This window comes from Oncorhynchus clarkii, chromosome 11, assembly GCF_045791955.1.
Source record: "Oncorhynchus clarkii lewisi isolate Uvic-CL-2024 chromosome 11, UVic_Ocla_1.0, whole genome shotgun sequence".
NCBI classification, from domain to species: domain Eukaryota; kingdom Metazoa; phylum Chordata; class Actinopteri; order Salmoniformes; family Salmonidae; genus Oncorhynchus; species Oncorhynchus clarkii.
Window position 1 is genome coordinate 18,797,743 of NC_092157.1, and position 59,012 is coordinate 18,856,754.

The 59,012-nt window shown below is 41.6% G+C and overlaps 2 protein-coding genes and 2 pseudogenes across 2 annotated transcripts; all 4 read right to left on the reverse strand.

Moving 5' to 3' along the window:
- Nucleotides 1–19,574: 19,574 nt before the first annotated feature.
- On the reverse strand, nt 19,575–24,547 carry LOC139420550 (toll-like receptor 13). Its single transcript, XM_071170745.1, has 5 exons — nt 23,728–24,547; nt 21,402–23,224; nt 20,589–20,927; nt 20,164–20,281; nt 19,575–19,815 (listed from the first exon to the last, which is right to left on the reverse strand). The coding sequence occupies exons 2-5, from the start codon at nt 23,119–23,121 to the stop codon at nt 19,575–19,577; spliced, it is 2,418 nt and encodes an 805-aa protein (XP_071026846.1). The 5' UTR covers nt 23,122–23,224; nt 23,728–24,547.
- A 3,862-nt stretch (nt 24,548–28,409) lies between these two features.
- Nucleotides 28,410–30,044, reverse strand: LOC139420551 (toll-like receptor 13; annotated as a pseudogene).
- Nucleotides 30,045–31,217: 1,173 nt separating this feature from the next.
- LOC139420552 (leucine-rich repeat and immunoglobulin-like domain-containing nogo receptor-interacting protein 2) lies at nt 31,218–38,262 on the reverse strand (annotated as a pseudogene).
- Nucleotides 38,263–52,103: 13,841 nt separating this feature from the next.
- Nucleotides 52,104–54,548, reverse strand: LOC139420320 (APC membrane recruitment protein 2). Its single transcript, XM_071170287.1, has one exon. The coding sequence runs from the start codon at nt 54,388–54,390 to the stop codon at nt 52,390–52,392; it is 2,001 nt and encodes a 666-aa protein (XP_071026388.1). The 5' UTR covers nt 54,391–54,548; the 3' UTR covers nt 52,104–52,389.
- Nucleotides 54,549–59,012: the final 4,464 nt, after the last annotated feature.

Here is a 59,012-nt window from a genome sequence, read left to right on the forward strand (position 1 = left end):
TAGAAGAGGGGAATATAGAAGAGGGGAATATAGAAGAGGGGAATATAGAAGAGGGGAATATAGAACAGAGGAATATAGAAGAGGGGAATATAGAAGAGGGGAATATAGAAGAGGGGAATATAGAACAGAGGAATATAGAAGATGGGAATATAGAACAGAGGAATATAGAGGAGGGGAATATAGAAAAGAGGAATATAGAAGAGGGGAATATAGAACAGAGGAATATAGAAGAGGGGAATATAGAAGAGGGAAATATAGAACAGAGGAATATAGAAGAGGGGAATATAGAGGAGGGGAATATAGAGGATAGTATAGAAGAGAGGAATATAGAGGAGGGGAATATAGAAAAGAGGAATATAGAAGAGGGGAATATAAAACAGAGGAATATAGAAGAGGGGAATTTAGAAGAGGGGAATATAGAACAGAGGAATATAGAACAGAGGAATATAGAACAGAGGAATATAGAAGATGGGAATATAGAACAGAGGAATATAGAAGAGGGGAATATAGAACAGAGGAATATAGAGGAGGGGAATATAGAACAGGAATATAGAAGAGGGGAATATAGAAGAGAGAAATATAGAACAGGGGAATATAGAACAGAGGAATATAGAAGAGGGGAATATAGAACAGAGGAATATAGAGGAGGGGAATATAGAAAAGAGGAATATAGAAGAGGGGAATATAGAACAGAGGAATATAGAAGAGGGGAATATAGAAGAGGGGAATATAGAACAGGGGAATATAGAAGAGGGGAATATAGAGGAGGGGAATATAGAAGAGGGGAATATAGAAGAGGGGAATATAGAACAGATGAATATAGAAGAGGGGAATATGGAAGAGGGGAATATAGAGGAGGGGAATATAGAAGAGGGGAATATAGAACAGATGAATATAGAACAGGGGAATATAGAAGAGGGGAATATAGAACAGAGGAATATAGAAGAGGGGAATATAGAAGAGGGGAATATAGAACAGAGGAATATAGAACAGAGGAATATAGAAGAGGGGAATATAGAAGAGGGGAATATTGAAGAGGGGAATATAGAACAGAGGAATATAGAAGAGGAGAATGCAGAAGAGGGAATTATAGAAGAGGGGAATATAGAAGAGGGGAATATAGAACAGGGGAATATAGAAGAGGAGAATATAGAAGAGGGGAATATAGAACAGAGGAATAGAGAAGAAGGGAATATAGAAGAGGGGAATATAGAAGAGGGGAATATAGAACAGAGGAATATAGAAGAGGAGAATGCAGAAGAGGGAATTCTAGAAGAGGGGAATATAGAAGAGGGGAATATAGAACAGGGGAATATAGAAGAGGAGAATATAGAAGAGGGGAATATAGAACAGAGGAATAGAGAAGAAGGGAATATAGAAGAGGGAAATATAGAAGAGGGGAATATAGAAGAGGGGAATATAGAAGAGGGGAATATAGAACAGAGGAATATAGAAGAGGGGAATATAGAAGAGGGGAATATAGAACAGAGGAATATAGAAGAGGGGAATATAGAGGAGGGGAATATAGAAGAGGGGAATGTAGAAGAGGGGAATATAGAACAGATGAATATAGAAGAGGGGAATATGGAAGAGGGGAATATAGAGGAGGGGAATATAGAAGAGGGGAATATAGAACAGATGAATATAGAACAGGGGAATATAGAAGAGGGGAATATAGAACAGAGGAATATAGAAGAGGGGAATATAGAAGAGGGGAATATAGAACAGAGGAATATAGAAGAGGGGAATATAGAAGAGGGGAATATAGAACAGAGGAATATAGAAGAGGGGAATATAGAAGAGGGGAATATAGAAGAGGGGAATATAGAACAGAGGAATATAGAAGAGGAGAATGCAGAAGAGGGAATTATAGAAGAGGGGAATATAGAAGAGGGGAATATAGAACAGGGGAATATAGAAGAGGAGAATATAGAAGAGGGGAATATAGAACAGAGGAATAGAGAAGAAGGGAATATAGAAGAGGGGAATATAGAAGAGGGGAATATAGAACAGAGGAATATAGAAGAGGAGAATGCAGAAGAGGGAATTCTAGAAGAGGGGAATATAGAAGAGGGGAATATAGAACAGGGGAATATAGAAGAGGAGAATATAGAAGAGGGGAATATAGAACAGAGGAATAGAGAAGAAGGGAATATAGAAGAGGGAAATATAGAAGAGGGGAATATAGAAGAGGGGAATATAGAAGAGGGGAATATAGAACAGAGGAATATAGAAGAGGGGAATATAGAAGAGGGGAATATAGAAGAGGGGAATATAGAGGAGGGGAATATAGAAGAGGGGAATATAGAACAGAGGAATATAGAAGAGGGGAATATAGAAGAGGGGAATATAGAACAGAGGAATATAGAAGAGGGGAATATAGAAGAGGGGAATATAGAACAGGGGAATATAGAAGAGGGGAATATAGAACAGAGGAATATAGAAGAAGGGAATATAGAGGAGGGGAATATAGAAGAGGGGAATATAGAACAGAGGAATATAGAAGAGGGGAATATAGAAGAGGGGAATATAGAACAGAGGAATATAGAAGAGGGGAATATAGAACAGAGGAATATAGAAGAGGGGAATATAGAAGAGGGGAATATAGAACAGAGGAATATAGAAGAGGGGAATATAGAAGAGGGGAATATAGAAGAGGGGAATATAGAAGAGGGGCATATAGAAGAGGAGAATGCAGAAGAGGGAATTATAGAAGAGGGGAATATAGAAGAGGGGAATATAGAAGAGGGGAATATAGAAGAGGGAATATAGAACAGAGGAATATAGAAGAGGAGAATGCAGAAGAGGGAATTATAGAAGAGGGGAATATAGAAGAGGGGAATATAGAACAGAGGAATATAGAAGAGGGGAATATAGAAGAGGGGAATATAGAACAGAGGAATATAGAAGAGGGGAATATAGAAGAGGGGAATATAGAACAGAGGAATATAGAAGAGGGGAATATAGAAGAGGGGAATATAGAACAGAGGAATAGAGAAGAAGGGAATATAGAAGAGGGAATTATAGAAGAGGGGAATATAGAAGAGGGGAATATAGAAGAGGGAATATAGAACAGAGGAATATAGAAGAGGGGAATATAGAAGAGGGGAATATAGAACAGAGGAATATAGAAGAGGGGAATATAGAAGAGGAGAATATAGAACAGAGGAATAGAGAAGAAGGGAATATAGAAGAGGGAAATATAGAAGAGGGGAATATAGAACAGAGGAATATAGAAGAGGAGAATGCAGAAGAGGGAATTATAGAAGAGGGGAATATAGAAGAGGGGAATATAGAACAGAGGAATATAGAAGAGGGGAATATAGAAGAGGGGAATATAGAAGAGGGGAATATAGAACAGAGGAATATAGAAGAGGAGAATGCAGAAGAGGGAATTATAGAAGAGGGGAATATAGAAGAGGGGAATATAGAACAGAAGAATATAGAAGAGGAGAATATAGAAGAGGGGAATATAGAACAGAGGAATAGAGAAGAAGGGAATATAGAAGAGGGGAATATAGAAGAGGGGAATATAGAACAGAGGAATATAGAAGAGGAGAATGCAGAAGAGGGAATTATAGAAGAGGGGAATATAGAAGAGGGGAATATAGAACAGGGGAATATAGAAGAGGAGAATATAGAAGAGGGGAATATAGAACAGAGGAATAGAGAAGAAGGGAATATAGAAGAGAGGAATATAGAAGAGGGGAATATAGAAGAGGGGAATATAGAAGAGGGGAATATAGAACAGAGGAATATAGAAGAGGGGAATATAGAGGAGGGGAATATAGAAGAGGGGAATATAGAACAGAGGAATATAGAAGAGGGGAATATAGAAGAGGGGAATATAGAACAGAGGAATATAGAAGAGGGGAATATAGAAGAGGGGAATATAGAAGAGGGGAATATAGAGGAGGGGAATATAGAAGAGGGGAATATAGAACAGAGGAATATAGAAGAGGGGAATATAGAAGAGGGGAATATAGAACAGAGGAATATAGAAGAGGGGAATATAGAAGAGGGGAATATAGAACAGGGGAATATAGAAGAGGGGAATATAGAACAGAGGAATATAGAAGAAGGGAATATAGAGGAGGGGAATATAGAAGAGGGGAATATAGAAGAGGGGAATATAGAACAGAGGAATATAGAAGAGGGGAATATAGAAGAGGGGAATATAGAACAGAGGAATATAGAAGAGGGGAATATAGAAGAGGGGAATATAGAAGAGGGGAATATAGAAGAGGGGCATATAGAAGAGGAGAATGCAGAAGAGGGAATTATAGAAGAGGGGAATATAGAACAGAGGAATATAGAAGAGGGGAATATAGAGGAGGGGAATATAGAAGAGGGGAATATATAACAGAGGAATATAGAAGAGGGGAATATAGAAGAGGGGAATATAGAACAGAGGAATATAGAAGAGGGGAATGAAGAAGAGGGGAATATAGAAGAGGGGAATATAGAGGAGGGGAATATAGAAGAGGGGAATATAGAACAGAGGAATATAGAAGAGGGGAATATAGAAGAGGGGAATATAGAAGAGGGGAATATAGAACAGAGGAATATAGAAGAGGGGAATATAGAAGAGGGGAATATAGAAGAGGGGAATATAGAAGAGGGGCATATAGAAGAGGAGAATGCAGAAGAGGGAATTATAGAAGAGGGGAATATAGAAGAGGGGAATATAGAAGAGGGGAATATAGAAGAGGGGAATATAGAAGAGGGAATATAGAACAGAGGAATATAGAAGAGGAGAATGCAGAAGAGGGAATTATAGAAGAGGGGAATATAGAAGAGGGGAATATAGAACAGAGGAATATAGAAGAGGGGAATATAGAAGAGGGGAATATAGAACAGAGGAATATAGAAGAGGGGAATATAGAAGAGGGGAATATAGAACAGAGGAATATAGAAGAGGGGAATATAGAAGAGGGGAATATAGAACAGAGGAATAGAGAAGAAGGGAATATAGAAGAGGGAAATATAGAAGAGGGGAATATAGAAGAGGGGAATATAGAAGAGGGGAATATAGAACAGAGGAATATAGAAGAGGGGAATATAGAAGAGGGGAATATAGAACAGAGGAATATAGAAGAGGGGAATATAGAAGAGGGGAATATAGAAGAGGGGAATATAGAACAGAGGAATATAGAAGAGGAGAATGCAGAAGAGGGAATTATAGAAAAGGGGAATATAGAAGAGGGGAATATAGAACAGAAGAATATAGAAGAGGAGAATATAGAAGAGGGGAATATAGAACAGAGGAATAGAGAAGAAGGGAATATAGAAGAGGGGAATATAGAAGAGGGGAATATAGAACAGAGGAATATAGAAGAGGAGAATGCAGAAGAGGGAATTATAGAAGAGGGGAATATAGAAGAGGGGAATATAGAACAGGGGAATATAGAAGAGGAGAATATAGAAGAGGGGAATATAGAACAGAGGAATAGAGAAGAAGGGAATATAGAAGAGAGGAATATAGAAGAGGGGAATATAGAAGAGGGGAATATAGAAGAGGGGAATATAGAACAGAGGAATATAGAAGAGGGGAATATAGAGGAGGGGAATATAGAAGAGGGGAATATAGAACAGAGGAATATAGAAGAGGGGAATATAGAAGAGGGGAATATAGAACAGAGGAATATAGAAGAGGGGAATATAGAAGAGGGGAATATAGAAGAGGGGAATATAGAGGAGGGGAATATAGAAGAGGGGAATATAGAACAGAGGAATATAGAAGAGGGGAATATAGAAGAGGGGAATATAGAACAGAGGAATATAGAAGAGGGGAATATAGAAGAGGGGAATATAGAACAGGGGAATATAGAAGAGGGGAATATAGAACAGAGGAATATAGAAGAAGGGAATATAGAGGAGGGGAATATAGAAGAGGGGAATATAGAACAGAGGAATATAGAAGAGGGGAATATAGAAGAGGGGAATATAGAAGAGGGGAATATAGAACAGAGGAATATAGAAGAGGGGAATATAGAAGAGGGGAATATAGAACAGAGGAATATAGAAGAGGGGAATATAGAAGAGGGGAATATAGAACAGAGGAATAGAGAAGAAGGGAATATAGAAGAGGGAAATATAGAAGAGGGGAATATAGAAGAGGGGAATATAGAAGAGGGAATATAGAACAGAGGAATATAGAAGAGGGGAATATAGAAGAGGGGAATATAGAACAGAGGAATATAGAAGAGGGGAATATAGAAGAGGAGAATATAGAACAGAGGAATAGAGAAGAAGGGAATATAGAAGAGGGAAATATAGAAGAGGGGAATATAGAACAGAGGAATATAGAAGAGGAGAATGCAGAAGAGGGAATTATAGAAGAGGGGAATATAGAAGAGGGGAATATAGAACAGAGGAATATAGAAGAGGGGAATATAGAAGAGGGGAATATAGAAGAGGGGAATATAGAACAGAGGAATATAGAAGAGGAGAATGCAGAAGAGGGAATTATAGAAGAGGGGAATATAGAAGAGGGGAATATAGAACAGAAGAATATAGAAGAGGAGAATATAGAAGAGGGGAATATAGAACAGAGGAATAGAGAAGAAGGGAATATAGAGGAGGGGAATATAGAAGAGGGGAATATAGAACAGAGGAATATAGAAGAGGAGAATGCAGAAGAGGGAATTATAGAAGAGGGGAATATAGAAGAGGGGAATATAGAACAGGGGAATATAGAAGAGGAGAATATAGAAGAGGGGAATATAGAACAGAGGAATAGAGAAGAAGGGAATATAGAAGAGAGGAATATAGAAGAGGGGAATATAGAAGAGGGGAATATAGAACAGAGGAATATAGAAGAGGGGAATATAGAGGAGGGGAATATAGAAGAGGGGAATATAGAACAGAGGAATATAGAAGAGGGGAATATAGAAGAGGGGAATATAGAACAGAGGAATATAGAAGAGGGGAATATAGAAGAGGGGAATATAGAAGAGGGGAATATAGAGGAGGGGAATATAGAAGAGGGGAATATAGAACAGAGGAATATAGAAGAGGGGAATATAGAAGAGGGGAATATAGAACAGAGGAATATAGAAGAGGGGAATATAGAAGAGGGGAATATAGAACAGGGGAATATAGAAGAGGGGAATATAGAACAGAGGAATATAGAAGAAGGGAATATAGAGGAGGGGAATATAGAAGAGGGGAATATAGAACAGAGGAATATAGAAGAGGGGAATATAGAAGAGGGGAATATAGAACAGAGGAATATAGAAGAGGGGAATATAGAAGAGGGGAATATAGAACAGAGGAATATAGAAGAGGGGAATATAGAAGAGGGGAATATAGAAGAGGGGAATATAGAAGAGGGGCATATAGAAGAGGAGAATGCAGAAGAGGGAATTATAGAAGAGGGGAATATAGAACAGAGGAATATAGAAGAGGGGAATATAGAGGAGGGGAATATAGAAGAGGGGAATATATAACAGGGGAATATAGAAGAGGGGAATATAGAAGAGGGGAATATAGAACAGAGGAATATAGAAGAGGGGAATAAAGAAGAGGGGAATATAGAAGAGGGGAATATAGAAGAGGGGAATATAGAGGAGGGGAATATAGAAGAGGGGAATATAGAACAGAGGAATATAGAAGAGGGGAATATAGAAGAGGGGAATATAGAAGAGGGGAATATAGAACAGAGGAATATAGAAGAGGGGAATATAGAAGAGGGGAATATAGAAGAGGGGAATATAGAAGAGGGGCATATAGAAGAGGAGAATGCAGAAGAGGGAATTATAGAAGAGGGGAATATAGAAGAGGGGAATATAGAAGAGGGGAATATAGAAGAGGGGAATATAGAAGAGGGAATATAGAACAGAGGAATATAGAAGAGGAGAATGCAGAAGAGGGAATTATAGAAGAGGGGAATATAGAAGAGGGGAATATAGAACAGAGGAATATAGAAGAGGGGAATATAGAACAGAGGAATATAGAAGAGGGGAATATAGAAGAGGGGAATATAGAACAGAGGAATATAGAAGAGGGGAATATAGAAGAGGGGAATATAGAACAGAGGAATAGAGAAGAAGGGAATATAGAAGAGGGGAATATAGAAGAGGGGAATATAGAAGAGGGGAATATAGAAGAGGGGAATATAGAACAGAGGAATATAGAAGAGGGGAATATAGAAGAGGGGAATATAGAACAGAGGAATATAGAAGAGGGGAATATAGAAGAGGGGAATATAGAAGAGGGGAATATAGAACAGAGGAATATAGAAGAGGAGAATGCAGAAGAGGGAATTATAGAAGAGGGGAATATAGAAGAGGGGAATATAGAACAGAAGAATATAGAAGAGGAGAATATAGAAGAGGGGAATATAGAACAGAGGAATAGAGAAGAAGGGAATATAGAAGAGGGGAATATAGAAGAGGGGAATATAGAACAGAGGAATATAGAAGAGGAGAATGCAGAAGAGGGAATTATAGAAGAGGGGAATATAGAAGAGGGGAATATAGAACAGGGGAATATAGAAGAGGAGAATATAGAAGAGGGGAATATAGAACAGAGGAATAGAGAAGAAGGGAATATAGAAGAGAGGAATATAGAAGAGGGGAATATAGAAGAGGGGAATATAGAAGAGGGGAATATAGAACAGAGGAATATAGAAGAGGGGAATATAGAGGAGGGGAATATAGAAGAGGGGAATATAGAACAGAGGAATATAGAAGAGGGGAATATAGAAGAGGGGAATATAGAACAGAGGAATATAGAAGAGGGGAATATAGAAGAGGGGAATATAGAAGAGGGGAATATAGAGGAGGGGAATATAGAAGAGGGGAATATAGAACAGAGGAATATAGAAGAGGGGAATATAGAAGAGGGGAATATAGAACAGAGGAATATAGAAGAGGGGAATATAGAAGAGGGGAATATAGAACAGGGGAATATAGAAGAGGGGAATATAGAACAGAGGAATATAGAAGAAGGGAATATAGAGGAGGGGAATATAGAAGAGGGGAATATAGAACAGAGGAATATAGAAGAGGGGAATATAGAAGAGGGGAATATAGAACAGAGGAATATAGAAGAGGGGAATATAGAAGAGGGGAATATAGAACAGAGGAATATAGAAGAGGGGAATATAGAAGAGGGGAATATAGAAGAGGGGAATATAGAAGAGGGGCATATAGAAGAGGAGAATGCAGAAGAGGGAATTATAGAAGAGGGGAATATAGAACAGAGGAATATAGAAGAGGGGAATATAGAGGAGGGGAATATAGAAGAGGGGAATATATAACAGAGGAATATAGAAGAGGGGAATATAGAAGAGGGGAATATAGAACAGAGGAATATAGAAGAGAGGAATATAGAAGAGGGGAATATAGAAGAGGGGAATATAGAGGAGGGGAATATAGAAGAGGGGAATATAGAACAGAGGAATATAGAAGAGGGGAATATAGAAGAGGGGAATATAGAACAAAGGAATATAGAAGAGGGGAATATAGAAGAGGGGAATATAGAACAGGGGAATATAGAAGAGGGGAATATAGAACAGAGGAATATAGAAGAAGGGAATATAGAGGAGGGGAATATAGAAGAGGGGAATATAGAACAGAGGAATATAGAAGAGGGGAATATAGAAGAGGGGAATATAGAACAGAGGAATATAGAAGAGGGGAATATAGAAGAGGGGAATATAGAACAGAGGAATATAGAAGAGGGGAATATAGAAGAGGGGAATATAGAAGAGGGGAATATAGAAGAGGGGCATATAGAAGAGGAGAATGCAGAAGATGGAATTATAGAAGAGGGGAATATAGAAGAGGGGAATATAGAAGAGGGGAATATAGAAGAGGGGAATATAGAAGAGGGAATATAGAACAGAGGAATATAGAAGAGGAGAATGCAGAAGAGGGAATTATAGAAGAGGGGAATATAGAAGAGGGGAATATAGAACAGAGGAATATAGAAGAGGGGAATATAGAAGAGGGGAATATAGAACAGAGGAATATAGAAGAGGGGAATATAGAAGAGGGGAATATAGAACAGAGGAATATAGAAGAGGGGAATATAGAAGAGGGGAATATAGAACAGAGGAATAGAGAAGAAGGGAATATAGAAGAGGGAAATATAGAAGAGGGGAATATAGAAGAGGGGAATATAGAAGAGGGGAATATAGAACAGAGGAATATAGAAGAGGGGAATATAGAAGAGGGGAATATAGAACAGAGGAATATAGAAGAGGGGAATATAGAAGAGGGGAATATAGAACAGAGGAATAGAGAAGAAGGGAATATAGAAGAGGGAAATATAGAAGAGGAGAATATAGAACAGAGGAATATAGAAGAGGAGAATGCAGAAGAGGGAATTATAGAAGAGGGGAATATAGATCAGAGGAATATAGAACAGAGGAATATAGAAGAGGGGAATATAGAAGAGGGGAATATAGAGGAGGGGAATATAGAAGAGGGGAATATAGATCAGAGGAATATAGAACAGAGGAATATAGAAGAGGGAAATATAGAAGAGGGGAATATAGAACAGAGGAATATAGAACAGATGAATATAGAATAGGGGAATATAGAACAGAGGAATATAGAACAGATGAATATAGAACAGATGAATATAGAACAGAGGAATATAGAACAGAGGAATATAGAAGAGGGGAATATAGAAGAGGGGAATATGGAAGAGGGGAATATAGAAGAGGGGAATATAGAAGAGGGGAATATAGAAGAGGAGAATGCAGAATAGGGAATTATAGAAGAGGGGAGGAGGAGAGAAAGGAAGGGGGATAAAGAGGAAGATTGAAGACCGTCAAATAATTGTGAGGAAGGAGGTGGAAGGAGAGAAACCAGATGTAGAGAAGAGCAGGAAGAGAGGAAGAACTTGATAATGAGGAGAGGGGAGGGTACATATGAGGAAGAGGAAAAGCAAGAAGGAGAAGAGGAGAGGGGGAGAATTAGGTTGGTTGACAGAATACACAGCACACACGCTGAGTTTTATTCAGGACCGCTCCCCACTCCCGAGGGTTATGGGAAGTTCACACAAACAAATGACAACCATTTTCCAGGAGTGCTATAAAGAAGGGAGTGGGAGAATGGAGAGAGCGAGAGAGCGAGAGGAAGGACGTGTTTTCAATTTATAACCTGAGGGAAAACATGGAACACACGCTTACACACACACCAAAAATGCAAACAGGCAGCAAGCTTAGAAACATTAACACATTTTCCTGTTGATCTTTTTTGCCTTAGACCATTCCAGTGTTCCAATACAACAAATGCTGTTTAAAATACATAGGACTGCCTTGGATGTCTCTTTGCTTTATTATCAGTTATGCAAATTTGGAATCATCCCAGTTCTACATGTAGTACGTGTTGTTCTAGAAGTTCCTACAGTAGGTTTGGAGTGGATTCCAGACTATTCTGGATCATCTCAGTTGAATGTGGGGGAGTTCCATGGATTAGATCCAGCGGTTGATTGGTCTAAAAGGGTGGTCCTTTGGCAAAAATAAACGCAGACAACCATTCTGCTCGAGATATCTTGTCCTATACTAAAACCCTATAAATAACATTTACATCAAATCTGAAACGCAAGCTGTAAAACAGAAATGACTGCGGTGTTTTGAATTGCGTTCTGATTGCGTATGTCTTGCGGGTAGAGCAGCGTGTAATCTACACTAAACCATAATTGCACTCGACTCAACAATGTAAGAAAAACACATAATTGGAAAACATTTTAGGAAGATGCATGATAAGCAGCTAGAAATTACACATTTATTTAAAAACATAATGTTTATGGACATATTTAGGACACGTGAACTGTCTACACAGCACTCTGCCGTGTAAATTCACATTAGCATATATTATGATTTATAAAGCTATATGTAAATAAGCTGCCTTAATTAGAAGTTGAAATGTAATCTCTTCCTCGCTCGTTTTCTCCAGGCTAACGGAGCTAGCGCAGTGATGTCGACGACAGGGAATTAACTAAACAAAAGCTCTCGGGAAAAAGTCCACTTTCCTCATCTTTTTAATTCCCTGTGTTTTTATGATCACGCTATCATGGGTCTGACTGGATGGAACGCTCCTAATTCTGAGCTCGTCAGCTAGGACTTCTGCTTTGAGTGGAAATGTAACTTTTTATCAGTCGTTTCCTTGGTTGGATTAGTGGCTAGCTAGATTAATTATAAACCGAGACAATCACTATCTAGTAGTGCATAAGATACTTGAACGTTTGTGGTACTTTTACACTGCTCACTACGATAGGGATAAAGAATAAAACACACTGTAGGCTACATGGTGCCAACGAACATAATACCAAATAGGCAAGGTATGGAGAGAGAGAGAGAGCAGGGGAGAGAGGGAGAGAGAGAGAGAGAGACAGAGACAGAGACAGAGAGAGAGAGAGCAGGGGAGAGAGAGAGAGAGAGAGCAGGAGAGAGAGAGAGCAGGGGAGAGAGAGAGAGAGAGAGAGAGAGAGAGAGAGAGACAGAGACAGAGACAGAGAGAGAGAGAGCAGGGGAGAGAGAGAGAGAGAGCAGGAGAGAGAGAGAGCAGGGGAGAGAGAGGGAGAGAGAGAGAGAGAGAGAGAGAGAGAGAAAGAGAGAGAAAGAGACAGAGACAGAGAGACAGAGAGACAGAGAGAGAGACAGAGAGAGAGAGAGAGAGAGAGAGAGAGAGAGAAGAGAGAGAGAGAGAGAGAGAGAGAGAGAGAGAGAGAGAGAGAGAAAGAGAGAGAGAGAGAGAGAGAGACACACAGTTCCCCCCGGGTGACCATGCAGCCGTCATATCCACTCTGATTCTGAATTATCTCTGATTGGTTGTCATGACTGTGTGTCCTGCACAGCTGAGACCACTCATCACAAAGGCTCAGCACACACAGACACACACACACACACACACACGCACGCACGCACACACACACACAATGTTCAAAGCCTGCCTGCTATATTTTTATAGCTTGGGATCACATTTCCCTAAAATGCTGAGTATTCCACCAACGCATGGCTTTTTAAAGAGTTGTGGGGAGAGAGGTTTGTTTGTGAGAGCTGTGTGTGTGTGTGTGTATCTGTGTGTGTCTGTGTCTGTGTCTGTGTGTCTGTTTAAAGAGTTGTGGCTAGAAGCTGCCCACTGGGCACAGACATCAGTTCAACGTCTAGTTTTGATTTACATTTGGTTGATTGTCAACTAACGTGAAATCAACAAAACATGTCACCATGTCATTTGATTTAGGTTAAAAACTTTTTTCAGGTCCAATCAGTTTTGGAAACAATGTGGATTGAACCAGTTTTTGCCCAGTATGTGGAGGCAAGTTTGTGTTCTGGGCTACCTCAGATTTTACATATGCAACAATTAACACTGATGACTGATGTGTTTTGAAGGTCTTGACAGATGTGGAAAATGCCGAAACTCACATCGAACATTAGGAATAATGTGTTGGGTCTGGGTTTCCCTCTTTTAAATCACTGGACATAATTTATTTATCCTGTTTATCCTGGTCAAGTTTCAATGTTTCAATGTTTGTCACATGCACAGGATACAGCAGGTGTAAAACAGTGAAACGCTTACTTCCCTAACAATGCAGTAATAACAGTAAAAAATATAGATAAGAAACACACAGGAGAAGTATGAGAGAAGAAAAGGAACAGGAGAATACAAGTTATAGTGTATACATGTCACGCCCTGACCTTAGAGATCCTTTTTATGTCTCTATTTTGGTTTGGTCAGGGCGTGAGTTGGGGATGGGCATTCTATGTTTTGTGTTCTATGTTTTCTATTTCTTTGTGGTTGGCCGGGTATGATTCTCCATCAGGGACAGCTGTCTATCGTTGTCTCTGATTGGGAACCATACTTAGGTACCCTTTTCCCCCACCTGTGTTTGTGGGAGGTTGTCTCTGTTAAGAGCACTTTGCTTTTGAGCTTCACGGTTTGTTTTTTTGTAGTGTTTAGTGTTTGGTGTCATTTTGATAAAAATAAAGAAAATGTACGCTCACCACGCTGCACCTTGGTCCTCTCCTTTGAACAGCCGTGACAATACAGGTCAGTGCAGTACCATTCTTACAATGTGCACGGCTCTCATGGAAGAGGACCACAATGCAAATAAGTCGTAGACTTTTTTGTTATATCCTCAATGATTCTTAATCAAGTGCATAACTATGTATGCGTACGTTGTTTTTAAATGATAAAATAAACTAAACACACAAAACTTGGAGTATTGCGGCAGGTACTGTATGTACATATAAACAGGGATAAAACGTGACCAGTAGCAGAATAAATACTGATGGTAATAGTAACCAATATAGCAGCTGTGTGTGTGTGTGTGTGGGTAGAGACCTGTGGGTGAGCATAGAGTCAGTGCAGATAGTCCGTGAGAGTGAGTGGGCAGCTGTTGTGGCTTGTGGAAAGAAGCTGTCCTGCAGCATGTTGGTCCAAGATCCGATGCTCCGGTACCGCCTGCTGGACGGAAGCAAAGAGAACAATCCATGTCTGGGGTGATTTTTAGCAATTTTCCGGGCCTTTCTCAGACGTTTGGCATGAATGTCCTGAATGACTGGGAGCTCTCGAGTGGAGCAGCAGTCTAAGGTACTGCATCTCAGTGCTAGAGGCGTCACTACAGACCCTTGTTTGATCCCGGACTGTATCACATGATTGGGAGTCCCATAGGGCGGCGCACAATTGGCCCAGCATCGTCCAGGTTAGGGGAGGGTTTTGCCGGGGTAGGCTGTCATTGTAAATACGAATTTGTTCTTAATTGACTTGCCTAGTTAAATAAAGACTGAAGCTCTTGACCCTCTCAAATGTTCCAGCAAATACAGATTTTCTAAACATTATTTCAGAGTTTTCTATTCCACACAAAAGGCCATCAATAATCATTGTGTCAAGCCCAACTTATTTTCCCCACAGAACACAAAATAATCAAATGCAATCACCATAACCATAACCATGTGTCTTCCCAACTCGCAGGCAGAAATTAAATTGTAATTGAGGTTCTCTCAGCACAGTGTGAGTGCTAATTTAAGGTCTTGGTAAGAATATGTCTTTGCTAGTGAAAGCCTACAACATAGGAGATCATTAGCAGCGGTTAGCCACCAACGCTAGCTGTCGAAACACACTAAAACACTGAAATAAAAACATGTTATATTGTGTATAAATGGTGCTGTGATCTTTTCAAATCCTCAGAGGTAAAGGGAGCAAATAAGCGAGAGAGAGAGAGAGATAGAGAGAGAGAGAGATTTTCTTTGGCAAGGTAAACATACAGTGGGTATCATAAGTACTCACCACCCAGGATTTTTTTCTAATTTTGTTGCATTACAAAGTGGGATTGAAATAGATGTAATTGTGATATTTTCTGTTGGTTATTGATCTACATAAAATACTAATTGATCTACACATAATATAATATAAGGACATTAGTGATTATAAAACAGCTCCAGAGTTCAATGGCAGTGATGGGATAAAACAGAGTATGGATAAACATCGTACACTCCATATATAAATATATATATAAATAAAATAATATACCAAAATAAAATATTCCAAAACATGCATCCTGTATGCAACAAGGCACTAAAGTAATACTTTTTTTTAAAAGCACGGCAAAGGAATACACTTTTTGGCCTAAATGCAAAGCCTTATGTTTGGGGCAAATCCAACGCAACACATCACTGAATAATTGCCTCCTAATTTTCAAATATGGTGGAAGCTGCATCATGGTATGGGTATGCTTGACATCAGTAAAGACTAGGGAGTTTTTCAGGATGAAAAAAAACAGAATCGACCTAACCACAGACAAAATCCTAGAGGAAGACCTTCAGTCTGCTTTATACCAAACACTGGGAGAGGAATTCACCTTTCAGCAAAAACCTACAACACAAGGCCAAATCTACACTGGAGTCGCTTACCAAGAAGACAGTGAATGTCTTCTGAGTTGCCAAGTTACAGTTTTGACTTAAATCTGCTTGAAAACCTCCCGCAAAAAAATGGCTGTCCAGCAATGATCCCAACACTTTGACAGAGCTTGAAGAATTTTGAAAGGAATAGTGGTCAAATATTTCACAATCCAGGTGTGCAAAGCTCTTAGAGACTTACCCAAGAAGACTCACAACTGTAATCACTCTTAGAGACTTACCCAAGAACACTCACAGCTGTAATCACTCTTAGAGACTTACCCAAGAACACTCACAGCTGTAATCACTTTTAGAGACTTACCCAAGAACACTCACAGCTGTAATCACTCTTAGAGACTTACCCAAGAACACTCACAGCTGTAATCACTCTTAGAGACTTACCCAAGAACACTCACAGCTGTAATCACTCTTAGAGACTTACCCAAGAACACTCACAGCTGTAATCACTTTTAGAGACTTACCCAAGAACACTCACAACTGTAATCACTATTAGAGACTTACCCAAGAACACTCACAGCTGTAATCACTCTTAGAGACTTACCCAAGAACACTCACAGCTGTAATCACTCTTAGAGACTTACCCAAGAACACTCACAGCTGTAATCACTCTTAGAGACTTACCCAAGAACACTCACAGCTGTAATCACTCTTAGAGACTTACCCAAGAACACTCACAGCTGTAATCACTCTTAGAGACTTACCCAAGAACACTCACAGCTGTAATTGGTGCCGAAGGTGTTCCTAACATGTATTGACTCAGGGGAGTGATTACTTATCAAATCAAGGTATTTTGCTGTTTTATTTGTCATTGGTCTTAAAAAATATATATATATAATCTTTCTTCCACTTTGAAGTGTAGAGCATTAACAAAAAATGACAATCAAATTCATTTTAATCCTACTTGTAACACAATAAAATGTTTTTAAAAATCCAAGGGGGTGAATACTGATGACACCTTTGAACTGAGAAAGAGAGAGAGTAACCAAGGGAGAGAGCGAGACAGAGAGAGATAATACGACATTTGAAATGTCTTTATTCTTTTGGAACTTTTGTGAGGGTAATCTTTACTGTAAAACATATATATATATTTCACTTGCTTTGGCAATGAAGCCCCTTAAATTGAAATTGAATTGAAATTCAATTGAGCGAGTGACAGAGTTAGCAAGTGAGCGATACAGGGGTAAAGGACAGAGTAAATTCTTTCCTCTCAAAACCAAAACTCTATGTTATCTTCAGCAGTTGCTGGATCATGTTTCTCTGTAAAAAGCTAACAATTTATCCAAATGTTTGAAGGAAATCTAAACATGACCAGCATTTCTCTCTCAAACACACACTGTCAATCTGGAGTTACAGAGGAGACTCTCCTCTCCTGGGCATAAGGTTTAGGAACGGCCTGCTTCTCTGACCTTACCATGGAGGCCTAACTGGAGGGCCGGTGAGAGAATGAAAGTGAAATACACTACTGCATTACTCTGCCTATACAGAACATTAAGAACACTGTTCAACTTGTTATACAACAGCTCCCCCTGGTGCTCCAACAGGCAGAATGCAGCGCTACAATATCCAAACTACCACAATTACGTTATAGTAAACAATCTTATCAAGAGTGACTTACAGGAGCAATTGGGGTTAAGTGCCTTGCCCAAGTGCATATCAACAGACCTTTCACCAAGTCAATTCAGGGATTCGAACCAGTGACCCTTCGGTTACTGGCCCAACGCTCTTAATCGCCAGACTACTAGCCAGTCCAGTTAACACTCATTCTTATGTGTGATGGATTTTGAAGTATATGGATTTTGACTAAAATACAATATTTTTTAAATAATTATAGCATCAGCTCCCAGTAAGTTCAATGGAGATTTGGGTACTTAGTGGACCCTGGGAACTCAAACCAGGGTCGGTTCAAATACTATCTTAACATGTCCTAATCATCCATATGATACATGACCAATGGTCAAATCTGTTATAACAACGAATAGACTATATCACTGGAATATGAACCACTGTGAATAATGGCTTTCCCAGGAAAGAAAGAGGAAGAGACTGGTCTCTTTTCTGTCTCTCCATGAGAGAGGTGCCCACTGCACCCAATAGCTCTGTTTCTTGTTAACTCTGTAAATCTCATTCCATGAAAACGTGGCACTGCCTCAAAGCCTGTTAGTTTAACCTTACAAACTCTACCATGTATTTTTCATAGATAGACAAACATTAGACACAAACACAGACACTCACACAAACTGCCCTTCAGTGTCCGAGCATATTGCTGTTAGCCCAACCCTGGGAAGCATGTTGGTAGAGAAGGAAAATCAGGACTCTTAAATCTCCTGTATATTTGTTTGAATTCCATAGCGGGTCAAGGAAACACATAGGGCACAAACTGGTTCAATCAACGCTGTTTCCACGTCATTTCTATAAAATTACGTTTTACACACGTGGAGTAAATGTTGAATTGACGTCTGTGCCCAGTGGGAAGCTATTTAATGTTATCATGGTGGGTTACTGATAGACTGGGTGTTTACTAGTGTTACATGTATTAGTTACAGAGATGAAAGAATATGATACAGATGTTAATGTTGATTATACTGTTTTTTCAGAAACAACATATGGATTTCATTGATTGAGGACAACATGCAAATAATACTGCTAACGGCCTTTCAAACAGTTCACCATGTTCTGTCTATAATACAAGTAAAACGTATGAACAAAAAGGTATAATGACAAAGAAGACTATTATACGAATAGTGCTTTGCAGTTGACAAATGGATTAATAAACATGGGTGGTTTCTGTAATATTCCTATAGGGATATATTCAAACCATATGTTTTGGAGCTGTGCTGTAGCCTAGGAGATATCACAATCTTGCACCAACATCACAATAGGCTGTTATGCAAAGTGTGTAATACTTCCTGCACAGTCTGTGTGGTAATCTTATTTAGTAGAAATGAGACCATACTCTGTGATAATTGCAACTAATCAGATTCGGTGTGGGTTTGTTGGTGATTTATCTATTATTGCTGAGCTGACAGGCAAAAAAGACAAATGCTTGTATCCACCACCAATAAATATGAATCATTTTGCCATCTGTCAGGCTATAATATTATAATATGCTCAGCAGAAAGGCTAAAACTTGTGTGTGTGTGTGTGCGTGTGTGTGTGTTGCACCTCGAGGAAATGGTTAACTGATCTCTGTATTAAAACTAGTCAAACACTGTTGCTCCAAAATATAGCAAGTGTTCTTTATTCAACTTGCTTCACTTGACAAGGTACAATACATATTGCACAAAGTGAATTGAATGTAATAATGAAAATGTTACATCATAGGAGAGCTGTTCATTCCAAAGACAATTACCAAATTAATGTTTATTAGTCACGTACACAGATTTTCAGATGTCATCGTAGGTGCAGTGAAATGCTTGTGTTTTCTAGCTCCAACAGTGCAATATTATCTAGCAATACAGAACAACACACACAATGCGAAAAGTAAAAAAAGAGTTAAGTATCAGAATGAGCAATACCAGCTAGGTTAATAGAAATAGTAATCAACACATGTAACTAAGCAAGTGTAGGCCTATTATAACCTTAGATTGATTAAGTATTAGCATTGGTTAATGTTATTCAATCATGTAACATATAAAATAAATATTTAAAAGTTAAAACCAAAAATAAAATATAAATCGGAGCATGACAGTTGTCTATGTCACTGCCTCTCCACCCCGGTGAGGATGGGGTTCTCCTCAGCAGGCCAGTCCCTGGTCTCCAAAGCCACCTGGAGTTTCTGCCAGAAGACCCTTGTGTCCTCCCCAGCTCTTGGCCAGCTCAGGTAGGTGCGTCTCTTCACCAGCCTTCTCATGCGGTGGTAGGGTGAGAGCTGGTGGTCTGGGATCTCTTCGAGAAACACCAGGATCAGCACATCCTTCTGCTCATCAAAAAGACGGAAGCTGGAGAGAGCAGTCTTTTATTTCAGTGTTTGCGTAGACAACCCAAGTCCCATACACGGTGTGATTTTCCAAAAAACATCATACCTGAAGCTAACCACATTGCACATTGTTTTCTCTCAACAACTCAGATGCAAAGCCGCAAGAGAGTGAAAATGATCAAATCGATGTTTGAATGTCAATTGTCTATTTGTATAGAAACAACATCGGTCAAATAAAGCACTTTGCTGTTCTATGAGAGGAGTGTGTCTGGAACATTGAGAGAAATAAAGGGAATATTAGCTATGAAGCTTCAGGGAAACAAACCACTGGACAGTCATACAACTATAAATAGAAAGACCCAAAACCAACCTGGCCACCTGGATCTCTCTGGAGCACCACTCGCTCTGCAGATATCGGTGGGTGATCACACAGATGGTTTTCCTGCTCCTGTAGATGGCGTCTGTGATGTTCTCTATGATGGGTTTACCTGTGGAACACGATGAGAAACAAATCCTTTGGAAGCAGTGATTTTTGACAATGTACCTACTAGTTGTAAGTGTATGTAGTTACTGGGACACACCAGCTAACTACGTGTTGCAACTGAATCGGTACAATCTTAGTGTTATGCAACTTCCTGTTTCAGATGGCATTTAATGCTGTACTGGATCCAGGTCACTCACACAAGCCTGTGTTTATCCAGAATATTCATCTAAAATGTGAACTTTCATATAAAATGTCTGAAATAACAATGCATTTCAATACAATGACCAATTGTTGTGCTAAATATGTGATACCTGGCTGGAAGTCCCGGTGGTGAAGACACAACTTCCAGCCCTGCACTCCCTCCAACTCTGGCAGCAGCTCCCTCACGACCCAGCATTCATCATGGGTGTTGTAGGAAACGAAGGCATCGTACTGATGAGGAGTTTGTCTGTTCCTCCGCTTGGAGTCATGGAGATAAGCCAGGAAGAGGTAGTAGGCATATACCACCTGCCACCTCAGGAGATGATAGATAAAGGACCCCAGCAGGGTGAGGAGGACCAGAGAAGTGGTTGAGATGAAGTAGAAGATGCCTAGGTCCACTGAACAGGAGTGGGTGTCCAGGTCCAACAGTTTAGTGTCCTTGAGATCATCTGGATAGCTACATGGATAGTCATGGGCATAAGCAACTTGTGTTTGGTTGTTGCTCTCAGCCCAATAAACAAACCAAGCATTTCTGCAGTCACAAATGAAAGGATTCCTTTGCATATCCAGGAGAGTTAAGGCTGGGAGAGAGTGCAGCACTGTCTCATTGGTCCATTTAATTTTATTCTGTCTCACCTTTAAGAAACGGACTTGAGTGAGATTGGCTTCTATAAGGAAATCTAATGACTCAAGTTCAGTTTTGGAGATGGTGAGTCTTTTAAGCTTGGGGATTGGGTGAAAGAGCTCTGGGGAGAGGGCATGGAAGAAATTCTGGCTGATATCAAGGGACAACAACTGGGGTGTGTGAATGAATGTGTCAGGGTGCAGGGACACAATATGAAGATTCCCTGCTTGGAACTCTGATAACATGTTCAGACCTTCAAGAAAGTTGGAAGGTAGACAAGACTGTCTCATATACTTACTATAATGCTGACTAAATATGTAGAGGTTTTCCAGAGATGACAGGTCAGTGAAGGGTGGTTGTTGTAGTTGTTCATCTTTTTCATATTTGATAGCATTGGAAGCCATATTGAGAGTTTTTAAGCTTCTAAGTCCTTTGAACACAGCACCCCGGATTTCACTTTTACCTATAACATTGTTTAGCAGGACAAGATTTTTAAGTTTGGCCAAACCCACAAAGGCCCCATCTTCCAGTGTCTTTATTTCATTGTCATATAAAGACAAATCCTCAAGTGATCTTAAGCTTTTGAAGTCATTTGTTCTGATGTTGGTTAGTTTATTGAATCCTAAATCCAAGCTCTTTAAATGTTGCAAACCCTTTGTGAAAGCGTCACCCAGGTTTAGGATTCTGTTCCTTCTAAGTGTCAGGCTATTTAAGGCCCTTAAATCCAGGAAAACACACCCTTCAAGTTTTGAGATTAAATTGTTGTTAAGATAGAGTTTTTCAAGTCTTCTTAGATTGGAGAAATCCGAGCAGCCTAAAGTTTTGATGATGTTGTGGCTGAGATCCAATTTTTTTAATGTGCGGAGATTCCTTGTAGCATTCGGCACAGAAGAGAGGCCATCATAGCCTAGTCTCAGAGTTTTAAGATTTTTTATTGATCGAAAAGCAGCTTCTGACAGGTCAGTAATATTATTACCTGATATGTCCAGGTCAGTCACCTGTGTGCAGGACTGCAGCAGCTTGTCAGAGACACTGCTGAAGTTGTTACATTGCAATCGGAGGGTTTTCAGTGTAGGTATGTGGCAGGCTACATTAATGAGGTTATATTTTCCTATTTTATCCAGCCCCAGAGATGCCAACGAAAAGTTGATGCTCTGGAGCACCGAACCAATCCCCTGTAAAGACATGTGAATGCCACTCAAGTCGAGGCTGCTCACATTACTCAGAAAATACCTGTCCGCTACATCCCATTCCATGCTTCCATTAATGCCACAGAAGGAGAGGTCTAGTTTCTTAAGATAGGGAAAAATATCTGCTGTGACACTGAAGATCTCCAGAGGATTCCTGGATAGATCCAGCTCTGTCAGCCCTATTGACCTATTTGATATTTCCTGTGACTGCAAAGAGTTCAAGCTGTTGTTCCCAATGAACAACTTCAGCAAGCTTGGCAATTGTAAAATGTGCTTCAGCTCCTTGAAACAATGTAGTTTGTTGCTGGTTAAGTTCAGTACCTTCAAGCTGAAGAGTAACTGAAAAGATGAGGAGGCAATACTTGAGATGTGGTTGTTCTCCAATTGTAGTACTGTGAGGTTGTCCAGGCCCTTAAACATTTGGTCTGAGAGGGATGTGAGTTTGTTAAAGGCCAGATTCAGCTGCTCTAGAGCCACCAGGTCTGAAAAAGACCCATTCTCAACATGAGAAATCCTGTTGCTGTACATGATTAACATTTTGAGGATTGTTAGATCTTTGAAGTCCTCCCTTTTTATCTGTGAAATGTTATTCTTTGCTATGTTTACAGATCTCACCAATAATGGGATGTCTGCTGGTACGGCATTGAGGTTCCTGCCATCACATAGCACAGACGTGTTTAGAGATTCCCTGATTCTGCAGTGTTTCATTGAGTAGCCATTTACTGGATTAAATAGAACCCAGAAATACAGAAGAATGCATAGAAAGAAACTCAACCGAGAATATGTAGACCCATTTCCTTTTCCTGACAAGGTTATTTTCAGTTCCATATTCAGGAGCTTCGTTTCCTTTTTTGGAAGAAAAAGTCTCTTGTCCAGTGAGGTTCTTCTCAAGACTCTTCCTGATGTATTCGACGTAGAAGCTACTTGAGATCTAATGTAAATAAAAGACAAATACAAAATATTTTCAATAACTGCGTCATCATAGATGTAGGACATATGACTTTCGTTAATTACAGAATGAAAACAGACTGCAAAAAACATATTTCATCAGTTGTTCTAGTGCCGAACTCAGAAGATACAAGTTATGATTGTGCCATATTCATATTTACTTACTGTAATTTTAACAATGTGATAGTATTAATCAATACTGTATTCACTGAAAGACATCACATAACCCTAGAAACCTAAAAGACGTTTCCTTGGTCATGTCACATGATGGCGAATAACTATATGGACCAGAGTTGATCATATAATTGCATACATTAATCAATCATTTGACAGCCCTACTTATGGGTAATCCAATTATCCAACTTGGTTCCTAAACTGTTAACTTTATGGTAAATAATACTATACTGAAGTAGTCAAACTGAACAAAGCTGTCAAACAAGACAGAGGTAAATGTGAAAATATATAACTTCTTACTGTTTTACTCACCACACGCAGAAGAGGACATGCTTCTCAGTCTAACAAGGGTTTACAGTAGTTATAATGTGATCATGGAATACGCAACATTTCGCAAGTAGTTCCTCAGATAGTCACATGCCATTTTACTTCTGTTCTAAAACCTGCTTCACTTTCCCCATTATTAACCCTTTCAGCTCCTGTAGAACATACTTAGAACTCCCATATTGAGGCCGCATACTAATAGTCAAGGAACAGTCGATTTCCTGTGTAACTTGCTCCTAGCAGAAGGTTATCAAGGAATAAGAAAACATTGATGAAGGTATTGTTAGAGAGGGGTAAAGATAAAGATTTTGTTTGGGTGCCAGGCAGGTATTAACCATGCCGAAAGGAAAATAATAGGATAGAGAGAGTACCACTACCAGACCCACACACACATCAGCAGAAGAGACTGCCTAGAGTGTAGCCTGTTTGCCACATAGCCAGTGGAGAGAAAAGATAAGACACACCATATAAAACACATCACAGCACAGGAGTAACCCCACCAATAATAACTCACACAATAATAATGGCAGAGCAATTTAAGTTAACGGCAACTTCAGAGAAACAATTTACAAGAAAGGACACAATCATCAATATCAAAAGATTTGCAATAATCTGTATTACCTACCAGTGGAGGAGTGCAGAGGGTATGCATGGGGGGTAGACAAAACAAAATAGTACCACCCCACATCAATACAGAAAGAAAGAAACAGTAACACCGATAATCGAGTTAAACATTTTACAAACTCAGCACGCTGAAAATAAACAAGACTTCTGCAGCATTTCACACTACAATCAAACTGCCGCGCCAACCGAGAGCTACCTCCCAGAGTGCCGAAAAAACTATCTTTTTAAAATTGTATTTATTTATTATTATTTTTTTGCCGGAAGAACTACCGTTATTTCCTCCTTTCTGACCTCTGATGCGCTCTTAAAGTGGCAGCGCACGGTGAAGGCTCCGTGCAGGATTTCGCCACAGCCTGAACTAGTTGTTATATAACAAACTTCAAATTACCTGGTATGAGGTCACCCAGAGTTGTGCTTTATTAGAATCTGTTATATCGTTTTCACATTTGCTGTAATGTTAAATTCTCATACAGTGGCTCAATACAATAATTTCATTTCAGAGGTGGAGACAGGAGGGGAGTATTGTAGGGGAACAGAGGTGGAGAGATTGAATGGAAATGGGATAAAGCAGGGAGAGAGGAGGAGAGGGAAGGTGAGAGAGGTTGTCAGGAGGAGAAGTGAGTATCAACCAATCAATAAAATGTATTTATAAAGCCCTTTTTATTTCAGCAGATATCACAAAGTGCTTATACAGAAACCCAGCCTCAAAACCCCAAAGAGCAAGCAATGCAGATGTAGAAGCACAGTGGCTAGGAAAAACTTCCTAGAAAGGCAGGAACCTAGGAAGAAACCTAGAGAGGAACCAGGCTGAGGGGTGGCCAGTCCTCTTCTGGCTGTGCTGGGTGGAGATTATAAGAATACATGGCCATTAAGGCCAGATCTTTCTTCAAAATGTTCAAACGTTCATAGATGGTTGTATCGTAGTGGTTGTAGAGGGTGCAACAGGAGTTAATGTCAGTCTGCTTTTCATAGCCCAGCATTAGGAAGTCGAGAGATCAGGTCCGGTAGAGAGGGAGAAAGAGAGGGAGTGAGAGAGAGAGAGATAGGGTCAAAAACATCAGGTCCGGGACAAGGTAGCTCGTCCGGTGAACAGGTCAGGGTTCTATAGCCGCAGACAGAACAGTTGAAACTGGAGCAGCAGCACGACAAGGTGGACTGGGACAGTCAGGAATCGTCAGGCCAGGTAGTCCTGAGGCATGGTCCTAGGGCTCAGGTCCTCCGAGAGAGAGAGAGCATACTTAAGTTCACACAGCACACCAGACAAAACAGGATAATTATACCAGATAGGACAGACTGACCCTAGCCTCCAGGCACATAGACTATTGGAGCAAAGATACTGGACACAGACAGGGAGCAAACAAAGCAGGCTTCTAATTATTCTTCTATAAAATATATTCAATCCCCATCTCAGGGCTCACTTTCTGATCCAAGGGAAATTAATGCAACATTTTAGTATTTTTACCAAGAGTTATAAAATACTATATCCAATTTGAGCCAGACAAATGTAAGCAGTTTTAAGAATCTTGATTTGCCCGTATTGGATGAGAAGCAATCTGAGGATCTGGGCCGACCCATCTCATTAGAGGAACTGGAGTCAGCACTGAAAGGTGCTAAAAAGGGTAAATCACCTGGCCCGGATGGCATTCCACCTGAATTGTCACTACATTTTTCAGGCATTTTAAGAACAGTATTATTAGAGTCAATTCATTCGGCCATCAACAAGGATTTTTTTTCATGAGCATATTAACTCTGCATGAATCTCTCTACTGCCATAGAAAGGGAAAAAACACACAGATTGTGTTAATTACCATCTGATATCTCGACTTAATCCTGACCAAAAATTGTATTGAAAAGTATACTTTTCCGTCCGTAAGTTGATTCACATGGACCAGTCAGGTTTTAAGAAAGGCCGCCTTGCAGCTGACAATGTCCATTGAGTAATGCAGGTAATACATGAAACACAACAGCAGGACACACTGTGTGCGCTGCTGTCTCTAGATGCCGAGAAGGATTTTGACAGGCTTGAATGGCAGTACTTGTGGGCTACCTTGGAGAAATTTGGTTTGGGAAAGAATTTTATCGATATGGTTTGTGTTTTATATGCTAACCCTGTTGCTATGGTTTCTACTAAGGGCGTGCGCTCAAGTTCATTCCCTATTTTTCGGGGATGTAGACAAGTAGACGGCCTATCCCCAACTATATTAATTATGTCACTACAGTCGTCAGCACTACATCTAAGGCAGAATGTAGTTGCTTCTCCAACACTGATTAAATCTTCCTCTCATATCATTTGCGGATGATATTCTCCTCGTAACGGAGGGGAGGAGTGGGACTAGACGGGACACTCATATATATGACAGATATCTAGAATTCAATCTCATATTTATTATCCACATTTGAAGAATTAAAATTGCTGCCCGGGTATAAAATAACTTGGACAAAATCAGCATTAATGTTAGTGAATGAGGCGGCCAAGGAACTTTCACTTCCCTCAACACTTCCCATGAAAACACAGTCCACTTATTTGGGTATTAGTATACAAACATCCCTGCATGGTCGGGTGAAGTTTAATTATGAGAAAATGTACAAGGAGGTTGAACGAGATTGAACCGTTTTGGAGAAGTTGCCTGCTTCTTTACAAACTAGGGTCGCTACCATAAAGGTGAATGTGTTGTCACGTATCAGTTTCCTGAGCATGATGATCCCGATCCCTCCACCTGTAGGCTATTGGGGAAGGATTGATAAACGTAAAGGTAAATACCTTTGGAATGGCAAACATCTGAAGATTAGGTTTGAGGTGTTACAACGACAGAAGTGTCATGGTGGACTTGCATTAAAACATTTTTGTATTTACCACCAATCTCTCCAATTACGCCCACTTAGATCATGGTTTGATCAGTCTACATCATACTCTTGGAGAACTATTGAAGAATAACTTTTTTCACCTACTAGATTGCAGGATGTGTTATATTCTGGTATATCTAATAAGAAATGCATGCTGTATTTTGGTCCTATGAATTCTAATACAACACAGAATTTTAGGAAGGTTGAGAAGTGTGTAGGTGTTAACTGTAAATGGCACCTCCAAACCCCTCTATGGCATAACAAGGCTATTACTTCCGGTAATAAACCTTTTGAGTCTAGAGCCTGTTCTGCAAAAGGGGTCAATAATCTAGGGGATATATTCGAACTCAAAAGGGTGTTCTTAGTTTTCAGGAACTTCGTCTTCATTTTGATTTGCACGGGTCATCATTCTTTCTATATCCTACGGTCAGCACTTCGTGCCTATGGGGTACCATGAGGTACACGTTTGGGAAGGCACCCAGTGATAGAGTGGATATTTACATTCCAGTCCAGAGGTTTAGTCTGCTATTAATGCTCATCTCAGCTATTAAAGCAGAAAGATCTTTCAATGGTTAAAGCATGGGTAAATGATTTGACTGTTGATGATGAAGCTACTGATTTGGCGAATGTCCGGGAGAATATATTTCACTCAAATAACCCAAACAAATACTTAATTTAAAACAAACTTTGTCATAGATCTTCCTGGACCCCGCTTGTAAGATTTCATGCAAAACAGGCTCAAAGCCCATACTTTACCTATGGAAAGTAGCCGCCTCAAATCTCTAAACTGTTGGATGTGATGTAAAATGCTTACTTGATATTGTTGTATTAGCAAATAACTTTGCTGTATATATTCTAGTGTAGCGCTTGTTAAATGTAGTGTAGCGCAGTATGTTTGAAATGGGTAGGAAGGTGTTTAAGTACAAAAAAAGGGGGGAACATTTTCATTTTATGTTTATGATTGGGTCACCAGGGCAATTCAAAGACAATTGTTCACCAAAAAAAAGCTAAAAACAACAACCAATAGTTAACAAACTAGGTTAATAGAAATCAACACATGTAACTAAGCAAGTGTAGGCCTATTAAGTCCTTAGAATGACTAACATTAACGAATGCTAATTCTAAATCAATCATTTAATATATAGAATTAATGTTTAAAAGTAAAACCAAAAATAGAATATAAAATCAGAGCATGACAGTTTTCAATGTCCCCGTCTCTCCACCCCGGTGAGAATGGTGTCATGGAGATAAGCAAGGAAGAGGTAGTAGGCATATACCACCTGCCACCTCAGGAGATGATAGATAAAGGACCCCAGCAGGGTGAGGAGGACTAGAGAAGGGGTTGAGATGAAGTAGAAGATGCCTAGGTCCACTGAACAGGAGTGGGTGTCCAGGTCCAACAGTTCAGTGTTCTTGAGATCGTCTGGATAGCTACATGGATAGTCATGGGCATAAGCAACTTGTGTTTGGTTGTTGCTCTCAGCCCAATGAACAAACCAAGCATTTCTGCAGTCACAAATGAAAGGATTCCTTTGCATATCCAGGAGAGTTAAGGCTGGGGGAGAGTGCAGCACTGTCTCATTGGTCCATGTAATTTCATTCTGTCTCACTTCTTAGGGCTAGGCATCCCGCTAGCAGGACAACTTCCGGTGAAACTGGAGTGCGCACATGATTCAAATAAATAATCATAAAAATTATGGATATTAAACATTTAGGTACATACAAGTCTTTTATATAGGTTGAAAGCTTACATTCTTGTTAATCTGTCCGATGTACAGTAGCAATTACAGCGAAAGCATGCCATGCGATTGTTTGAGGATGGCGCCCCACATCAAAATATTTTTCCACCTGCAGAGGTTTCATAAATTCACAAATAGCGATTAAATATTCACATACTTTTTGAAAATCTTCCTCTGATTTGTCATCCAAAGGGTCCCAGCTATAACATGTAGTGTTGTTTTGTTAGATAAAATCCTTCTTTATATCCCAAAAAAGTCTGTTTAGTTGGTGCCATCGATTTGAGTAATCCACTCGTTCAACATGCAGAGAACGGAATCCGAAAATCTACTCCTAAACTTTGTTTCAACAAGTCAAAATATGTTTCTATTCAATCCTCAGATACCTTAAAATCGAATCAAACTATAATATTTCTTACGGAAAGAAGAATGTTCAATAGGAAACCGATTTTAGTACGTGCATTCTGTCTTCTTCGCGCGCGAATACACAAATTTCCAAGGCTGTCCTTGAACTAAAACTGATATTTCTTATTAGTTTTAGAGGTTACAAGCCTGAAACCTTGAACATGGACTGCTGACCCCCTGTGGAAGCCATAGCAATTGCATCCTGAGAGCGAGAATTCAGTATGTCCCCTATACTTTTCATTGAAAGAGCATGGGCTCTCCAAAAAAAAAATGTCCAGTTGGTTTTTCTTTGGATTTTCTCCTACAATATCTAGTGTTATATTCTCTTACATTATTTTAACATTTCTAAAAACTTCAAAGTATTTTCTTTCCAATGGCTTCAGGGCCTGAGCCTGAGTCATTCAGGCAGAAATTGAGAAAAAAAGGGGCCTAGCCCTAAGAAGTTTTAAGAAACAGACTTGAGTGAGGTTGGCTTCTATGAGAAAATCTAATGACTCAAGTTCAGTTTTGGAGATGGTGAGTCTTTTGAGCTTGGGGCATGGGTGAAAGAGCTGTGGGGAGAGGGCTTTGAACCAATTCTGACTGGGACAACAACTGGGGTGTGTGAATGAACATGTCAGGGTACAGGGACATAATATGAAGATTCCCTGCTTGGAACTCTAACATTTTCAGACCTTCAAGAAAGTTGGAAGGTAGATAAGACAATCATATATAGATGAAGTTGGAAGTTTACATACACTTTGGACAAATACATGTCAACTCTGTTTTTCACAATTCCTGACATTTAATCCTAGTAAAAATTATCTGTCTTAGGTCAGTTTTCTGGTCCTTAAATTAAATTGGTGTATGTTTTTATTTATCACACTTTTCTTTAACCATTTATGTTCTTTAATACAGGGCCGACATACAAGTTCCTTACTTTTTCCCCTTCTACTTGCCTCTTCCATTGTGGTAATGCTGCAATTAGTTGGTTGTAATTTTGGGTAGAGCAGACATTTCTATATGTCTGTTTGCTGCATGTGTGACAACACTCCACCAGTCCTATTTATGGTATCATTCCCTAAAATTATACATTTTTTAAACATTTCTTCGATAAATAGTTTTTTTTATCAATTAGTATATTTGAATTTAACCACAATATTTGTTGTACTATTTATTCCGTCCTTTCAGGTGGATTAAACTGAAATTGCAACCAACTTTCTAAGGCTTGTTTAAAAAATATAGATATTTTGGAGATGATTTCCTTTTCAAACAACCGAAAGTGAGCAGGTGTAATCTGAATAAAGGGGAAAAGGCCCTTCCTGAATATAGGATGAGACATTTGTACCAATTGACTAGAGAACCAGTTTGGATTTAAGTATAACTTTTGTATGACTGATGCCTTTAGTGAGAGGTCTAATGCTTTAATATTTAATAATTTCTGCCCACCGAATTCATATTCGTTATATAAATAGGCCCCTTTAATTTTATCTGGCTTGTCGTTCCAAATAAAATTGAATATTTTTTGTTCATATAATTTAAAAAGCAGGTCACTAGGTGTAGGCAAAATCATAAGTAAATAGGTAAACTGTGATATAACTAAGGAGTTTATCAGGGTGAATTTTCCACAAATAGACTGGTATTTTCCTTTCCATGGTAGCAAGATCTTATCTATTTTTGCTAACTTTCTATAAAAATGTATTGGAGTGAGATCATTTCTTTTTGGGGGGATTTGTATACCGAGTATGTCCACATCCCCGTCAGACCATTTAATTGGTAAACTACATGGTAATGTAAAATGTGCATTTTTTAGTGATCCAATAGGTAATATGGTACATTTATCATAATTTGGTTTTAATCCAGAGAGGATAGCAAAAGTATCTAGATCCTCTAAGAGGCCGTGGAGAGACTCTAATTGTTGTTTTAAAAGAAAACATGAATCATCCGTGTACAATGACACCTTAGTTTTTAAGCCACTGATTTCTAATCCCTTAATATTATTGTTTGATCTAAACTTAGCGGCTAACATTTCGATGGCAATAATAAATAGATATGCCGATAATGGACAACCTTGTTTTACTACTCTGTGGCAGGCTATATTAATGAGATTATATTGTCCCATTTTATCCAGCCCCAGAAGTGCTAACAAAAAGTTGATGCTCTGGAGCACCGAACTCATCCCCTCTAAAGACGTGAAGTCGAGGCTGCTCAAAATCCTCAGAAAATACCTGTCCGCTACATCCCATTCCATGCTTCCATTAATGCCACAGATGTAGAGGTCTAGTTTCTTAAAATGGGGAAGTATATCTGCTGTGACACTGAAGATCTCCAGAGGATTCCTGGATAGATCCAGCTCTGTCAGCCCTATTGACCTATTTGATATTTCCTGTGACTGCAAAGAGTTCAAGCTGTTGTTCCCAATGAACAACTTCATCAAGCTTGGTCATTATAAAATGTGCTGGAGCTCCTTGAAAAAATGTAGTTTGTTGCTGGTTAAATTCAGTACCTTCAAGCTGAAGAGTAACTGAAAAGATGAGGAGGCAATACTTGAGATGTGGTTGTTCTCCAATTGTAGTACTGTGAGGTTGTCCAGGCCCTTAAACATTTGGTCTGAGAGGGATGTGAGTTTGTTAAAGGCCAGATTCAGCTGCTCTAGAGCCACCAGGTCTGAAAAAGACCCATTCTCAACATGAGAGATCCTGTTGCTGTACATGATTAACATTTTGAGGAACTTTAGATCTTTGAAGTCCTCACTTTTTACCTGTGAAATGTTATTCTTTGCTATGTTTACAGATCTCACCAATAATGGGATGTCTGCTGGTACGGCATTGAGGTTCCTGCCATCACATAGCACAGACATGTTTAGAGATTCCCTGATTCTGCAGTGTTTCATTGAGTAGCCATTTACTGGATTAAATAGAACCCAGAAATACAGAAGAATGCATAGAAAGAAACTCAACCGGGAATATGTAGATCCATGTCATTTTCCTGACATGGTTTTCCTGACATTTCAGTTCCATATAAAGCAGTTTGTTTCCTTTTTCAGAATAAGAGGTGGCTTTTCACCAACAATGGAGTCCAATGAGGTTCCTCCCAGATTCTTACTGATCTATTCAACTATAAATAAATAATAAAGGGATTTTATTTGTTTTGCTGTGGCTCTATGCACACTCACTAGACTACCCACACACTCACAGTACTATGCACACTCACTAGACTACCCACACACTCACAGTACTATGCACACTCACAGTACTATGCACACTCACTAGACTACCCACACACTCACAGTACTATGCACACTCACTAGACTACCCACACACTCACAGTACTATGCACACTCACTAGACTACCCACACACACTCAAACACAAAAACACACACACGCATATTTATGCACACACACACGCTGCTCCTACTCTGTTTATTATCTAGTCACATCTACATACTGTATTACTGTACCTCAACTGCATCTTATCCCTGCACATTGACTCGGCACTGGTAATCCTTGTATATAGCCTTGTTATTGTGTGTGTATTCTATTTCCTTTATTTGTTTAGCAAATATTACACTTTTTAACATTCCCATTGATGGGAATGTGCTGGTAAGTAAGCATTTCACTATGAAGTCTACACCTGTTGTATTTTATATGTGACCAATAACATTTGATATCTAATGCAGATAGAGACAAATACAATACATTTTAAATAACTGTCATCATTTTTATTTAACTACGCAAGTCAGTTAAGAACAAATTCTTATTTACAATAACGGCCTAGCAACATTGGGTTAACTGCCTTGTTCAGGGGCAGAAACAGATTTTTACCTTGTCAGCTCGGGGATTCGATCTAGCAACCTTTCGGTTATTGGCCCAATGCTCTAACCACTAGGCTACCTGCCGCAAAATACCAGTCTCAACGTCAACAGTGAAGAGGCGACTGAAATAGGGTTCAGGCCAGGCAGCAGGCTGTTAGCCAGCCTGCCAGCATAGTGGAGTCTGCCACTAGCACAGTCAGTGTAGTCAGCTCAGCTATCACCATTGAGACCGTGTCTGTGCCTCGACCTAGGTTGGGCAAAACTAAACATGGCGGTGTTCGCCTTAGCAATCTCACTAGGATAAAGACCTCCTCCATTCCGGTCATTATTGAAAGAGATCATGATACCTCACATCCCAAAATAGGGCTACTTAATGTTAGATCCCTTTCTTCAAAGGCAATTATAGTCAATGAAATAATCACTGATCATAATCTTGATGTGATTGGCCTGACTGAAACATGGTTTAAGCCTGATGAATTTACTGTGTTAAATGAGGCCTCACCTCCTGGCTACACTAGTGACCATATCCCCCGTGCATCCCGCAAAGGCGGAGGTGTTGCTAACATTTACGATAGCAAATTTCAATTTACAAAAAAAAAAAGAAGTTTTCGTCTTTTGAGCTTCTAGTCATGAAATCTATGCAGCCTACTCAATCACTTTTTATAGCTACTGTTTACAGGCCTCCTGGGCCATATACAGCGTTCCTCATTGAGTTCCCTGAATTCCTATCGGACCTTGTAGTCATAGCAGATAATATTCTAATCTTTGGTGACTTTAATATTCACATGGAAAAGTCCACAGACCCACTCCAAAAGGCTTTTGGAGCCATCATCGACTCAGTGGGTTTTGTCCAACATGTCTCTGGACCCACTCACTGTCACAGTCATACTCTGGACCTAGTTTTGTCCCATGGAATAAATGTTGTGGATCTTAATGTTTTTCCTCATAATCCTGGACTATCGGACCACCATTTTATTACGTTTGCAATTGCAACAAATAATCTGCTCAGACCCCAACCAAGGAACATCAAAAGTCGTGCTATTAATTCACAGACAACACAAAGATTCCTTGATGTCCTTCCAGATTCCCTCTGTCTACCCAAGGACGCCAGAGGACAAAAATCAGTTAACCACCTAACTGAGGAACTCAATTTAACCTTGCGCAATACCCTAGATGCAGTTGCACCCCTAAAAACTAAAAACATTTCTCATAAGAAACTAGCTCCCTGGTACACAGAAAATACCCGAGCTCTGAAGCAAGCTTCCAGAAAATTGGAACGGAAATGGCGCCACACCAAACTGGAAGTCTTCCGACTAGCTTGGAAAGACAGTACCGTGCAGTACCGAAGAGCCCTTACTGCTGCTCGATCATCCTATTTTTCTAACTTAATTGAGGAAAATAAGAACAATCCGAAATTCCTTTTTGATACTGTCGCAAAGCTAACTAAAAAGCAGCATTCCCCAAGAGAGGATGGCTTTCACTTTAGCAGTGATACATTTATGAACTTCTTTGAGGAAAAGATCATGATTATTAGAAAGCAAATTACGGACTCCTCTTGAAATCTGCGTATTCCTTCAAAGCTCAGTTGTCCTGAGTCTGCACAACTCTGCCACGACCTAGGATCAAGAGAGACACTCAAGTGTTTTAGTACTATATCTCTTGACACAATGATGAAAATAATCATGGCCTCTAAACCTTCAAGCTGCATACTGGACCCTATTCCAACTAAACTACTGAAAGAGCTGCTTCCTGTGCTTGGCCCTCCTATGTTGAACATAATAAACGGCTCTCTATCCACCGGATGTGTACCAAACTCACTAAAAGTGGCAGTAATAAAGCCTCTCTGGAAAAGCCAAACCTTGACCCAGAAAATATAAAAAACTAATCGGCCTATATCGAATCTTCCATTCCTCTCAAAAATTTTAGAAAAGGCTATTGCGCAGCAACTCACTGCCTTCCTGAAGACAAACAATGTATACGAAATGCTTCAGTCTAGTTTTAGACCCCATCATAGCACTGAGACTGCGCTTGTGAAGGTGGTAAATTACCTATTAATGGCATCAGACCGAGGCTCTGCATCTGTCCTCGTGCTCCTAGACCTTAGTGCTGCCTTTGATACCATCGATCACCACATTCTTTTGGAGAGATTGGAAACCCAAATTGGTCTACACGGACAAGTTCTGGCCTGGTTTAGATCTTATCTGTCGGAAAGATATCAGTTTGTCTCTGTGAATGGTTTGTCCTCTGACAAATCAACTGTAAATTTCGGTGTTCCTCAAGGTTCCGTTTTAGGACCACTATTGTTTTCACTATATATTTTACCTCTTGGGGATGTCATTCGAAAACATAATGTTAACTTTCACTGCTATGCGGATGACACACAGCTGTACATTTCAATGAAACATGGTGAAGCCCCAAAATTGCCCTCGCTAGAAGCATGTGTTTCAGACATAAGGAAGTGGATGGCTGCAAACTTTCTAATTTTAAACTCGGACAAAACAGAGATGCTTGTTCTAGGTCCCAAGAAACAAAGAGATCTTCTGTTGAATCTGACAATTAATCTTAATGGTTGTACAGTCATCTCAAATAAAACTGTGAAGGACCTCGGCGTTACTCTGGACCCTGATCTCTCTTTTGAAGAACATTTCAAGACCATTTCAAGGACAGCTTTTTTCCATCTACGTAACATTGCAAAAATCAGAAACTTTCTGTCCAAAAATGATGCAGAAAAATGAATCCATGCTTTTGTCACTTCAAGGTTAGACTGCTGCAATGCTCTACCTTCCGGCTACCAGGATAAAGCACTAAATAAACTTCAGTTAGTGCTAAATACGGCTGCTAGAATCCTGACTAGGACCAAAACATTTGATCATATTACTCCAGTGCTAGCCTCCCTACACTGGCTTCCTGTAAAAGAAAGGGCTGATTTCAAGGTTTTACTGCTAACCTACAAAGCATTACATGGGCTTGCTCCTACCTATCTCTCTGATTTGGTCCTGCCGTACATACCTACACGTACGCTACGGTCACAAGACGCAGGCCTCCTAATTGTCCCTAGAATTTCTAAGCAAACAGCTGGAGGCAGGGCTTTCTCCTATAGAGCTCAATTTTTATGGAACGGTCTGCCTACCCATGTGAGAGACGCAAACTCGGTCTCAACCTTTAAGTCTTTCCTGAAGACTCATCTCTTCAGTGGGTCATATGATTGAGTGTAGTCTGGCCCAGGAGGGGGAAGGTGAACGGAAAGACTCTGGAGCAACAAACCGCCCTTGCTGTCTCTGCCTGGCCGGTTCCCCTCTTTCCACTGGGATTCTCTGCCTCTAACCCTATTACAGGGGCTGAGTCACTGGCCTACTGGGGCTCTCTCATACCATCCCTGGGAGGGGTGCGTCACCTGAGTGGGTTGAGTCACTGATGTGATCATCCTGTCTTGGGTTGTGCCGTGGCGGAGATCTTTGTGGGCTATACTCAGCCTTGTCTCAGGATGGTAAGTTGGTTGAAGATATCCCTCTAGTGGTGTGGGGGCTGTGCTTTGGCAAAGTGGGTGGGGTTATATCCTTCCTGTTTGGCCCTGTCCGGGGGGGTCCTCGGATGGGGCCACAGTGTCTCCTGACCCCTCCTGTCTCAGCCTCCAGTATTTATGCTGCAGTAGTTTATGTGTCGGGGGGCTAGGGTCAGTTTGTTATATCTGGAGTACTTCTCCTGTCCTATTCGGTGTCCTGTGTGAATTTAAGTGTGCTCTCTCTTTCTCTCTTTCTTTCTCTCTCTCTCTCGGAGGACCTGAGCCCTAGGACCATGCCTCAGGACTACCTGACATGATGACTCCTTGCTGTCCCCAGTCCACCTGGCCGTGCTGCTGCTCCAGTTTAAACTGTTCTGCCTTATTATTATTGGACCATGCTGGTCATTTATGAACATTTGAACATCTTAGACATGTTCTGTTATAATCTCCACCCGGCACAGCCAGAAGAGGACTGGCCACCCCACATAGCCTGTTTCCTCTCTAGGTTTCTTCCTAGGTTTTGGCCTTTCTAGGGAGTTTTTCTTAGCAACCGTGCTTCTACACCTGCATTGCTTGCTGTTTGGGGTTTTAGGCTGGGTTTCTGTACAGCACTTTGAGATATCAGATGATGTATGAAGGGCTATATAAATACATTTGATTTGATTTGATTTGACAGGGATGCTGGCCTTCTAGGCAGAGTTCCTCTGTCCAGTGTCTGTGTTGTTTTGCCCATCTTAATATTTTATTTTTATTGGCCAGTCTGAGATATGCCTTTGTCTTTGCAACTCTGCCTAGAAGGCCAGCATCCCGGAGTCTCCTCTTCACAGTTGATGTTGAGACTGGTCTTTAGCAGGTATTCTTTAATGAAGAATATGTACATATAAATATGGATGAGCCATGGCCGTGCGGCATAGGCAAGATGAGGTAGATGGTATAGAACCGTATATACATATGAGATGAATAATGTAGGATATGTACACATTATTAAAGTGTCGTTATTTAAGGTGACTAGTGATACCTTTATTAAATCCATTTATTAAAGTGGCTAGAGAATTGAGTCTGTATGTTGACAGCAGCCTCTCTATGTTAGTGATGGTCTGATGTCTTTGAGATAGAAGCTGTTTTTCAGTTTCTCGGTCCCAGCTTTGATGCACCTGTACTGACCTCGCCCTCTAGATGATAGTGGGGTGAACAGGCAGTGGCTCGGGTGGTTGTTGTCCTTGATGATCTTTTTGGCCTTCCTGTGACATCGGGTGCTGTAGGTGTCCTGGAGGGCAGGTAGTTTGCCCCTGGTGATGCGTTGTGCAGACCGCACTACCCTCTGGAGAACCTTGCGGTTGAGGGCGGTGCAGTTGACGTACCAGGCGGTGATACAGCCCGACAGGATGCTCTCGATTGTGTATCTGTAAAAGTTTGTGGGTCTTAGGGGCCAAGCCAAATTTCTTCAGCCTCCTGAGGTTATGGAGGCACTGTTCTTCACCATGCTGTCTGTGTATGTGGACCATTTCAGTTTGTCCGTGATGTGTACGCCGAGGAACTTAAAACTTTCCACCTTCTCCACTCCGGCCCGTCGATATGGGGGGTGCTCCCTCTGCTGTTTCTTGAAGTCCACAATCATCTCCTTTGTTTTGTTGACGTTGAGTGTGAGGTTATTTTCCTGACATCACACTCCGAGGGCCCTCACCTCCTCCCTGTAGGCCGTCTCGTCGTTGTTGGTAATCAAGCCTACCACTGTAGTGTCGTCCGCATGTCAATCTCTCATGGCTCAAAGTAGAGGAGAGACTTACTTCATTACTACTTGTTTTTAGAAGTATTGACATGCTGAATGCACTGAGCTGTCTGTTTAAACTACCAGCACACAGCTCGGACACTCATGCATACTAGAGGTCGACCGATTATGATTTTTCAACGCCGATACCGATTATTGGAGGACCAAAACAATCCAATACCGATTATTGGAGGACCATAAAAGCCGATACCGATTATTGGAGGACCAAAACAATCCGATACCGATTATTGGAGGACCAAAACAATCCGATACCGATTATTGGAGGACCAAAACAATCCGATACCGATTATTGGAGGACCAAAACAATCCGATACCGATTATTGGAGGACCAAAACAATCCGATACCGATTATTGGAGGACCATAAAAGCCGATACCGATTATTGGAGGACCAAAACAATCCGATACCGATTATTGGAGGACCAAAACAATCCGATACCGATTATTGGAGGACCAAAACAATCCGATACCGATTATTGGAGGACCAAAACAATCCGATACCGATTATTGGAGGACCAAAACAATCCGATACCGATTATTGGAGGCCCATAAAAGCCAATACCGATTATTGGAGGACCAAAACAATCCGATACCGATTATTGGAGGCCCATAAAAGCCGATACCGATTAATCGGACGATTGTTATTTATTTATTTATTTGTAATAATGACAATTACAACAATACTGAATGAACACTTTAATTTTAACTTAATACATCAATAAAATCAATTTAGCCTCAAATAAATAATGATGTTCAATTTGCTTTAAATAATGCAAAAACAAAGTGTTTGAGAAGAAAAAGTGCAATATGTGCCATATAAAAAAGCTAACGTTTAAGTTCCTTGCTCAGAACATGAGAACATATGAAAGCTGGTGGTTCCTTTTAACATGAGTCTTCAATATTCCCAGGTAAGAAGTTTTAGGTTGTAGTTATTATAGGAATTATAGGACTGTTTCTCTATATACCATTTGTATTTCATATACCTTTGACTATTGGATGTTCTTTAAGGCACTATAGTATTGCCAGTGTAACAGTATAGCTTCCATCCCTATCCTCGCCCCTACCTGTGCTCGAACCAGGAACACATTGAAAACAGCCATCCTCGAAGCATCGTTATCCATTGCTCCACAAATGCAGCGGCCCTTGCAGAGCAAGAGGAACAACTACTTCAAGGTCTCAGAGAGAGTGGGGTCAACAATTGAAACACTATTAGCGCGTACCCCGCTAACTAGCTAGCCATTTCACATCGGTTACACCAGCCTAATCTCAGGAGTTGAGTCATAAAAGTCATAAACAGCTCAATGCTTGAAGCACAACGAAGAGCTGCTGGCAAACGCACGAAAGTGCTGTTTGAATGAATGCTTACGAGCCTGCTTCTGCCTACCACCGCTCAGTCAGACTGCTCTATCAAATCATAGACTTAATTATAACATAATAACACACAGAAATACGACCCTTAGGTCATTAATATGGTCAAATCCAGAAACTATCATTTCGAAAACAAAACGTTTATTCTTTCAGTGAAATACGGAACCGTACCATATTTTATCTAACGGGTGGCATCCATAAGTCTAAATATTGCAGTTACATTGTACAACCTTCAATGTTATGTCATAATTATGTACAATTCTGGCAAATTAATTACGATCTTTGTTAGGAATAAATGGTCTTCACACAGTTCTCAACAAGCTAGGCAGCCGAAACGGCTGCATATACCCTGACTCCGCTTGCACGGAACCCAAGAGAAGTGACACAATTTCCCTAGTTAAAAGAAAGTTATGTTAGCAGGCAATATTAACTAAATATGCAGGTTTAAAAATATATACTTGTGTATTGATTTTAAAGAAAGGCATTGATGTTTATGGTTAGGTACATTGGTGCAACGACAGTGCTTTTTTTGCAAATGTGCTTGTTAAATCGCCCGTTTGGCGAAGTAGGCTGTGATTCAATGATAAATTAACAGGCACCACATCGATTATATGCAACGCAGGACACGCTAGATAAACTAGTAATATCATCAACCATGTGTAGTTAACTAGTGATTATGTTAAGATTGATTGTTTTTTATAAGATGTGTTTAATGCTAGCTAGCAACTTACCTTGGCTCCTTGCTGCACTCGCTTAACAGGTAGTCAGCCTGCCACGCAGTCTCCTCATGGAGTGCAATGTAAGGCAGGTGGTTAGAGCGTTGGCCTAGTAACCGGAAGGTTGCAAGATCGAATACCCGAGCTGACAAGGTAAATAAATATCTGTCGTTCTGCCCCTGAACAAAGCAGTTAACCCACCGTTCCTAGGCAGTCATTGAAAATAAGAATGTGTTCTTAACTGACTTACCTAGTTAAATAAAAAGTCCAAAAAAATAAAAAATTAAAATAAATGATTTTTTCAAATTTATCGTCCACAATCGGTGTCCAAAAATGCCGATTACCAATTGTTAGGAAATCTTGAAATCGGCCCTAATTAATCGGACATTCCGATTAATCGGTCGACCTCTAATGCATACCCCACAAGACATGCCGCCAGGTCTCTTCACAAACTTAAAGTCCAGAACAGACTAAGGGAGGCACACAGTACTACATAGAAAATGTTCCATGTAGCCATGGCTCTAATTTCAAACGAATCACCAGCAACTGGACACTGACATTTTAGAAGATACATGTTTTGAATTGAGAACAAAGATTGTATCGCCAAGTTAAGTTTGGTCTAAAATTCTCTGTGTTACACCAAACAGTACCCATCTGGTAATGGCTAATGGACCATCACATTAGCCCAGAACAATAGCAACTTCCCTGTATATTGTATCAGCTAGTGTGCAATATGATGACCCTCCCACTCTGTCTGCCAAATTCTCTCTTTTTGCTCTTGTTTACCTTAATAGGATGTCAGTGGGCGGAGCCGGGAGGGACGTCAGCGAAATTATAAATACATCTTTCCCCCATTCATTGAGGAGACTCTCTTCACACAGACACACACTGTATTTTTGGTTGTGGCTTGTTTGTTTTGGCACCTCTCCTCATTATCACCATCTACGCACACAACTACTCACACGCCATTGTTAATTGTATGTAGTGATTTAGTTAATATATTTGGTTATTCCTTGATCTCTGCGTCGTCTCCCTCTGTGTTATGGGCTACGAGCTGGTTCGTGGGGCTCGTCTGGGATCATAAGGTTGGTTCCTAGACATTTTGGTGGATAGTATTTTGTTGCATTATGATTGGTTCTGTAGGAACTTCTCTACCGCAGTCACTCCCCTGACAGATTTGCTGAAAGCTCATGCGGTGTACGTCTGGTCTCCTATCAGGCTTCTCAAGATGCAAAGAGGTTGATTACCTCAGCTCCCGTGCTGGCTGCTCCTCCCCTGGACTTGTCATTCACCTTGCAGGTGGATGCAGGTGCAGTCCTGCTGCAAGCAGACGTGTCCGGTGTTGAGAGGCCTGTTTAGTTTATCTTCCAAGAAGTTTAACCATTGTCAGTTGAACTACTCTGTGGTGGAAAGAGAAGCGCTACATACACTGAGGTGTATGTCGGGTGTAGTACCTATTGTGGTCTATACCGACCATAACCCTCTCACCTTCTTGAGGTCTATGATGTGTCCTAACCAGATGGTTTGTTTTTACAGGCATTCCATCTCAATGTGAAGCATGTAGATGCAGACGCGTTCTCTCGTGCGCCCTGTTCCTGAACGCGTCTGGTCCTATTGATCGGCGGATGCGCTTTCTCATACGCGTGGTCCCTGAGGTTGTATGTCGTCCATGTGACTGGCCACTGTTTATTTTGTGTTGTCTTGTTCCTGTTTTCTGTTCCCTGTTGTCCTCTTTTCTCTCAAAGGTTGCTTCCTGTGAGCAAAGGTTGCTTCCTGTGAGCAAAGGTTGCAGAGGATGCGGATGGCTGGGGCAGTGGGGTAGCATTTTTTATTTTACCTTTATTTAACTAGGCAAGTCAGTTAAGAACAAATTCTTATTTTCAATTACGGCCTAGGAACAGTGGGTTAACTGCCTGTTCAGGGGCAGAACAACAGATTTGTACCTTGTCAGCTCAGAGTTTTGAACTTGCAACCTTCTGGTTACTAGTCCAACGCTCTAACCACTAGGCTACCCTGCGTTAACATACGCAGTATTTTATTTTTGTTTGGGTGGGCGGAGCCGGGAGGGTCGTCAGCGAAATGGGACACACCTGGGCTCGGGTATGTCCCGGGGATACATACCTTTCCCTGATTCATTGAGGAGACTCTCCACGCAGACACATTTTTTTGTGGCATTTTGTGGCTTGTTTGTTTTGGCACCTCAACACCTCACACTACTGATTACTGACTACACACACCATTGTTGATTGTATATAGTTACTTTAGTTAATAAATACATTTTTGTTATTCCTTGGTCTCTGCGTTGTCTCCCTTTTTGTTACGGGCTATGAGCCGGTTCGTGGTAATTACTGGTAATTATCTACACTGGCTGTCTTATTTCCTTCCTCCAAAATGTGGTAGATGTTTTAAAACAGGTGGGATCTCCCGGACTGAAGTTCACAGGCTGCGCCTCAAATGTGGTCATGTGACATGCAGCGGTCCAACGTTTAACAATGGCCGCAGTCCAACACTTAATTTGAGGGCTGAGGGGATAGGGTGTGTCTTAAGTGGACACTTCTGATGACGAATCATGACGTCTGACGAGTATACACTTCCAGGGCAAGGGAGGAAGGAATGATTTTTAAATGAACCACCCTTGGTCGTAAATTAATCATTCGTTCATCCCAAGATGATTGTGTTTCAGCCACCGGTGGCTTGTGGGTGCTTTATGTGCTACATTCAATTGAGTGCATGTCTACTTCTATTAAATAAAAAACCTACTGTATGATAGCTAGAAAATGAATTAGCTGCCTAGCTGGAACTTCTGAAGGGAAATTATTTATTTCTACAACTTCCAAAAGATAACCAAACAAATGTTGTTACTATGTAAAAAGTAATTTATTTGCATTCGTTTTTACTTACACTTATGTTGACTTCTCCATTGATGTTGAAGTTTTCGCTGACTTAGCGGATGTACAATCGTCAAATTGAATTATGGGGAGTTTCAGGCCCTTGGAGTGAACATAAATTGTACACTCTCAAAAATGAAGGCTGAGGGGCTTATGTTGCAAACTTCCCTTGCTTGGCTAATCAGTTGGACCACCCTCCAAGATGGCGATGGGGATTTCCCCAATGGCATAATGTAAGGGTAAGTGGACGAGGGTGTGTCTTAAGTGTTTGGCCCACAGGCCAGTCCCTCCAGGATTTCTCAAAACAAAATGGTGATTTCTGAGGCCAAAACTGCTTGATTTTGCGGCAGCTTCTCTGAAATTCTGCGATACATTTTGAGATGTTTTTTTTCCACACGTTCATTTCATATAAAGCAATAAAAGTCATATGTGCTCAGTTTTTGGACGAGTTTCAGCAGAATACATTATAAATACAAAAACTATTAGAAACATCTGAAGTGCTAAATTCTGTTTATTTTCCTAAACAAAAAGCTCTGTCATAATCCACTCACATATTCACTCTCTCTCTCACACACACACACACACCTCTCCATCAGGCTTGGTGCTTGCTATCAGCACGAGATGCACCTCCCATTCCTACTCTCTCTCTTTAAAAAAAAAAAAACAATACACGTAAAAATAGAGTTGTGGTTGATTATTAAAAAAAATTTAAATCCAGAAATATTGTGCTTTGGTGATATTACGTTTTACAGAGAGTTTAAAACGGCAATGCTGACAAATTGCACTCAGTGCTTTGAGCAGTGCTCTCCATAGACAGACTGGGGAGAGCAGAATACCGACCACCCTACTAAAGCCAAGGTTAGCGGAGTAAAACGCCACTCACCTTGATTCTTTCAGGACTTGTCAGTCTTCCCTGCTACCACTTCAGTCATGGTGATTTGCCGCTGCTATGGGAAATGTTCTGACATTCAAATATGCTTTGCTGATTTGAAATGACTGTTGATTGCCAACATTCTCTAGTTTCCAAAAACGTTTCGAAATTGTTTCGCGCTGTAGTTAGCTGTTATTTTGGTTGGCAAATGAGATTGATTTCTGTTCATTGTACTGCCCTGTCAGCCATCAACAACCACCCATCATCTTCGCACGTGAATACGCTGACAGGCCAGCGGAAAACCTTTGTTGACGTGTGGTTGGATTGGGACATTTCCCACCGTAACAGTGCAGTAATTGGTCAAAATTACGAACCCGCTTTTGATTGGACCCTTTTATGCGCTAAAAGTGCGGGAACTGGTCAAAATTGCGAGTCTCGCATAATATGCGCTGATTAGTTGAGTTTGCTTTGAATTATGCAATCGCAGAATCCTGGGGACTGGCAGGCAATATGCAACAACAACTGCACATGCCCAGCTAGTTAAAGCTGATGGTGCATTTGTCATCTGTGCTCAGAAGCAGCAGTGTTGTGTCAGAACCACTAGAGGGTGATCTTGTCCTGGATTCAGACTGGTTCTGACTCCACTCTCCAGAGACAGGTCTAGAGGCACATTGTGCGTGGGCTACACAGGGGTTACACTGAGGTCTTATATGAGCTGAAACTGACCCAAAATCTATTCTTCATTGGTCATTCTTAACAAACTTCATTATGTGTGCTGTCTGAAGCGTTGTACCAGCGATATATAAGTATTTTGTTTATAACTAACCATAAACTTCATGGTGCACATCCAGGGTTGAGTAAATTACTTTCTAAATGTAATCTGTTAGTTACTAATTACCTGTCCAACATTGTAATCAGTAACATAACTTTTAGATTACCCAAATGTAGTAACGTAATCTGATTACTTTTGGACTACATTACCCTTAAAGGAAATGTTAATAGTCCATTTCTAAAAAAAAATAGGTATAAGTATTTCCAATGACATCATCGCTGTGCATCATGTGATTTTAATCAATTTATGAGTAGGCATTGCCTACTAATTGGTTGATGATGACATTGGAAACACTTATCCTCCTACAAAACATAGAAACATATTTTTCACATAATGTTGATGTTGGGGTGGTGCTGGAGATGATGAATATGAAGTTGAAACATGGTGAAATGTCCCTTTAAGAGGCATTAGAAGAAGATTAAAAGGATCCGCTAAATGCATTTGGTGTGACATCATAGTGGTCTCTGACTTCTGTCATAATGTTGTTTTTTTTGCAAACATCTGTTCTGAATTTGAAAGTAATCCAAAAGTATCTGTACTCTGATTACAGTATTGTAGCTGGTAACGTACCAGATTACAGTTACAGGATGCCATACTTACTTCCTTTCTGTTTTTCCTGAGGGATGGGGCAGGAGGGCAGATTTCACAACATATATTGTATAAAGAGTGTGTGAGCGTAGCGGCCTACATCACCTCCTAAGCCCCCTTCAAAACACAGAGAGGGTGGGAGGTTAATTTTGGAGGGGGGGGTGGGGGGGGGGCAGGGCTGGATGTCAGAGATATGAGGCCTGACAGGTATTTCTCAGCAGTGTTGTTTTAGTCAATTGGAAAAGAATTGTCAGACATCTCTGTCTTCATGGGAGATGTGAAAACTCGGGTCAGTGAGAGCTTCGGTCTTCCTCAAAAGTATTTTCTAGGTTCCTTATGTAACCGATGTGAAATGGCTAGCTAGTTAGCGGTGGTGCGAGCTAATAGCGTTTCGATCGGTGACGTCACTCGCTCTGAGACCTTGAAGTAGTTGTTCCCCTTGCCCTGCAAGGGCCGCGGCTTCTGTGGAGCGATGGGTAACGATGCTTCGTGGGGGACTGTTGTCTGTGTGCAGAGGGTCCCTGGTTGGAGCCCGGGGACGGACTAAAGTTGTACTGTTACACTTCCTTCCACTCTTCTCTCAGATCCTCTCCTCCAATGTGTGTTACAAAGGAGACGAGGAGAGGCAACACGAGGAATCAAGGAAAGACTTTTGAGAATGAGCCCGGGTCTCCAGCCTGAATGTTCTATCCACTCAGAGCTGAAACATTATTGACCATATATCTCTTGTAATATATATTCATCTCTATCCCATCCCTCTTCATGTCTCTCTCTCCAGCCCCCGCCCCCTCCTCTTTCTGTCTCTTTCTCTCTCTCTCTCTCTCCCACACACACACCCACACTGCACACACACAGAGTGGCAGAAGCTGAGGAGGTGCATATGATATTGAAAAGAGGAACCATTACGTAACCACTTCTCTGAACAGGAAGTGGCATCATCTTGCATTGGGGGGGAGATGGGAGAGAGAGAGCGGGAGACCATTGAGGTGAGATTGACACATGGATATAATGTGTGTTAAAGGTGAGAGTTCTATTGAACAAAATAGGCTTGCTTCAAAACCACATGTTCATGCCATGAATGTTCAGTTTGTTTGTGTGTGTGTGTGTGTGTGCGTGTGTGTGCGTGCGCGTGTGTGTCACTGCACCAGTCCGACTACAATCTGGTTTCTCAGTCCTGTCCTGTCCCCCCCCCCCCCCCCCCCCCCCCCTCTGTGAGATTGACACATGGGTAGATATAATGTGTGTTAAAGGTGAGAGTTCTATTGAACAAAACAGACTTGCTTCAAAACCACATGTTCATGCCATGAATGTTCAGTTTGTTTGTGTGTGTGTGTGTGTGTGTGTGTGTGTGTGAGTGTGTGTCACTGCACCAGTCTGACTCCAATCTAGTTTCTCAGTCCCCCCCCCCCCCTTCCTCTCCTTGCCCAGCACCTTCTTCTTATTGGATGACCTAGTGGGGTTGCCAAGGAAACATCTGTGGTGGGGCGAAATGTGGGGTGCAGCTTTTTGAATGGGCTTCAATCACACATTCACACATGCATCCACTTTCTGGCACACACACAGGCATACACTCAGGTGAAAATCAGTGGTGAGATTTTCTACAAGCAAGGCCAGTTACCCATGGAGATTAAATGATGGAGAAAAAAACAGATATAGAAGGAAAAGAGAGGGAAGAACAGATGAGGGGAGGAGAGAACTACAATCATTGTTAACTCTTGAGTTTCTGAAAAAGAGTACATTATCTAGTATATCACACACAAAAGGGTTCTTCGGCTCTCCACGTAGAATAACCCTTTTTGGTTCTACGTAGGACCCTTTTGGGTTCCATTTAGAACTCTCTGTGGAAAGGGTCCTGCATGGAACCCAAAAGGGTTCTACCTGGAACCAAAAAGCATTCTTCTAAAGAACCATTTTAGGTTCTAGATAGCACCTTATTGCTAAGGGTGTAGAACTGTATATCATCATCATCACCTCATCGCCATAATCATCATCGCCATAATCATCATCACCATAATCATCATCACCATAATCATCATCGCCATAATCATAATATTTTAGTAGTACAATCTCACCTGAATTCATTCTTCTAAATTATGCAGGTTCTCAAACAAACATGCACACTGTGACTACAGACAGGCTCTTGATGCTAGACCTTTTCGAGCATCATTCGACATTTAGAGTCCACCCTAAACAAACCCTTATACACACACACACACACACACACACACACACACACACACACACACACACACACACACACACACACACACACACACACACACACACACACACCACACACAATAAAGTCCTCATTGCTTTCCTGCCTACCCCTCAGTCTTTCTTTCTCTCTTTCTTTCTCATTCTCTCATTTCCATTCTGTCTTTGTTTTCCTCTGTAAGCAAATTCAAAGTAATTCCAGCCAGACAAGTCTTTATAGTTGAATTTGCAGTATACCCACGCTGACTGTGTGTGTGTGTGTTAGATCACACAAAAACGAAAAGAGATATCCTACTACACACACACACACACACACACACACACACACACACACACACACACACACACACACACACACACACACACAAACAGGCAGACACTTCACACAAAAAGCAGGCTCCCACTTCACACTGATAGTGTACACACACCCCTCTCTCTGTCATCATGAGCAGCTTTGATCTGGTGTGCTGTTGCCATTAGAGTGTTATGGTGTTACGTAATGCTTTTACATAAACTGCACTCTGCAGGGAGAGAGAGGGAAGACAGATGGGGGGGTGAGAGAAGGAGATACTTATTTTTGCTGCACCATTACAAAGGGGATTCGCACTGCACCAAATCCCCCTTCCTTACAAATGCATGCACACACACACACACACACACACACACACACACACACACACACACACACACACACACACACACACACACACACACACACAGTTCCATATTGCCAGATTGCCTGAATCCAGAACATTTCTTTGTGTTCCAGATTCAGTCTGTCTCTCCCCACCATACATTCTAACAATCAATACTCAACATTGATTTATTTTAACGAACAAGCATGGGGAATTGTATCTCCATCTCTTGAAATGAACCAGACAGCTCTCTGAGCCACACACTAAAACAACAACAGCCTCCCTCCCCCACCCCTCATCCTCCTAGGGATTTAAACAGTGGGGGTAGGGGGTTGAACCACAAAGCTTCATCCATATCACCCACCAGCTGAACAACCATGCCCTACACGTGGTGTGTGTATGTGTGTTTGTTTGTGTGTGTGTATGTGCAGGTGACAAATGGATGCTAACACTGAGCCAGAGTCCACTCTATTAGCACAAACACAGGGTTTTATTCATTAAATATATAAACAGGAAAGAAAACAAAGACATTCACACCATTAACAGAGAGAAAGAAAGACAGACAGGAAGATAAAACAGTAAAAATGATGGATAATGCTTTCCACTGTAATGCAACTTGTTGCCCAGATTAAGAATAAGGTGGTGAACAGAGAAAAGGAAACCAAAACATAGAAAAACATCCAGACTATTTTTAAAACTGCGCTCCACCTTTACACTCTTCTCTCTTCGACTGTCTGTTAGGATTTCTCCGAACCGCACCCCAAGCTAGTGGGTCCAATCAACATCCCTTATACCCACTTCCAAAACTCAGGAACAGACCGACAGATGGATAGACAGACCGACAGACAGGTAGGTAGACATAGGGTTAAGGACAACGTCATGCTCATTTTCTGCAGGTCTGTCACTCCTGATGGCATATAGAGGAACAGTGATCACCAGCAGGATGAGAGAAAAGGAGTGTGTGTCCATGATTTGGGGATGGGGATGAGGTGTACTCCTGAATGCAAGCCACAGGTATTAACTTTGGCCTCCAACCCCTTCCTCCTTCAGATATCAGAAACAATGGTCCACAAAGGTCAGCTAAGAACCTGCCCATTGGGCACACCAGGTCATTTCAACGTGGATAATTGTGTCATATTTGGTTGAGAAGTTGATCAATGAGATTACAACCTATATTCAACTCAAAAAGACAGCCAAACGTTAGTTGAATTTCCAATGTGTCATCAATATGCTTTCAACCATCTACAACCACGATCAAATTCCAATGGGAAAACTATGTCTGATTTTTGGTTTAGATGTCAAACGCCTATCACTGTACTTTCAACCATTTAAAAGCACAGCAGTTCAAATGGGAATACATTGTCAGATATTTTGTTTATTTATAAAACAGATTCATGTGTTATCACTGTGCTTCATCTGGTAGCACACAACCAAGTGACCTGGATTGCAGTTGAGATGACATTAAAAGTACATGATCCAAGTGATCAATGCCGTTTGAGATTCTGCGCAGATTATTACAGCGATCGTAAAGATCTCCACAGACCTGCAATGACCTATGATGCTAGCTTGAACATGCACACTGTATATGATGACATAAGAAATGTATAGTTAACAGTAACCTCAAAATGTGGCCATGGATGTGTTACTCATTTTAAGGTTAAATGTTAAATTAGTTTGAAAGATTTACTGTATACAAAAATAATATGGAATTGTGTTTGGTTGACAACGCAACCAAATATCAACATTAAAAGGCGATGTATCTACTTATTGGATAGTTCCATCAGAGCCACTGGCTTAAACCTATTCTTTAACTTCTATTTTTGGTTGAGTTGGAGACATGAATCCAACATATCATTTGTTAACAAGTTAATCGGCTATTTATTGTATTTCAAAAGGGATATTGAATTGTGTTCATTGTTTTGGCAACACAACCAAATATAAACATTTGAAAGATATTTATCTTCTGCTTGGATAGTTCCATCTGTGCCACTGACTTACTCTGGCTTTAATTCCAGTTTGTCTGCAAATTAATAACTGATATGTTGGATTATTATATATGATTTTCTATGTTGAAATTTGGTTACCCTGATGCCATTATTCTCTGGTTGAAATTTGGTTACCCTGATGCCATTATTCTCTGGTTGAAATTTGGTTACCCTGATGCCATTATTCTCTGGTTGAAATTTCACCTTCAAAACAACAGGTTGATATTTTCCATGTAGATTCCACGTCACAAGACATTTACAAATTACGTTGAAACACCGTTGATTCAACCAGTTTGTGCCCAGTAGGGGGAGGGGGGGGGGGGGGGGGGGGTTCGCAGTGAAGGTTGTTTGCGGTGTCTCATGAAACATTATCTTATAAAAAGAGTATGAAAACCAGTGAAGAACAAATTACTCAGTAGAAAAAAGCATTGTATTAATGTGTCCTGGTAGAGAAGAAAGTAATCCTTGATGTGTGTGTGTGTGTGTGTGTGTGTGTGTGTGTGTGTGTGTGTGTGTGTGTGTGTGTGTGTGTGTGTGAAAGAGAGTCCTTGACGTGGTGTGTGTGTGTCCTTAGTGTAGACTGTGTTCCCTGAACCTAGTGCCTTGTGTTCCAGGCACCTCATGCAGCAAGAGAGGAGTGTTCAGTGGTCGTTGTTCAGTCAGTAGAGGAACATCCTTCAATGCTGTCTCACTATTGCGTTACTTATTCTGTTTTTTTATTGTTTGGTTTGTTATAGTTGTTAATTCCAGAGAGATTGAACCTGCTGCTGTTTCTCCAGTGTGAGGTCATCATAGTACAGTAGTTGCTCGTTCGAGTGGTGGAGCACATATGGTCCAGAGGAGAATGTGTGTGTTTGTCATTCACTTAGGACGATTAAGTTTTGTGATGTTGTTTCTTGGTTATGTTCACTGGCAAGGTGAGGTATTGTATCCGGTGATCTCCATGTACACCTTAGTAAAAATACATTAATAAACGCTTTCTGATTGTTTTTAGCAATGTTGTCACCACTGTTATCCACTGGTACTTTAGAACTGGGAGAAGAACAGTCAACAGGACACCCCACGTTGCCACGGGAAGTAGGGGTGCTGAAGAAAATTACAAAAATATTTTTTTTCTAATCACAAAAGTAGTGCACTGGGCCTTTAATAGTCCTGTATTGCTCCTCTGTAGCTCAGCTGGTTGAGCATGGTGCTTGTAATGCCAGAATAGTGGGTTTGATTCCCGGGACCACCCATACGTAGAAATAATTGCACACATCGCTTTGGATAAAAGCGCCTGCTAAATGGCATAATGAAAGATGTAGATGAGGATTGAGACTGTGAATGTAGTCTGGGATTAGGAGGTAATTAGTTAACAATTAGATTATTACAAACTGTTTCATTAGATTAAACACGTGGTATCATGTAAAAATCTGTGTTTCAGAAACAAGGACTTGAAGAGACGAAGAAAAGCTTCTCTAGTCATTCCTAGTGGTGTGCAGTGCAGTTGAATTCTGTGACCATTGTTTACATATTCAAAAGCGCTGAGAGTTGTCGAAAATGTGGATCCCAAACTTTGAAATGCCCTCCCCTCACCCACTTGAAGTCTTTAAAAGTGTCCCATACACATAATTTCAGTGATGCTGCACACACAAGTCCAGTGATGTAGATTTTTTGTTTTTAACTTTAACTTTTGGGGGCGTGACCCACCAGAACCAATGGAAGTGTTGATTAGAGCTCCCATCACTCTCTTTCAAGTCTTTATCATTGTCTGATGCATTTCACAATACACCAGTCCGGCAATGTCATACACACTAGTCCAGTGATGTTGTCTAGTTCTAACCAAAGACATCAAAGTCCATGGCTGCCTCGTCCAGACTTACTTCCTGGGGGCTGGCCCTCGTGTAGCGTTGCCGGGCTTGTTCCCAGGGCGACGGACTGGCACCTTGGAGACAGGGATCCTGGTCCGGGCTGGGGGAGGAGCTTGGGTGGGTGTGTCAGAGGGAGGAGTGGCTGTGAGGACAGTGGAAAGAGCTGATTGGCTCACCGAGTGAGGGGGTGTGTTCTGTCTGACACTAAGAGGGATTTTGGACTCGCGGGGAAGGCTAGTGCTTCCCTTCATCGAGCGAAAAGATGAAGAGGAGGAAGAGGAAGGAGGAGTAGTCTGGGAGGGAGCGCTGCGTTTGTAGTCGTCAGTGGAGAGGGAAGGAGTACTTGTCAGATCTTCTTCCTCCTCCTCTTCCTCTTCATCAGATCTGTCCAATTCCTCATTGTAGAGGTCGTACAGCGCGTCGCCAGAGCAGCTGTCACGCGATAAACCAATCCTCTGGTTCCGCAGGAAGCCGTCGTCAGGTGTTGCCGTGGGGGTTGCCGAGGGCGTATCCCAATAGCCCTCGTCTCTAAGGGCCGGGACATCCTGTTGGGGCTGGACCTCCTCCTTAGTGTCCTTCTCATTGGGCAAAGAGGTTTGACGGGCAGCATTAGTGGGGAGTTTACTCATCCTTCCTCCCCCCACTAAAGGGATCTTGCTGAGTCCCAGAGACTTGACCTGGGAGGGTTTCCGCTCTGTACCCCTGGGGGGAGCCGGGTGAGAGCTGGGTCGGGGGAGGGCGGGGGAGTTCTCTCCCCCAGAGGGGAGCATGTGCCAGAGCCCCTGCATGTCTGCGTCGTCCACCCCGTCAGGGCTGGCCATCTCCTCGCCACCCCCCATGTAGGCCACCACGCCGCTGCCAGAGGGCTGCTGAATCGGGGCAGAGTGGGAGGGCATCAGCCGTGCCCTGGCTGGGAGGGGGGCAGGGGTGGAAGTGGGGGTAGGGGTATTGCTGGAAGGGGTGGCATGGTTAGTAATGGAGGATTTAGCTGGGGAGCTGCGTACTACCCCTCCCCCACTGCTACTGCTACTACTGGTGACACTTCCTCCTCCTCCATTTCCTCCTCCCACGTTTCCTGCCACCTCCTCCTCTGCGTCTGCGATGATATCACCGCATCCTGTCAGCGAATCAAAGCTCTTGAGCGAGGTGACGTCAGTGAAGAGGAGTGAACAGAGCCGGTCCACTGAGGGTTCAGAGGTGGGGTCACACCGATCCAGAGGGGGGGTGGCCGTTGCTGAGGAAATGGATGTTTTGGTTCTTGAGTGAAAGGCAGAGTGAAGAGGGGAAGGGGATGGTGTATAGGGGAATTCTGACACGTTTGTCGTCATGGCAGTAGAGTGCGTGAGTGGTGTTGTGGCGTTGTCTGCGGGAGAAATTCTCGCTGATTCTGTGTTTAGCTCAGCTTCCAAGCTCCCATTATCCTCCTGTGGTGAGCGGGGCTGGGGTTCAAGGGTCAGAGTGACGTCTTTCACTTCCTCCTTTAGAATCACATCTCCCTCTCTCACCTCCCTCCCCTCAGTTACCCCCACCTCTCCCTCCATCACTCTCTCCTTCCGCCGCCACCTTATACTACTAAAGAAGCCTTTTAAACCCCTCCCCCTGCTTCCAAACCCTGTATTCTCATTAGCTCTCACACTTCCTCGTCTGAGCAGCGAAAAGAAGCTCAGTGATTTGCTGAGAGACCTCACCTGTCCCGCCTCTGATATTCCAGACTCCTCCCCTCTCTGTCCATCTGTCTCCGAGCTTGTTAGTCCATCATGCGTTTTACTCCTGACGAGCTCGTTAGCCGCCCCAACAGAATTCCCATTCACAGAATTCCCATTCTCTGAATTTCCATTCCCATTGGCCTCTTTGTTCCTGAAGGAGAAGAATCTGGCCATTCCGGAGCTGGAGCGTCGTTTTCCAAACAGCTTTAAGGCTGCTTTGTTGATCTTCCCTGGCGGTTGGGGGTCGCATGGGGGAACAGAAGGAGGTGGAGGAGGTTCCACGCATTCTGACTGCACCTCCATCTTCTAGCTATCTCTATCACTCTATTTCTCCTGCTGTTTCCCTCTGTTCCGCTCTCTCTCTCTCTCTCTCTCTCTCTCTCACTCACACTCTCTCTCTATCCTGCAGCCTGGTACTCTCTCGCTTCCTCACTGGTTCTATCTGATGCTTGCCTGTTGGTTTTCCCTCTCTCTCTCTCTCTCTCTCTCTGTCTCTTTCTCTCTCTCAAACACACACATGCCGGTGCTACTCCTGACTGTATCCATGGCAACTGGTTGGGCTAAGCAGCTTTCGTCAGAGTTGGCGGACTGCCCATGTCTCTCCTCCTCCCTCTCTCCCTCCCCCTCCCCACCCGATCAGCACCATCCCTCTCTTCTTTTCTGTCCTTTATTTATTCATCTTTGTTCACGCCCCCAGATTAGTTCCTCCCATCAAAGTGAGACATAGAGAGAGACTGACTTGTGCTGCACTACTGTGTGTGGTTGTGTGTATGTGGTTGTGTGTGTGTGGGTGTGTGTACGTGTTTGTGTGAGATTTCAATAGTACGTTAGACAGATGAGCTTGTGTTTGCTTATGAATGTGTGACCTATACAGAACTTACATAATAACATGTGTGTATGTGTTCAGAAGTAAACACTAAGTATAAAAACTGACCCCCTCAAATCCCACTCAGATGAGAAGACTCAGTTGTGTAGTGTTTTTCCCCCATTGCATGTGTGTCTGTGTGTCTGTGTGTGTCTCTGTGTATGTGTGTGTGTCTGTGTCTGTGTCTGTGTCTGTGTCTGTGTGTGTGTGTGAGTGAGTAGATCTGCTGATCAGTGGAATGAATAGGATAAAGCATGCATATAGATTTAGAGAATTATTTCAGCATTGCTAATGTTCTCAACACACACACACACTCACTCACTCAGTCACACACACACACCTCCAGTAGAGTTTGGCCTGGCAGTATACAACATATGGCAGTATACAACTAACCCTGTTCCACATGGAGTCAAGGACCAGGTCTAACAGTCTCATCTAAAGACGACTGACTGTTGAAATAGATTTTTTGGTGTTGTGTATTTGACCCAATTAAATAAATACATACATGTATAGTACCTGTATATCATACCGTTTTGTTCTGTCTCTCTCCTCGTGTTTCGTCCACAGACTCTGTTTCATTCTCTCCTTCCTATATGAGTACTGCTTATGTGCTCAATCTGTACTATCCTTTTTCTTGTCTTTTTCTATTCCTCCAATCCTCCCTATCTCCCCTCAGCACCCGACCTACTTTTAGCCGCTCTCCTCGCTCCTTCCCTCCTCCCCCTCTTCCTTCCTAGTTTTGAGGCACGGGACCCATCTTCCACCTCATTGCTATCAAACAATGTCTTCATTCACATGCTGGAGGCTACCAACATCCACACAGACACACACACAAAGACAGGTGAGGGCTTCCCCAGAGTGAAGCGCTGAGGTGGATCTCCTTATGCTCTTTCCCAGCCAACTCTATTAGATAGAGCCTAACCAGGCCTGCCTGTCTGTCTACCTACCTTCCTGTCTGTCTGCTTATCTGTCTGTCTGCCTGCATGTCTGCCTGTCTACCTACCTACCTGTCTGCCTGCCTGCGAAAATAGTATGTTACTCTCTATCTCTCTCTCGATTGCATGTTTTTTCACAGACCCCCTGGGTTGATCTCATCACTAAATGGGACAGTTAGAGGACATTACAGAGTGTTACTGAGTGTGTGCGCGTGTGTGTGTGAGAGAGAGAGAGAGGTATCTGTCTATTGACTCCATATTCAGACCAATGACTCAATCCATTGATGGGCTGAAGCAGAGTGGAGTGGATTGTGAGAGTGGTTGGCATGGTAACAATTATTGGATGGATCAGGCCGTGAATGTTATTCATATCTGCCTTATTAGACATCCGTCTGGCCATAGTGGTAAGGACAGATTTGATGGATTTAACAGGTCATATCTTCTGCTCTGAACAATACAAAAGTATAACCCTTCCTCTAATACAGAATTAATAACACACGGTACACAGACATGTGCATGCAGACAGAGCATACACTGGTCACCCCCTCTGTAGCCCCAGGAGTCTTGTAGTGAGTGGTTTTGGGGGGTAGGGACTCTTGGAAGAGTGTCTCCTCAGTGTGGCTGGGTCAGAATTAGACTAATCCATGTATGTGTGTGTGTGTGTGTGTTGTAACCCCCCCAGGATTACTCCTTGTGCTCTTTTGTTCCTGTAATGAACAGGGAGCAGCTTTAGGTCTTATTAAGTGACATAGAGCCACTCCCCCCATTGTGACACAGTATGAATATACACACACTCCTATATTAAAATCACATGTGCAGTTCAGTCAACAAATTGTATTTGCTGTCTTAGGACTGGTCTAAATGTGAGCATGAAAAGGGAACATGTAGATACAAAAGTATGTGGACATCCCTTCAAATTAGTGGATTCGGCTATTTCAGCCACACCCGTTGCTGACAGTTGTATAAAATCGAGTACACCGCCATGCAATCTCCATAGACAAACATTGGCCCATACTGAAGAGCTCAGTGACTTTCAATGTGGAACCGTCATAGGATGCCACCTTTCCAACAAATCAGTTTATAAAATTTCTGCCCTGCTAGAGCTGCCCCAGTCAACTGTAAGTGCTGTTATTGTGAAGTGGAAACGTATAGGAGCAACAATGGCTCAGCCGCAAATAGGCAGGGCACACAAGCACAAAGTGCTTAAAAATCATCTGTCCTTGGTTGCAAGGAACACTCACTACCGAGTTCCAAACTGCCTCTGGAAGCAACGTCAGCACAATAACAGTTCGTCGGGAGCTTCATGAAATGGGTTTTCATGGTGAGCAGCCGCACACAAGCCTAAGATCGCCATGCTCAATGCCAAGTGTCAACTGGAGTGGTGTAAAGCTCGCCGCCATTGGACTCTGGAGCAGTGGAAACGAGTTCTCTGTAGTGATGAATCACACTTCACCATCTGGCAGCACGACGGAAGAATCTGGGTTTGGAGAACGGCAGGAGAACTCTACCTGCAGAGTGCCAACTGTAAAGTTTGGTGGAGGAGGAATAATGGTCTGGGGCTGTTTTTCATGGTTCAGGTTCAGGCCTTAGTTCCACTGAAGGGAAACCTTAACGCTACAGCATACAAACATTCTAGATGATTCTGTGATTCCAACTTTGTGGTTGGAGGAAGGCCCTTTCCTGTTTCAGCATGACAATGTCCCCATGCACAAAGCGAGAACCATACAGAAATGGTTTGTCGAGATCGGTGTGGAAGAACCTGACTGGCTTGCACAGAGCCCTGACCTCAACCCCGTCGAACACCTTTGGGATGAATTGGAACGCCGACTGCGAGCCAGGCCTAATCGCCCAACATCATTAACGCTCTTGTGGCTGAATGGAAGCAATGTTCCAACGTCCAATGGAAAGCCTTCCCAGAAGAGTGGAGGCTGTTGTAGCAGCAAAGGGGGGGACCAACTCCATATTAATACCCGGGATTTTAGAATGAGATGTTCGACGAGCAGGTGTCCACGTTTGGCCATGTAGTGTATATGGAGCGTGTGTGTGTGTGTGTGTGGGTGGACGTGCATGCATGTATACTTAGCCCTCAGTAGTGTCATGGCTGTCTGCGGTGTAGAACGTAGCAGAATGTTGGCGTGCTATGGTAGAGGGTAGGGGAACCAGGTCGTGTAGAAGACCTGTTAATGTTTAATGGAAGTTAAAGTGCAACGGGACTAAATGGCTTACGGAAGCACAGTTCATCATGTAGAGGGAGAGAGAAGTGTAGGGAGTGAAGTCTTGTCTATGCAATCCAACCCTTCAGCAGACACTCTGGACATAGTGTTTGTGTGTGTATGTATAGTAACAGTGACCTCCAGAGCTCATTTAAAACAAGGACCTTCTTGTCTCAGGCTCCAGGGTTTTAGCTGGTCTTTACTGAAAGCTGACACGAGTATAAAGTAGCAACAATGTATTGGTGAAAACAGACATAATCACACACACAGGCTTGGAATAAAAGGCCTGGTAAAGTACATTAGTACAGTGTCTTCATGGAGGTTTGCAGAGAGCTGGTGGAACTAGTTCAATGCCCATGCAGGGCATATTCATAAATCATTTAGGAGCAAGTGCTTTACCCCCCTCCCCCAGTTACTTTCAGACAAACTTCACAATGTATGTTCACACACGTAATACCATCTGTACACTGTGTGCTTGTCAGTGTGTGAGAGGGATCAGAGAAATGGTTTAGGTCAACTTGTATAAACCCATTCCAGACAGTCTAATCCTAACTCTGTTACACTACTGTAGTGACTGCTGGGGGACAGCAATGTCCTGACCTCGGCATGGGCCGTCGTGGGGTTACATTATACACTGTAGTGAGGCTACACGGGTCCCGCGGGCCCAAGGGGAATCAAGGAGGGCCTAGTTCTAGTGGCCAGCTCAGATGCACTACCACGAACATGGGCCGTCGTGGGATTACATTATACACTGTAGTGAGGCTACACCGGTCCCAAGGGCCCAGGGGGAATCAAGGAGGGCCTAGTTCTAGTGGCCAGCTCAGATGCACTACGACGAACAACTAAAACAATGGGTGACTGTCCTATTGCTTGCTGTCGCCACAGTGTGTTGTAGTGACCACCTGCTGGATG

Coding starts and splice junctions, on each gene's coding strand:
- LOC139420550 (XM_071170745.1), bottom strand. CDS start 23,121: ATGGAACTGAAAATAACCTTGTCAGGAAAAGGAAATGGGTCTACATAT. Junction 20,928..21,401: donor CATATTTAGTCAGCATTATA/GTAAGTATATGA, acceptor GTAGCTATCCAG/ATGATCTCAAGGACACTAAA. Junction 20,282..20,588: donor CCACCGGGACTTCCAGCCAG/GTATCACATATT, acceptor CGTGTTCCACAG/GTAAACCCATCATAGAGAAC.
- LOC139420320 (XM_071170287.1), bottom strand. CDS start 54,390: ATGGAGGTGCAGTCAGAATGCGTGGAACCTCCTCCACCTCCTTCTGTT.